At 41.7% G+C, this 72089-nt stretch overlaps 1 protein-coding gene across 1 annotated transcript; it reads right to left on the bottom strand.

Moving 5' to 3' along the window:
* Positions 1–41439: 41439 nt before the first annotated feature.
* Positions 41440–55510, bottom strand: ism2a (isthmin 2a). Its single transcript, XM_061083178.1, has 6 exons — positions 55385–55510; positions 51965–52213; positions 48859–49159; positions 45890–46024; positions 44026–44094; positions 41440–42737 (listed from the first exon to the last, which is right to left on the bottom strand). The coding sequence occupies exons 1-6, from the start codon at positions 55508–55510 to the stop codon at positions 42220–42222; spliced, it is 1398 nt and encodes a 465-aa protein (XP_060939161.1). The 3' UTR covers positions 41440–42219.
* Positions 55511–72089: the final 16579 nt, after the last annotated feature.

Here is a 72089-nt window from a genome sequence, read left to right on the forward strand (position 1 = left end):
TAATCTTTTCAATTTCAATAGGGCCTCCCACCGGAGGTGCTCGGGCCCTAACTAGGGCTACGTTGTAGCACTAACGGGCCCGAGCACACGCGCGTTTCAAGTCTGTCGCGGTCGGGGAAGAGACAGCGTTCAATGACCAAGCAACCGTCTCCGCGTTGCATGGGTTTTTTGCACTGCGGCAAGGATAAACGCTTCACTTCCTGTAGCCAGCAGGTGGCGCTGTGATTTTAAGTCATGGTGTCTCTGTAGATGTCATCAGGTCGTGACCCTTGTCTTACATGTCTAGTTTGGTCTTGATTGAACCAAATATGCCTGAGATACAGAAGCTCGTGTTTCGATGGCGTGTAATCAAACTTTGACGCCTGGCCACGGTTACACGCTGTAACCTATAGTTGATGTTTTGATAACTTTAGTACTTCATCTTCTTGTGAAGACACTCATCTAAATTTTAAGTTGATCTGATGAAAGCTGTACGACAAGTATATTAAAGTAAATATGCAGAATATGGCCAAAATGGCCACCAAATCCAAAATGGCCGGCTTCCTGTTTACTCTAGCATATCTATCCAAGAGACTTATTTCTTTGTCATGAAAAGACACATGTCCCCGTCGATTTTCGTAGCTGTAGGCCAATCGTAGTGCCGGGGCTACCCTTTAGGGGGCGCTAGTCAGTTATTCTGCCACGCCCATTCCTTAAACCCGTCTGACAGCTTTCAGGGGGGGGCTGTTGACACACACATGTAGTTTGAGGGAGATTGAACCTTGAACACCGAAGTTATAGCAATTTCGTGTGTCATGGCGAATTGATGAACTTTGATGCAACGCCATTAATATGGCGTTTGACGAAAAGTCACATTAATCTTATATCTTCATTATCAATGTCTTGAGACCCATTTGACATAGTTTCACATGGTTGTGCAAAGGGGATGAGGAGAAATACTTCCAAGTGTGAGACGTACCAAAAACAAGACATTTCCTGCTGCCACCAGGGGGCGCTGTGATTTTAAGTCACGATTTCTGTGTTGTTGTCTTCGGGTCGTGACTCTTGTCTTATGTGTCTAGTTTGGACTCGATTGGACCAAATATGTCCGAGATACAGACGCCCGTGTTTTGATGGCGTTTAATCAAACTTTGACGCCACGCCACGGTCACAGGCTCTGGGGAAAAGTTGATTTTTTTGATAACTTTAGTACTCCATATTGTTGTGATGACACTCGTCTAAATTTTAAGTTGATCCGATGAAAGCTCTACGACAAGTACATCAAAGTAAAAACGTGGAATATCGCCAAAATGGCGACTAAATCCAAAATGGCGGACTTCCTGTTGCTTTTTTCATAATGCTCCTTGAGGCTTTTTTGTATGATTAGTCACGATACACCTTTTCCCCGATTTTGGTGAAGATCGGCCATGGGGAAACCTAGGGGCTGCGTTCCAGGTGGCGCTGTTGAGCCATTTTGCCACGCCCATTTCCAAATACTCCAGAATATGTAATTTTCCACCACATTCTAATTTACTGAAAAGTTTAGCAACTTTTTGAGCATGGGAAAGCCCTCAAAAAGCCAATTCATTTGGATGATTAATAATAATAATAATAATAATAATAATCATTTCAATTTCAATAGGGCCTCCCACCGGAGGTGCTCGGGCCCTAACTAGGGCTACGTTGTAGCACTTGCGGGCCCGAGCACCTGCACGTTGAAGTCTGTTGCGGTCGGGGGAGAGAGCGGTCGATGAGCAAGCGCACGTCTCCGCGTTGGATGCGTTTTCCTCTCTGTGGCAAGGATAAAAGCTTCACTTCCTGTAGCCACCAGGGGGCGCTGTGATTGAAAGTCATGATTTCTGTGTAGATGTCATCAGGCTGGGACTCTAGTCTTACATGTCTAGTTTGGACTCAATTGGACAATAAACGCTTCACTTCCTGTAGCCACCAGGGGGCGCTGTGATTTAAAGTCATGATTTCTGTGTAGATGTCATCAGGCCGGGACTCTAGTCTTACATGTCTAGTTTGGACTCAATTGGACAATAAACGCTTCACTTCCTGTAGCCACCAGGGGGCGCTGTGATTTAAAGTCATGATTTCTGTGTAGATGTCATCAGGCCGGGACTCTAGTCTTAAATGTCTAGTTTGGACTTGATTGGACAATATATGTCCGAGATACAGAACAACGTGTTTTGATGGCGTTTAATCAAACTTCGACGCCACGGTCACACGGCCTTAAAACCATATGAATATCTTCAGGGGGGGGGTGGCTGTTGATACACACATGTAGTTTGAGTGAGATAGAACCATGAACACTGAAGTAACAGCATTTCGTGTTTCACGGCGAGTTGATGAACTTTGACGCAACGCCACGGTCACACGGTGTGACGAAAAAACAATCCCTTAATCACTTTTTATCTCCATCTTGTTGTGATGACACTCATCTAAATTTAAAGTTGAACTGATAAAAGCCCTGGGACAAGTATGTCAAAGTAAAAATGTGGAATATGGTCAAAATGGCCACTGAATCCAAAATGGCGGGCTTCCTGTTTGGTCTAACATATTGATCCAAGAGACTTATTTGTTTGTTATGAAAAGACACATGCCATAATCAATTTTTGTACATGTCGGCCAATCGTAGTGCCGGGGCTGCCCTTTAGGGGGCGCTAGTCACTTTTTTTGCCACGCCCATTTCTTAAAACCATATGAATATCTTCAGGGGGGGGATGTAAACACACACATGTAGTTTGAGTGAGATGGAACCATGAACACGGAAGTTACAGCAATTTCGTGTTTCACGGCGACTTGATGAACTTTGATGCCACGCCATTAATACTGTGTTTGACGAAAAGTCACAGTAATCTTACATCTTCATTATCAATGTCTTGAGACTCATTTGAAAGAGTTTGACATGGTTGAGGTCAGTGGATGAGGAGGAATAAATCCAAGTGTAAGACATGCAAAAAACAAGACATTTCCTGTTGCCACCAGGGGGCGCTGTGATTTTAAGTCATGATTTCAGTGCAGATGTCATCAAGCCGGGTCTCTTGTCTTATGTGTGTAGTTTGGACTCGATTGGATCGTGTTTGTCCGAGATACAGAACCTCGTGTTTTGATGGCGTTTAATCAAACTTTGACGCCACGCCAAGGTCACACGGTGTGGCGAAAAGTTGATTTTTGAAGTCAGTTTTTTTCTCCATCTTGTTGTGATGACACTCATCTGAATTTGAAGTTGATTTGATGAAAGCCCTGGGACAAGTACGACAAAGCAAAAATCACAAAAATGGCCACTAAATCCAAAATGGCGGGCTTCCTGTTGCGTTTTTCATAATGCCCTTTGTGACTTTTTTTCATGATTAGTCACGATACACCTCTTGCCCGATTTTGGTGAAAATCGGTTATGTGGAAACCTAGGGGCTGGGTTCCAGGGGGCGCTGTTGAGCCATTTTGCCACGCCCATTTCCAAATTCTCCAGAATACGTAAATTTTCACCACTCTCTAATTATCTGCAAAGTTTGGTAAGAAGTTCAGCATGTTAAAGTCCTCAAAAAGCCAATTCATTTGGGTTAGAATAATAATAAGAACTAGGGCTACGTTGTAGCACTAACGGGCCCGAGCACACGCGCGTTCCAAGTCTGTTGCGGTCGGGGAAGAGAGAACGTTGGATGAGCAAGCGCTCGTCTCCGCGTTGCATGCGTTCGGCACTGCGGCAAGGTCGGGAATCTTGTCTTATGTGTCTAGTTTGGATTTGATCAGACCAAATATGTCTGAGATACAGAAACACATGTGTTGATGGCGTTTCATCAAACTTTGACGCCACGCCATGGTCAGAGGCTCTGACGAAAAAATAAAATTTTGATAACTTTGAATCTCCATCTTGTTGTGATTAGACTCATATAAATTTTAAGTTGATCTGAGGAAAGCTCTACGAGAAGTATATCAAAGTAAATATGCAGAATATGGCCAAAATGGCCACCAAATCCAAAATGGCCGGCTTCCTGTTTACTCTAGCATATCTATCCAAGAGACTTATTTCTTTGTCGTGAAAAGACACATGTCCCCGTCGATTTTCGTAGCTGTAGGCCAATCGTAGTGCCGGGGCTACCCTTTAGGGGGCGCTAGTCAGTTATATTGCCACGCCCATTCCTTAAACCCGTCTGACAGCTTTCAGGGGGGGGCTGTTGACACACACATGTAGTTTGAGGGAGATTGAACCTTGAACACCGAAGTTATAGCAATTTCGTGTGTCATGGCGAATTGATGAACTTTGATGCCACGCCATTAATATGGCGTTTGACGAAAAGTCACAGTAATCTTATATCTTCATTATCAATGTCTTGAGACCCATTTGACATAGTTTCACATGGTTGTGCAAAGGGGATGAGGAGAGATACTTCCAAGTGTGAGACGTACCAAAAACAAGACATTTCCTGCTGCCACCAGGGGGCGCTGTAATTTTAAGTCACGATTTCTGTGTTGTTGTCTTCAGTTCGCGACTCTTGTCTTATGTGTGTAGTTTGGAGTTGATTAGACCAAATATGTCAGAGATACAGACGCCCGTGTTTTCATGGCGTTTAATCAAACTTTGACGCCATTCCACAGTCACACGCTCTGACGAAAAGTTGTTCTTTTGATAACTTTAGTACTCCATATTGTTGTGATGACACTCGTCTAAATTTTAAGTTGATCCGATGAAAGCCCTACGACAAGTACATCAAAGTAAATATGCTGAATATGGCCAAAATGGCCACCAAAACCAAGATGGCGGGCTTCCTGTTGCTTTTTTCATAATGCTCCTTGAGGCTTTTTTGTATGATTAGTCAAGATACACCTTTCCCCCGATTTTGGTGAAGATCGGCCATGGGGAAACCTAGGGGCTGCGTTCCAGGTGGCGCTGTTGAGCCATTTTGCCACGCCCATTTCCAAATACTCCAGAATACGTAAATTTTCACCACTGTCTAATTTACTGCAACGTTTGGCAACTTTTTGAGCATGTTAAAGCCCTCAAAAAGCCAATTCATTTGGAATGTAATAATAATAGGAATAATCCTTTCAATTTCAATAGGGCCTCCCACCGGAGGTGCTCGGGCCCTAACTAGGGCTACGTTGTAGCACTAACGGGCCCGAGCACACGCGCGTTCCAAGTCTGTTGCGGTCGGGGAAGAGAGAACGTTGGATGAGCAAGCGCTCGTCTCCGCGTTGCATGCGTTCGGCACTGCGGCAAGGATAAACGCTTCACTTCCTGTAGCCACCAGGGGGCGCTGTGATTTTAAGTCACGATTTCTGTGTAGATGTCTTCAGGTCGGGAATCTCGTCTTATGTGTCTAGTTTGGATTTGATCAGACCAAATATGTCTGAGATACAGAAACTCGTGTGTTGATGGCGTTTCATCAAACTTTGACGCCACGCCATGGTCAGAGGCTCTGACGAAAAAATAAAATTTTGATAACTTTGAATCTACATCTTGTTGTGATTAGACTCATATAAATTTTAAGTTGATCTGAGGAAAGCTCTACGACAAGTATATCAAAGTAAATATGCAGAATATGGCCAAAATGGCCACCAAATCCAAAATGGCCGGCTTCCTGTTTACTCTAGCATATCTATCCAAGAGACTTATTTCTTTGTCATGAAAAGACACATGTCCCCGTCGATTTTCGTAGCTGTAGGCCAATCGTAGTGCCGGGGCTACCCTTTAGGGGGCGCTAGTCAGTTATATTGCCACGCCCATTCCTTAAACCCGTCTGACAGCTTTCAGGGGGGGGCTGTTGACACACACATGTAGTTTGAGGGAGATTGAACCTTGAACACCGAAGTTATAGCAATTTCGTGTGTCATGGCGAATTGATGAACTTTGATGCCACGCCATTAATATGGCGTTTGACGAAAAGTCACAGAAATCTTATATCTTCATTATCAATGTCTTGAGACCCATTTGACATAGTTTCACATGGTTGTGCAAAGGGGATGAGGAGAAATACTTCCAAGTGTGAGACGTACCAAAAACAAGACATTTCCTGTTGCCACCAGGGGGCGCTGTGATTTTAAGTCACGATTTCTGTGTTGTTGTCTTCGGGTCGCGACTCTTGTCTTATGTGTCGAGTTTGGACTTGATTGGACCAAATATGTCCAAGATACAGACGCCCGTGTTTTGATGGCGTTTCATCAAACTTTGACGCCACGCCACGGTCACACGCTCTGACGAAAAGTTGATTTTTTTGATAACTTTAGTAGTCCATATTGTTGTGATGACACTCGTCTAAATTTTAAGGTGATCCGATGAAAGCTCTATGACAAGTATATCAAAGTAAAAACGTGAAATATGGCCAAAATGGCCACTAAATCCAAAATGGCGGACTTCATGTTACGATTTTCATAATGCACTGAGAGGCTTTTTTGTGCGTCTGGTCATGATACACAACCTCCTTTTTTTTTCGTGAGGATCGGTGAAAGTTAACTGAGGGGGCTTTCCGTAGGTGGCGCTGTTGAGCCATTTTGCCACGCCTATTTCAAATTACTCCAGAATGCAATTACTTTTTTGGGCTTTGTACTTCCTGCAAAGTTTCAAAAAATTTCAACTATGTCTAGGCCCTTAAAAAGGCAGAAAAGGGAAATAATAATAATAATAATAATAATAAGAAAAATGCCTTCAATTTCAATAGGGCCTCACACCGGAGGTGCTCGGGCCCTAATAATAATCTTATCAATTTCAATAGGGCCTCCCACCGGAGGTGCTCGGGCCCTAATAATAATAATCATTTCAATTTCAATAGGGCCTCCCACCGGAGGTGCTCGGGCCCTAACTAGGGCTACGTTGTAGCACTAACGGGCCCGAGCACACGCGCGTTTTAAGTCTGTTGCGGTCGGGGAAGAGAGAGCGTTGGATGAGCAAGCGCTCGTCTCTGTGTGCATCTGTTTATGCGCTGTGGCAAGGATAAACGCTTCACTTCCTGTAGCCAGCAGGTGGCGCTGTGATTTTAAGTCATGTTGTCTCTGCAGATGTCTTCAGGTCGCGACTCTTGTCTTACATGTCTAGTTTGGACTTGATTGAACCAAATATGCCTGAGATACAGTAGCTCGTGTTTCGATGGCGTGTAATCAAACTTTGACGCCAGGCCACGGTCACATGGTATGAAGAAACGTTAAAATTCCAATAACTTTAGATCTCCATCTTGTTGTGAAGACACTCGTCTTAATTTGAAGTTGATCCGATGAAAGCTCTACGACAAGTACATCAAAGTAAAAATATGGATTATGGCCAAAATGGCCACTAAATCATAAATGGCGGACTTCCTGTTTGGTTTAGACTATGTATCCAAGAGACTTATTTCTTTGTCATGAAAAGACACATGTCCCCGTCGATTTTCGTAGCTGTAGGCCAATCGTAGTGCCGGGGCTACCCTTTAGGGGGCGCTAGTCAGTTATATTGCCACGCCCATTCCTTAAACCCGTCTGACAGCTTTCAGGGGGGGGCTGTTGACACACACATGTAGTTTGAGGGAGATTGAACCTTGAACTATGAAGTTATAGCAATTTCGTGTGTCATGGCGAGTTGATGAACTTTGATGCCACGCCATTAATATGGCGTTTGACGAAAAGTCCCAATAATCTTATATCTTCATTATCAATGCCTTGAGACCCATTCGCCACAGTTTGACATGGTTGTGCAAAGTGGATGAGGAGAAATACTTGCAAGTGTAAGACGTTGAAAAATCAAGACATTTCCTGCTGCCACCAGGGGGCGCTGTGCTTTTAAGTCACGATTTCTGTGTTGATATCTTCACGTCGTGACTCTTGTCTTATGTGTCTAGTTTGGACTTGATTAGACCAAATATGTCCGAGATACAGACGCCCGTGTTTTGATGGCGTTTAATCAAACTTTGACGCCACGCCACGGTCACAGGCTCTGACGAAAAGTTGATTTTTTTGATAACTTTAGTACTCCATATTGTTGTGATGAGACTCGTCTAAATTTTAAGGTGATCCGATGAAAGCTCTATGACAAGTATATCAAAGTAAAAACGTGAAATATGGCCAAAATGGCCACTAAATCCAAAATGGCGGACTTCCTGTTGCGATTTTCACAATGCACTGAGAGGCTTTTTTGTGCGTCTGGTCATGATACACAACCATCTTTTTTTTCGTGAGGATCGGTGCAAGCTATCTGAGGGGGCTTTCCGTAGGTGGCGCTGTTGAGCCATTTTGCCACGCCTATTTCAAATTACTCCAGAATGCAATTACTTTTTTGGGCTTTGTACTTCCTGCAAAGTTTCAAAACTATTCAACTATGTCTAGGCCCTTAAAAAGGCAGAAAAGGGAAATAATAATAATAATAATAATAATAGGAAAAATGCCTTCAATTTCAATAGGGCCTCCCACCGGAGGTGCTCGGGCCCTAACTAGGGCTACGTTGTAGCACTAACGGGCCCGAGCACACGCGCGTTTCAAGTCTGTTGCGGTCTGGGAAGAGACAGCGTTGGATTAGCAAGCGCTCGTCTCTGCGTTGCATGCGTCTGCGCGCTGTGGCAAGGATAAACTCTTCACTTCCTGTAGCCAGCAGGTGAGGCTTTTTTGTATGATTAGTCACGATACACCTTTTCCCGATTTTGGTGAAGATCGGCCATGGGGAAACCTAGGGGCTGCGTTCCAGGTGGCGCTGTTGAGCCATTTTGCCACGCCCATTTCCAAATACTCCAGAATACGTAATTTTCCACCACATTCTAATTTACTGCAAAGTTTAGCAACTTTTTGAGCATGGGAAAGCCCTCAAAAAGCCAATTCATTTGGATGAATAATAATAATAATAATAACTAGGGCTACGTTGTAGCACTAACGGGCCCGAGCACACGCGCGTTTCAAGTCTGTCGTGGTCGGGGAAGACACAGCGTTCAATGACCAAGCACTCGTGTCCGCGTTGCATGCGTTTTTTGAACTGTGGCAAGGATAAACGCTTCACTTCCTGTAGCCAGAAGGTGGTGCTTTGATTTTAAGTCATGGTGTCTCTGTAGATGTCATCAGGTCGTGACTCTTGTCTTACATGTCTAGTTTGGACCTGATTGAACCAAATATGCCTGAGATACAGAAGCTCGTGTTTTGATGGCGTGTAATCAAAGTCTGTCACCAGGCCACGGTCACACACTGTAACATACATGTTAAATATTCTAATGTTACCCTCAATCATGAACTAAAGTTATCTATCAACATTAATTGTCAAACATCTGTAAGTGTAGCTGAGTTTCCAACACATTAAAACTGTGTGAATGAATTCCTATGAAAGAAAATGTGGTCCTTGGTCAACACACTGTAACGTACATGTTAAATATACTATTTTTACCCTCAATCATGTACTAAAGTTATCTATCAACATTAATTGTCAAACATATGTAAGTGTAGCTGAGTTTCCAACACATTAAAACTGTTTGAAAGAACTCCTATGACCTGTGAAAGAAAATGTGGTCCTTGGTCAATTCATGGTCTTATACTGCCATCTTGTGTCTAAACATTGCCAGTCCAGCTTATTTGACTCAAATATGAGTCAATGTGTTTCCTTCAGACTTTGTTCAACGCCACGATCACACGGTGTGATAAAAAAATTATCTTTTGATAACTTTAGATGTCCACATTGTTGTGATGACACTAGTATAGTTTCACTTGGTTGCACAAAGTGGATGAGGAGGAGTACTTCGAAGTGTAAGACGTACCAAAAACAAGACATTTCCTGTAGCCACCAGGGGGCGCTGTGATTTTAAGTCATGTTGTCTCTGCAGATGTCTTCAGGTCGCGACTCTTGTCTTACATGTCTAGTTTGGACTTGATTGAACCAAATATGCCTGAGATACAGTAGCTCGTGTTTCGATGGCGTGTAATCAAACTTTGACGCCAGGCCACGGTCAAATGGTATGAAGAAACGTTAAAATTCCAATAACTTTAGATCTCCATCTTGTTGTGAAGACACTCGTCTTAATTTGAAGTTGATCCGATGAAAGCTCTACGACAAGTACATCAAAGTAAAAATATGGATTATGGCCAAAATGGCCACTAAATCATAAATGGCGGACTTCCTGTTTGGTTTAGCATATGTATCCAAGAGACTTATTTCTTTGTCATGACAAGGCACATGTCCCTGTTGAATTTTGTAGATGTAGGCCAATCGTAGTGCCGGGGCTGCCCTTTAGGGGGCGCTAGTCAGTTATTTTGCCACGCCCATCTCTTAAACCCATCTGACAGTCTTCAGGGGGGGGGCTGTTGATACACACATGTAGTTTGAGGGAGATGGAACCTTGTACACCGAAGTTATAACAATTTCGTGTGTCATGGCGAGTTGATGAACTTTGATGCCACGCCATTAATATGGCGTTTGACGAAAAGTCACAGTTATCTTATATCTTCATTATCAATCCCTTAAGACCCATTCGCCACAGTTTGACATGGTTCCGCAAAGTGGATGAGGAGAAATACTTCCAAGTGTATGACGTACCAAAAACAAGACATTTCCTGCTGCCACCAGGGGGCGCTGTAATTTTAAGTCAGGATTTCTGTGTTGTTGTCATCAAGTCGCGACTCTTGTCTTATGTGTGTAGTTTGGACTCAATTGGACCAAATATGTCCGAGATACAGACGCCCGTGTTTTGATGGCGTTTAATCAAACTTTGACGCAACGCCACGGTCACACGCTCTGACGAAAAGTTGATTTTTTTGATAACTTTAGATCTCCATATTGTTTTGATGACACTCGTCTAAATTTTAAGTTGATCCGATGAAAGCTCTACGACAAGTACATCAAAGTAAAAACGTGGAATATTGCCAAAATGGCGACTAAATTCAAAATGGCGGACTTCCTGTTACGTTTTTCATAATGCTCCAAGAGGCTTTTTTCTATGATTTGTCACGATACACCTTTCCCCCGATTTTGGTGAAAATCGGTTATGTGGAAACCTAGGGGCTGCGTGGGGCTTATCCGTAGGTGGCGCTGTTGAGCTATTTTGCCACGCCTATTTCCAAATACTCCAGAATACGTAAATTTTCACCACTTCCTAGCTCCCTGCAAAGTTTAGCAACTTTTTGAGCATGTTAAAGCCCTCAAAAAGCCACATCATTTAAGCGGAGAAAAAGAATAATAATAATCTTATCAGTTTCAATAGGGCCTCCCACCGGAGGTGCTCGGGCCCTAATAATAATCTTTTCAATTTCAATAGGGCCTCCCACCGGAGGTGCTCGGGCCCTAATAATAATAATCATTTCAATTTCAATAGGGCCTCCCACCGGAGGTGCTCGGGCCCTAACTAGGGCTACGTTGTAGCACTAACGGGCCCGAGCACACGCGCGTTTCAAGTCTGTTGCGGTCGGGGAAGAGAGAGCGTTGGATGAGCAAGCGCTCGTCTCTGTGTGCATGTGTTTACGCGCTGTGGCAAGGATAAACGCTTCACTTCCTGTAGCCAGCAGGTGGTGCTGTGATTTTAAGTCATGTTGTCTCTGCAGATGTCTTCAGGTCGCGACTCTTGTCTTACATGTCTAGTTTGGACTTGATTGAACCAAATATGCCTGAGATACAGTAGCTCGTGTTTCGATGGCGTGTAATCAAACTTTGACGCTAGGCCACGGTCACATGGTATGAAGAAACGTTAAAATTCCAATAACTTTAGATCTCCATCTTGTTGTGAAGACACTCGTCTTAATTTGAAGTTGATCCGATGAAAGCTCTACGACAAGTACATCAAAGTAAAAATATGGATTATGGTCAAAATGGCCACTAAATCAAAAATGGCGGACTTCCTGTTTGGTTTAGCATATGTATCCAAGAGACTTATTTCTTTGTCATGACAAGGCACATGTCCCTGTTGAATTTTGTAGATGTAGGCCAATCGTAGTGCCGGGGCTGCCCTTTAGGGGGCGCTAGTCAGTTATTTTGCCACGCCCATCTCTTAAACCCATCTGACAGTCTTCAGGGGGGTGCTGTTGATACACACATGTAGTTTGAGGGAGATTGAACCTTGAACACCGAAGTTATAACAATTTCGTGTGTCATGGCGAGTTGATGAACTTTGATGCCACGCCATTAATATGGCGTTTGACGAAAAGTCACAGTTATCTTATATCTTCATTATCAATCCCTTAAGACCCATTCGCCACAGTTTGACATGGTTCCGCAAATTGGATGAGGAGAAATACTTCCAAGTGTATGACGTACCAAAAATAAGACATTTCCTGCTGCCACCAGGGGGCGCTGTAATTTTAAGTCAGGATTTCTGTGTTGTTGTCATCAGGTCGCGACTCTTGTCTTATGTGTGTAGTTTGGACTCAATTGGACCAAATATGTCCGAGATACAGACGCCCGTGTTTTGATGGCGTTTAATCAAACTTTGACGCAACGCCACGGTCACACGCTCTGACGAAAAGTTGATTTTTTTGATAACTTTAGATCTCCATATTGTTTTGATGAGACCCGTCTAAATTTTAAGTTGATCCGATGAAAGCTCTACGACAAGTCCATCAAAGTAAAAACGTGAAATATGGCCAAAATGGCGACTAAATCCAAAATGGCGGACTTCCTGTTGCGTTTTTCATAATGCTCCAAGAGGCTTTTTTCTATGATTTGTCACGATACACCTTTCCCCCGATTTTGGTGAAAATCGGTTATGTGGAAACCTAGGGGCTGCGTGGGGATTATCCGTAGGTGGCGCTGTTGAGCTATTTTGCCACGCCTATTTCAAATTACTCCAGAATATGGCCATTTTCACACATTACTAACTTATTGCAAAGTTTAGAAACTTTTTGAGCATGGTAAAGCCCTCAAAAAGCCAATTTAACTTGGCGGAGAATAATAATAATAATAAGAATTATTTCAATTTCAATAGGGCCTCCCACCGGAGGTGCTCGGGCCCTAATAATAATAATCATTTCAATTTCAATAGGGCCTCCCACCGGAGGTGCTCGGGCCCTAACTAGGGCTACGTTGTAGCACTTGCGGGCCCGAGCACCTGCACGTTGAAGTCTGTTGCGGTCGGGGGAGAGAGCGATCGATGACCAAGCACTTCACTTCCTGTAGCCACCAGGGGGCGCTGTGATTTCAAGTCATAATTTCTGTTTAGATGTCATCAGGCCGGGACTCTAGTGTTACACGTCTAGTTTGGAATCGATTGGACAATAAACGCTTCACTTCCTGTAGCCACCAGGGGGCGCTGTGATTTAAAGTCATGATTTCTGTGTAGATGTCATCAGGCTGGGACTCTAGTCTTACATGTCTAGTTTGGACTCAATTGGACAATAAACGCTTCACTTCCTGTAGCCACCAGGGGGCGCTGTGATTTAAAGTCATGATTTCTGTGTAGATGTCATCAGGCTGGGACTCTAGTCTTACATGTCTAGTTTGGACTCAATTGGACAATAAACGCTTCACTTCCTGTAGCCACCAGGGGGTGCTGTGATTTAAAGTCATGATTTCTGTGTAGATGTCATCAGGCTGGGACTCTAGTCTTACATGTCTAGTTTGGACTCAATTGGACAATAAACGCTTCACTTCCTGTAGCCACCAGGGGGCGCTGTGATTTGAAGTCATAATTCCTGTGTAGATGTCATCAGGCCGGGTATCTAGTCTTACATGTCAAGTTTGGACTCGATTGGACAATATGTGTCCGAGATACAGAACCTCGTGTTTTGATGGCGTTTAATCCACTTCAACGCCACGGTCACACGGCCTTAAAACCATATGAATATCTTCAGGGGGGGGGGGGATGGTGATTCACACATGTAGTTTGAGTGAGATAGAACCATGAACACTGAAGTAACAACATTTCGTGTTTCACGGCGAGTTGATGAACTTTGACGCAACGCAACGGTCACACGTTGTGACGAAAAAACAATCCCTAAATCATTTTTTATCTCCATCTTGTTGTGATGACACTCATCTGAATTTAAAGATGAACTGATGAAAGCCCTGGGACAAGTATGTCAAACTAAAAATGTGGAATATGGTCAAAATGGCCACGAAATTCAAAATGGCGGACTTCCTGTTTGATCTAACATATTGATCCAAGAGACTTATTTGTTCGTTATGAAAAGACACATGCCATAATGGATTTTTGTACATGTCGGTCAATCGTAGTGCCGGGGCTGCCCTTTAGGGGGCGCTAGTCAGTTTTTTTGCCACGCCCATTTCTTACAACCATATGAATATCTTCGGGGGGGGATGCTAATACACACATGTAGTTTGAGTGAGATGGAACCATGAACATGGAAGTTACAGCAATTTCGTGTGTCATGGCGAGTTGATGAAATTTGATGCCACGCCATTAGTATGGCGTTTGACGAAAAGTCACAGTAATCTTATATCGTCATTATCAATGTCTTGAGACCCATTTGAAACAGTTTGACATGGTTGAGGTCAATCGATGAGGAGAAATACATCCAAGTGTAAGACATGCAAAAAAAAAGGCATTTCCTGTTGCCACCAGGGGGCGCTGTGATTTTAAGTCATGATTTCTGTGTAGATATCATCAGGCCGAGACTCTTGTCTTATGTGTATAGTTTGGAATCGATTGGACCAAATATGTCTGAGATACAGAACCTCGTGTTTTGATGGCGTTTCATCAAACTTTGACGCCACGCCACGGTCACACGGTGTGACGAAAAGTTGATTTTTTTCAGTCAACTTTTTTCTCTATCTTGTTGTGATGACACTCATCTGAATTTGAAGTTGATCTGATGAAAGCCCTGGGACAAGTACATTAAAGTAAAAATCGCCAAAAATGGCAAAAATGGCCAAAATGGCCACTAAATCCCAAATGGCGGGCTTCCTGTTGCATTTTTCATAATGCCCCTTGAGACTTTTTTTCATGATTAGTCACGATACACCTCTTGCCCGATTTTGGTGAAAATCGGTTATGTGGAAATCTAGGGGCTGGTTCCAGGGGGCGCTGTTGAGCCATTTTGCCACGCCCAATCCAGATTACTCCAGAATACAAAAATATCCGCAGACCTTGAATTTCCTGCAAAGTTTCACAACTTTCTGAGCATGTCTAGACCCTTAAAAAGCCCTCCAAAGGGAAATAATAATAACTAGGGCTACGTTGTAGCACTTGCGGGCCCGAGCACCTGCACGTTGAAGCCTGTTGCGGTCGGGGGAGAGAGCGGTCGATGACCAAGCGCACGTCTCCGCGTTGGATGCGTTTTCCTCTCTGTGGCAAGGATAAAAGCTTCACTTCCTGTAGCCACCAGGGGGCGCTGTGATTTAAAGTCATGATTTCTGTGTAGATGTCATCAGGCCGGGACTCTAGTCTTACATGTCTAGTTTGGACTTGATTGGACATTATATGTCAGAGATACAGAACCTCGTCTTTTGATGGCGTTTAATCAAACTTCGACGCCACGGTCACACGGCCTTAAAACCATATGAATATCTTCAGGGGGGGGGGGGCTGATGATACACACCTGTAGTTTGAGTGAGATAGAACCTTGAACACTGAAGTAACTGCATTTTGTGTTTCACGGCGAGTTGATGAACTTTGACGCCACGCCACGGTTACACGGTTTGACGAAGGATAAATCCCTAAATCAGATTTTATCTCCATCTTGTTGTGATGACACTCATCTGAATTTAAAGTTAAACTGATGAAAGCCCTGGGACAAGTACATCAAAGTAAAAATGGTGAATATGGTCAAAATGGCCACTAAATTCAAAATGGCGGACTTCCTGTTTGATCTAACATATTGATCCAAGAGACTTATTTGTTTGTAATGAAAAGACACATGCCCTAATCATTTTTTGTACAAGTCGGCCAATCGTAGCGCCGGGGATGCCCTTTAGGGGGCGCTAGTCAGTTTTTTTGCCACGCCCATTTATTAAAACCATATGAATATCTTCAGGGGGGGGCTGTTGATACACACATGTAGTTTGAGTGAGATGGAACCATGAACACTGAAGTTACAGCAATTTCGTGTTTCGCGGCGAGTCGATGAACTTTGACGCCACGCCACGGTTACACGGTGTGACGAAGGACGAATCCCTAAATCATTTTTTATCTCCATCTTGTTGTGATGACACTCATCTGAATTTGAAGTTGATCTGATGAAAGCCCTGGGACAAGTATGTCAAAGTAAAAATGGTGAATATGGTCAAAATGGCCACCAAATCCAAAATGGCGGGCTTCCTGTTTGATCTAACATATCAATCCAAGAGACTTATTTGTTTGTTATGAAAAGACACATGTCCCCATAGATTTTTGTACATGTCGGCCAATCGTAGTGCCGGGGCTGCCCTTTAGGGGGCGCTAGTCAGTTTTTTTGCCACGCACATTTCTTAAAACCATATGAATATCTTCAGGGGGGGGATGTTAACACACACATGTAGTTTGAGTGAGATGGAACCATGAACATGGAAGTTACAGCAATTTCGTGTTTCACGGCGAGCTGATGAACTTTGATGTCACGCCATTAATACTGTGTTTGACGAAAAGTCACAGTAATCTTATATCTTCATTTTCAATGTCTTGAGACCCATTTGATAGAGTTTGACATGGTTGAGGTCAGTGGATGAGGAGAAATACATCCAAGTGTAAGACATGCAAAAAAAAAGACATTTCCTGTTGCCACCAGGGGGCGCTGTGATATTAAGTCATGATTTCAGTGCAGATGTCATCAGGCCGGGACCCTTGTCTTATGTGTCTAGTTTGGATTTGATTGGATCATGTATGTGCGAGATACAGAAGCTCGTGTTTTGATGGCGTTTAATCAAACTTTGACGCCACGCCACGGTCACACGGTGAGACGAAAAATCAATCCCTAAATCATTTTTTATCTCCATCTTGTTGTGATATCACTCATCTAAATTTAAATTTGATTTGATGAAAGCCCTGGGACAAGTACGTCAAAGCAAAAATGGCCAAAATGGTCAAAATGGCCACTAAATCCAAAATGGCGGGCTTCCTGTTGCGTTTTTCATAATGCCCTTTGTGACTTTTTTTCATGATTTGTCACGAAACATCTTTTGCCCGGTTTTGGTGAAAATCGGTTATGTGGAAACTTAGGGGCTGGGTTCCAGGGGGCGCTGTTGAGCCATTTTGCCACGCCCATTTCAAAATACTCCAGAATACGTAAATTTTCACCAGTAACTAATTTACTGCAAAGTTTCATAACTTTTTGAGCACGTTAAAGCCCTCAAAAAGCCCATCCTTTTGCCGGAAAAATAATAATAATAATAATAATAATAATAATCATTACAATTTCAATAGGGCCTCTCACCATTCGGTGCTCGGGCCCTAATAACTAGGGCTACGTTGTAGCACTTGCGGGCCCGAGCACCTGCACGTTGAAGCCTGTTGCGGTCGGGGGAGAGAGCGGTCAACGACAAAGCGCACGTCTCCGCGTTGGATGCGTTTTCCTCTCTGTGGCAAGGATAAAAGCTTCACTTCCTGTAGCCACCAGGGGGCGCTGTGATTTAAAGTCATGATTTCTGAGTAGATGTCATCAGGCTGGGACTCTAGTCTTACATGTCTAGTTTGGACTCAATTGGACAATAAACGCTTCACTTCCTGTAGCCACCAGGGGGCACTGTGATTTAAAGTCATGATTTCTGTGTAGATGTCATCAGGCTGGGACTCTAGTCTTACATGTCTAGTTTGGACTCAATTGGACAATAAATGCTTCACTTCCTGTAGCCACCAGGGGGCGCTGTGATTTAAAGTCATGATTTCTGTGTAGATGTCATCAGGCCGGGACTCTAGTCTAACATGTCTAGTTTGGACTCAATTGGACAATAAACGCTTCACTTCCTGTATCCACCAGGGGGCGCTGTGATTTAAAGTCATGATTTCTGTGTAGATGTCATCAGGCTGGGACTCTAGTCTTACATGTCTAGTTTGGACTTGATTGGACAATATATGTCCGAGATACAGAACCTCGTGTTTTGATGGCGTTTAATCAAACTTCGACGCCACGGTCAAACGGCCTTAAAACCATATGAATATCTTGAGGGGGGGGCTGATGATACACACATGTAGTTTGAGTGAGATAGAACCATGAACACTGAAGTTACAGCAATTTCGTGTTTCGCGGCGAGTTGATGAACTTTGACGCCACGCCACGGTTAGACGGTGTGACGAAAAAACAATCCCTAAATCATTTTTTATCTCCATCTTGTTGTGATGACACTCATCTGAATTTGAAGTTGATCTGATGAAAGCCCTGGGACAAGTATGTCAAAGTAAAAATGGTGAATATGGTCAAAATGGCCACTAAATTCAAAATGGCGGACTTCCTGTTTGATCTAACATATTGATCCAAGAGACTTATTTGTTTGTAATGAAAAGACACATGCCATACTCAATTTTTGTACAAGTCGGCCAATCGTAGCGCCGGGGCTGCCCTTTAGGGGGCGCTAGTCAGTTTTTTTGCCACGCCCATTTCTTAAAACCATATGAATATCTTCAGGGGGGGGCTGTTGATACACACATGTAGTTTGAGGGAGATGGAACCATGAACACTGAAGTTACAGCAATTTCGTGTTTCGCGGCGAGTTGATGAACTTTGACGCCACGCCACGGTTAGACGGTGTGACGAAGGACAAATCCCTAAATCATTTTTTATCTCCATCTTGTTGTGATGACACTCATCTGAATTTGAAGTTGATCTGATGAAAGCCATGGGACAAGTATGTCAAAGTAAAAATGGTGAATATGGTCAAAATGGCCACTAAATAGAAAATGGCGGGCTTCCTTTTGCGTTTTTCATAATGCTCTAAGAGGCTTTTTTTCATCATTAGTCACAATACACCTCTCGCCCGATTTTGGTGAAAATCGGTTATGTGGAAACCTAGCGGCTGGGTTCCAGGGGGCGCTGTTGAGCCATTTTGCCACGCCCATTTCCAAATACTCCAGAATACTGTCATTTTCACCAAGTTCTAATATACTGCAAAGTTTAGAAACTTTTTGAGCATGGGAAAGCCCTCAAAAAGCAAATTCCGCATAGTCACAATAATAATAATCCTTACAATTTCAATAGGGCCTCTCACCATTCGGTGCTCGGGCCCTAATAATAATAAAAATCCTTACAATTTCAATAGGGCCTCTCACCATTCGGTGCTCGGGCCCTAACTAGGGCTACGTTGTAGCACTTGCAGGCCCGAGCACCTGCACGTTGAAGCCTGTTGCGGTCGGGGGAGAGAGCGGTCGATGACCAAGCGCACGTCTCCGCATTGGATGCGTTTTCCTCTCTGTGGCAAGGATAAAAGCTTCACTTCCTGTAGCCACCAGGGGGCGCTGTGATTTAAAGTCATGATTTCTGTGTAGATGTCATCAGGCTGGGACTCTAGTCTTACATGTCTAGTTTGGACTCAATTGGACAATAAACGCTTCACTTCCTGTAGCCACCAGGGGGCGCTGTGATTTAAAGTCATGATTTCTGTGTAGATGTCATCAGGCTGGGACTCTAGTCTTACATGTCTAGTTTGGACTCAATTGGACAATAAACGCTTCACTTCCTGTAGCCACCAGGGGGCGCTGTGATTTAAAGTCATGATTTCTGTGTAGATATCATCAGGCCGGGACTCTAGTCTTACATGTCTAGTTTGGACTTGATTGGACAATATATGTCAGAGATACAGAACCTCGTGTTTTGATGGCGTTTAATCAAACTTCGACGCCACGGTCACACGGCCTTAAAACCATATGAATATCTTCGGGGGGGGGGCTGTTGATACACACATGTAGTTTGAGTGAGATAGAAGCATGAACACTGAAGTTACAGCATTTCGTGTTTCACGGCGAGTTGATGAACTTTGACGCAACACAACGGTCACACGTTGTGACGAAAAAACAATCCCTAAATCATTTTTTATCTCCATCTTGTTGTGATGACACTCATCTGAATTTAAAGATGAACTGATGAAAGCCCTGGGACAAGTATGTCAAAGTAAAAATGGTGAATATGGTCAAAATGGCCACTAAATTCAAAATGGCGGACTTCCTGTTTGATCTAACATATTGATCCAAGAGACTTATTTGTTTGTAATGAAAAGACACATGCCCTAATCATTTTTTGTACAAGTCGGCCAATCGTAGCGCCGGGGCTGCCCTTTAGGGGGCGCTAGTCAGTTTTTTTGCCACGCCCGTTGCCTAAAACCATATGAATATCTTCAGGGGGGGGCTGTTAATACATACATGTAGTTTGAGTGAGATGGAACCATGAACCCTGAAGTTACAGCAATTTCGTGTTTCGCGGCGAGTTGATGAACTTTGACGCCACGCCACTGTTACACGGTGTGACGAAGGACAAATCCCTAAATCATTTTTTATCTCCATCTTGTTGTGATGACACTCATCTGAATTTGAAGTTGATCTGATGAAAGCCCTGGGACAAGTATGTCAAAGTAAAAATGGTGATTATGGTCAAAATAGATAGATAGATAGATAAATAGAGTACTTTATTCATCCCCGAAGGGAAATTAAGTTGTCATAGCAGCCGGTATATTTGAATACAATAAAATACGATACAAAACAATAAAAATAAAAGGTAGAAAGAATAAAAAAACAGAAGCACAAGATAAAAATACAATAAAATAGGTAGATAAGGTGCATTGGCAAGATGATGGTAAAAGTACTGATGATATGATGGTAATGGTATTGTTAGACAGTATATAAGAATAGTACAGTATATATAGTATATAATATAACATAATATATATTTATATATGATAGTAATTATACCAATATAAAAGCAGTATATGGTAATAATGGCAGCAACAGTATATATAATAATAATAGTAATGGTGATATAATAATAGTAATTATAACATGTAGACATAAATAAATATGTGTATATAGACTTATGTAAACAAGAATATACAGAGAGTATGATATGATATATAGTAGAAGTATGAATATGAATATAAGTATTTGACTATACAATAGGTAATATAATATACTATGAGTCTAAGAATATGTATACAGAGTGTGCAAAAGACAATATTATTGTATAAAATGATATATAATATCAATATGGTTTATATACACACATATCACATATGATGTGAAGTAAGTGTATAAGGAGTGTTGTACAGGTACACAGTGCAGGAGACATGTTTAGTGCAGTTCTGTGATGGAGGCTCTGACAGAGGTAGAGGAGTTGTACAGTCTTATTGCAGTTGGGAGGAACGATTTCCTGTATCGTTCCTTAGAGCAGCGGGGTTGAATGAGTCTGTGGCTGAAGCTGCTCCTTAGCTTGTCCAGGGTTTTGTAGAGGGGGTGAGAGGGATGGTCCATGATTGCCAGCAGTTTTGCCGGCATCCTGTCCTCCACCACCTCCTCCAGGGTGACCAGCTTAGAGCCAACCACAGACTCTGCCACTAAATAGAAAATGGCGGGCTTCCTGTTGCGTTTTTCATAATGCTCTAAGAGGCTTTTTTTCATCATTAGTCACGATACACCTCTCGCCCGATTTTGGTGAAAATCGGTTATGTGGAAACCTAGCGGCTGGGTTCCAGGGGGCGCTGTTGAGCCATTTTGCCACGCCCATTTCCAAATACTCCAGAATACTGTCATTTTCACCACGTTCTAATATACTGCAAAGTTTAGCAACTTTTTGAGCATGGGAAAGCCCTCAAAAAGCAAATTTAGGATAGTGACAATAATAATAATAATCCTTACAGTTTCAATAGGGCCTCTCACCATTCGGTGCTCGGGCCCTAATTAGGTCAACAAGCCTTTAAAACTGTACTGAGTGCTTTGAATGGTCATCAAGACTAGATAAAGCACAATATAAACAAAGACAATTTTATGGTCTTTAAAAATACAAATCATAAAATGAAAGTTTGTGGTAAAAATAATTTATACTGTACACATAGTAAGAACAATTAGTGCAGTGTCCGTTCTAAACCTGCCTGCTTGAAATGTACTGTTTGCTTGGTCTTTGGTAATGCTCCTGTAGCTACTTAAGAATTATTCCTTAATCATTAGTGAGTCATCCTAAAACAGACCTACAATTTTCTCATGTCACTTTTTGTTTGCAGTGCTTTTTATGTACTGTCTATGGTGCAGAGTGAATTTAGAAAACAGTGTATTAATCCGATTTGGTTTATCTGCAATGAAGACTTTGTAGTCAATGTTTTTCATAACATGAAATTATGATATTGCAATTGGAAGCAAGTGGACCCGCAGTTTAGGAAATGTTAAACTTATTTTTTTCTTAAAATCCATCAAGAGCAAACTGTTTTTTTAAGACTTTATTGGAGCAGACTTAATTGCCTAGTGGTTTGAGTTTTCTTCAATTTTTTTTTTTTTTTTCCAAGGCAAGAGACAAGACATTGACAAAACAATACAAGCAGGTCAAGAACAGTGGTTACTGACATGTTGATGGATGTCAAAGCAGAATGTGTGTGTGTGTGTGCGTTCCTTTCTATCTAAAAAAGAGAAGAAAAAGTACTGCTTATAATAATAAACATTATTATAATAATAAACATTATTATACACTCTGCACCATAGACAGTACATAAAAAGCTCTGCAAACAAAAAGTGACATGAGAATATTGTAGGTCCTAAGGACCTAATAATAACTAATAAACATTATTATTAGGTTACAAAGTGTAAGAAATAATGAGGTACATTTTCTTTTCCTTTTTTATATTTTAAAAGGACATTAAAGCTCCCTTGTTTTAGATTACAACAGATATTGTAGAGAGTGAACGTTTTGAAATCAATCGTTAAACATTATCTAGAATCTTGACATATTTTTCTGGTATTGGAGCTACATGATTCTTGGGCCTTGTCATAGTTCTTGTTATGTAATTGTAGAAAAATTATGTTCATAATTTGTATAATCTGACACACCGCAGGGCCAAGAATAGAACCTGGGGGAACCCCACTTTTAAATTGTGCCTTATAATACAAGATATAGTGGAGCATTTAGCAACTGATATTTCCCACATTGTTATGGTATATTGGATATACTTTCTACTTCCACCACTTCACTGATACCGTAAATTATAGTATATTTGATAGCTAATATATCAAAACTGTGTATAACACTTTTTTCGTTGCTCCTAAAATAAACAAAAACTAAATTAGTTACTGCATGAAAATCCTTATAAAAATGGAGAATGTTCCTCTGCACTATCCTATACACACAAACCTACATCTGAACTCTTCAGAGAAGAGGGCACTATTCATTGCACACATTCCTGTCACTCCTCTCAGCAGAGACCAGACCCATTACAGCCTCATTCAGATTGATACAATAGAAGCTCCCCATCTGGCCGCTGATATCCCTGATCCTCACTCTGTGGACTGTGTACATATCTGTCCCATATAGCACTTCGTCCCCGCCCACATGTGGATCAAATACGGTCGACATGCATTGGCCATGTAAGCCCCTCCTAACCCTGCATTACGGCTGAGTCCTTTATAAATGAATAACGGTTACACCACGCATGGCCATCAGGGCCTTATCTTCTGTCATGCACAGAGCCAGATGGCCAGTGTCTCGCTCAGACATGTGTCACACACTAAGACAACCCTGCAGTGTACAACAATCATGCATTAGTAAAAAGGCCATCCTTTATGACAGACACTGGATATTTTTATACCTCAAAATTCAAAAGCCTTTCTTGGTTCAAAACAGAATACCTGACATCACAAATACAATTTTTACTTTACTCTATTTTGTCTGTTTCAGATGTCCTCCAGTTGTATACAGCGAACAGAGACAATTTCACTGTCTCGCAAAATTCTGAATCTGTTGAAACCTTGTTATATTAATGAGAAAAGAAAAGAGTTCTAAAAAATGTCCTCTCTCATCAACATGAGACAAATAGTGATTTGTGAATATGGGCTATACAAATTGATTGATTGATTAAACATAATGAGAAAACAGTATCTCCAAAGTCAATCATATACTGTATTCATGTAATTTCCTCAGAAAATGACAACGTTGTAAATAAGATTTCCCCACTAACCTCCTTTTAGCAACCAATATGTTGTTATGGTTATGTCCACACACTCACAGCACCCAGTTATGATAAGGAATGTGACGACTTGAGGCAGAATTAAACCCAAAAGCACAACAGCAGACAAACTCAAGTGCAGTAAAAGTGGTTTATTTAACTGCAGATCAATAAGACAGGCCAGGGGTCAAAACAAGAATATCAGTTTGAAAAGCAAACAAATCTGAATGGGCAGGCTGAAAGGGAATCCAATATCCGAAATGATAGTCAACAGGTCAGTAACAGGCAGGCAAGAATCACAGGAACAGAATTTTGGCAAGCTAGGCAGACAAACACTAGACAATCTGCTAGAGAGTGAATGCAACTGAACCAGTATAAATACACAGAGGAACTAATGAGGGAATAGGAAGCAGCTGAGTGTGTGGGGACTCAGGTGAAGGGAAAGGTAATCAGAGGCTTGTGGGAGAGACTGTTCTGTCATTTCAGATCCAGAGACAGGATCAAAACAAGGCATGGCAGGTTGTGACAAGAGCACTATTATAAATGTTGAAAAAGTCAGCGATGAAGCAGCAGACAGCCAAAGTCATAACATTCCTTCTCCTCACTTTTGTCAAAGTATGTTTCTACACATGTAAACGCACAAGGGATCACACAAATACGAGCCAAACATTACAGAGGACATGCTGTCAAATTTTTAGAGGCATGTGCCAGGGCCATGCAAGGCAAATATTTACAGTTTACAGTAACCAGAGATGGGCCTCAAGAGCTTTTATTTGAAAAGTTCTGAACTTGGGTCTGAAGATTGTGTCAGATGGTGAACAGACCTCTGGAATAGCGGATAGGCATGTTCAGTCTTCCCCATCTGCATGAGTGGTCAACCAAGACTAGAAAAGCACTATATAAATACAAACCATTTACTATGTGTACATAGTATTAAAGAAAGTTGTGAAAAACATTGACCATAAAAATTCAGAATCCGATTAATCATGGACGAACAATAACTTAAATGAAGATAATTAACACAAAGCTTTCTAACGTCACTCTGCACAAAAGACTGTAAAAAGTGACAGTGTATTGTAGAACTGTTCTAGGATGACTCATTAATGACACAGAATAATTGTGAAGTAGCTCAGGAGCATTACCACAGGTCAAGCAAACAGGCAAGTTTATAGAAAAGGCACTCAATAGTAAATATTGGCCAAAAACATTGAGTAAAATAAATAAATACAGGTTAAATATAAATTATAAGTCAGGTACTAATATCTTGTCTTTTCACTTTATAAAGAATGGATACTGCAGGTAAGACTAGCGTAATTGGGAGAGAGGAGGCAGGGTGACTTGGGGACTTTACTTGCCTGAACTCAGGACTTGACCTGACTTGACTTACTTTGACTTAATCCCTGCAGTGATTTAACAGGTGAGGTACAGTGACTGACTAAACCGTTAATGATCTTTTGGCTTTGCCCATGTCAGATCATGGTGACTTTTCTCTGGGCATTTGTGTAACTTTCTCTACATATAGTGTTACTCCCAATACATGTAAACATGATCAGGTGGAAAATTGGTACACAATAACCATATTGTGTTGAAATATAGGAATAATGTGGTGAGTCTTTTGTGAAATAATCAGTATCAGTGTTGTCTTCAATACATGGGTTGAATTAAACATTTGGTTTCAGCCCTGAGTAGTGTCTGCGAACCCCACCGAAAGGTAAGGCCGAACACATGTAGTCTAAGCGGGAAAAGAGAAGCACTTGTTGCACCATTCATTGTTGTTCATTAAGATTCAAGTGAGTGAGACTACTCATATATTTATCAACTAAAATCTTTTGGAACAGTCAGAGAGCAACATTCACACAGACTGCATAAAATCAATCTGAAACTATGAAATTGAGTTAGAAAGGAATATAATTTCTTTCTTTTGTCAAACTTCCAGTGAGTCATCAGTCATCAACACATCGACATCAAACCTTACAGCTGTGAGAGAGGATGCCTGAAGGCCAAATAGGGGCATAGAAAAGCTTATAAATATTATTTTCTTGCATTATATTTTAAGGGTTTTAAAAACATCTGGTCTGGAGACAGCCATGACAGGTCATTCTGTGATATTATAACTCTAAGACTGAAAACATCTGTGAATTGACTTCAGTTTGCCCTTACTTGCAGCTGATCCTCATCTTCTTGTTCACCTTCACAAAAGACTGCAGATAGCTGGCTCGCTCGGTTCACATTGAGAAACACCTCACATTTGGCAGTCTCAGATTCCATTCAATCCTGGACTGAAACTAGCCTTGGATGGGTTTTTACAGGTCCTCTTGCAGCAGCTGGTATTTATTAGCAACATGCACTTATCATGCTGCACCAGGATATCATTAGTACTGTAACTAAGAGAAATGGACTTCTCTGCTTAAGCTGTGCACATTCTCTCCCACTGTTGAGACCCTTCAAATACTGTTTGAAATATGTGCTTACACATACCTTAACATCTGTCGAGGCCTTCATGTCAGAGCCAAACACAGACACAGTTTTGTGCAAAGCTCTGGTTTCATGCCCTGCCTTCACTCGTGCAAGTTCACTCTGGCCAGAGAGCGTGGCAGGGTAGGGAATAAATTAGATAAGTTCTGGGAAGTGGCTCAAGAGTAAACATGTCTCAGCTAATGGAATAATTCACACCCAGACCTGAGTCTGAATGAGAGGGAGCTGTGTTCAGGACCAGAGGTGGTTACTGGCAGCTCACACACACACACACACACACATATATACTTACACACAAACATCACAAACATGTGTCTACAGTATGTGTGTGTGTCTTTGTGCGTGTGTGTACTGTATATGTGAGTACTGTATATCTGTTACACTATCTGTACACTTTACGTGTGTGTGTGTCTGTGTGTGTGTGTGTGTGTGTGTGTGTGTGTGTGTGTGTGTGTGTGTGTGTGTGTATGTAAATGGTAAATTCTCTGTATTTATATAGCGCTTTACAGTACAATTCTGACATTCACCCATTCATTCATACGGTGTCGCTATGTCCAGATTTTTCTCTTCCACACATCATTCATACACCAAAACAATTTGGGGTTCAGTATCTTGCTTAAGGACACATTGAGATACAGTAATGGAGACTGGGATCGAACTACTTCTTGTTAGTTGACAAGCCTTTTATACCTCATGAGCCACAGCCACATGGTTTTTGTGTGTGTGTGTTGTGAAATCAGACATCTGGTGCTGGTCCTTTCCCCTCCATCCACGCACACAGTACTTTATTGCTGCTCCTCTAACGGCCATAAAAAAGCATGCCTGAGTGTGTCTGTGTATGTGCCTGTATGTGTGTGTGTATAATCATCGAGCCCTCCCTGCTTTCTCTTCCTCTCATTTCCCCCTTCTGTGTTTCTCCAGAGCCAAAGGTTTTATCGCTTGAGAAAAGTGTGACCCTGAGGTCAACACACAACATTTTTGAATATAATATTGTGAGGTCTCCCCCTACTACTACAATTCTAACTGCTTCAAGGTAACACATATTTTAATTTGGTGCTATACATATAACATTTTAATTGAAAAATTAAAAAAACTTTCAGATTATGGAAAGGGTGGGACAACACTTTGTTCAAGTAAATAGTTTGTTTGTGCATGAGATCACACCACAGGGTTGCCTTGGTGTTAAACTGCTGTTGGGGCAGGAATGCCTGTGGTTTATTTTGTTTACAGTTGCTCAAATTGATCAAACCAAGAAGCCTCCAGGAGTTTTTATCGAGTACCAGAAGTTGTTGGTCATAGTCATTGCTCCCAGAACATCTTGAGAGTTTCTTTGAACTCCGGAATGGGCATTGAAGGAGATCTCAAAGGGCAACAAACGTCATAAGATTGGTGATAAGTGTGCTTTCAACTCACTCAGTATCTGTTTTCAGACATGACCAGTGAGTAAGAATTGGCAACAGAGTTTACCCGCAGTCTGCCTTTCAAACCACAATGTAACGGGAGATTATTTTTGCATCAACTCCCCCCACTTGCTCGCGGTGAATACACCAGGGAATCCCCTGCTGTGTTCTCACATTAAATTCTCCTGAATTTCTATGGACTTAATACTAGTCCGCCAGGTGGGAAAGTCTGTAGAAACTAAGGAGCCTCTCACTGATTTGCGTTTACACATCCATCTCCTCTGGAGAATGTACGGAAGAGCAATAGAGTCCAGTGCATGTTTGAAAGCAGCTACAGAGTGTGTTAGCTTTCCCTCATGTGCTGCCAAGTTAAACTGAGACTCCTGTTGTGTGCAGTAATTGCAAATGTGTGTGCATGTGTCCATCCTAGACATATGAAGCTGTGTGTATTTTGACATGAATATCATGTCAACAAACAAACTTTTCTTGAGTAAAATATTAGCCAACATAGCTGCTTGCTGCCTTTCAGCTCTTATCACCACAACCTCTCTTGATATCTTTGTCTGTGTCTTATACATATATGGCACTGCTTTTTCATCCTGAGATATTCGTACTGTTTTGGTTTTATTGCGTCTCTTGAAAGGATCTCTGGAATTCAGTGCAGGTCTGAAAGATGCTTTAGTCTCAGATCAATTTGTGCACATATCCTGAGCTTATGGTCACTCAGTTCTTTATTAGAACATACAAACAGCCACAAGTCTGCTCTCTAATGCCTCTTTGTTACTTAGCCCCGTTGACCACCCCTCACCACTGTGTTTTCAGTTTATCTACCAGCAGAAAGTCAAGCAAATGCTTCAAGGCCCACCCCTGCTTGTGTTTCCACAATGCTTTGTTTTGAGTCCAAACAGATGACTATCCAGGTATGGTCTTTGAAGTCAACATGGGAGGTGTAAAACACAGACCCTGTGGTTCTCCTCTTTGTGAACCCAGCAATGGATGTCACCTCTATTGTGTTTATTTGGGCAAGGACGGGGAGTTGATGATACGCATTTTTAAAACAGCCCTGATGTGGAGTCATGATAATGTTTAGGGAAGAATAATATTGTTCACATAAAACTGAAAAGGGTTCCCCACAGTTCGAGAACTGATCACAATCATTCAATGATAAGATACATTTAGACAAAAGACAATCATTTACTTTGCATAAAATAAAATCCTTAATTTTAAAACATACCTCCTTTGAAACACTATTAATAAAAAAGAAAGATTTTTAATTATCAGCCCTTATTATGTAATGGGTGGATTAATGCAAAACACATCTTAAATACATTGTTTTCAAGTGCTTCACTTCATAACCCCCCCCCCCCCCCCCCAAAATGATTCTTGGAAGTAAAATACAAATGGTTGTGGTCAGAGGTGGTTTAAAGGTTTGAAAGGTAAACATTTAATAAGCTTGTAACTGAGGAACTGCACTGATGTTGAGGCCAAGGCTAAATGTGCAATGAAATGCGGTGCCAGCAGTTTAATATAGGACACATTCCAGTGCAAACAAGTGAACTCTAAAACAGATGTTTTTTATTGCACATCTGGTGTCAGAGAAACAATAACTGTTGTTTGCCTCAAATGTGCTCTACTCTCTCTCTTTTTATGCATTTCCCTGGTTTTATATTGATCTTTGCACACAGATTAGATTTCTCACACTCACTGCTAGGCAAGTGAAAAGGGACATTCCTAACCACTGTCCCTGACTTCTGGACTGCAGCAGCTCCCTCCTCTGCACACATCCACAAAGTCCAGGAGGCACTCACCTCCACAACTGCACAGTGATAGATGTTCCTATTTATCAGGGGGAAACCCCTTAACTTTGTTTTTAAAATACCTTTAGAACTTGGTGTTATTTAGCTAAAAGTGTCTTTGTGGCAAGAAAGAATTGTAAATGCATATAACTGTAGTTACACCAGTCAAACCTGGACTAGTTCAACAGCAAGGGTGTTTCAAACCATGTTGTTTTGTGAAGTAGTTGATCTGTATCTGTTTAAATGTGGAATAACAAGAGGGTCAGGAAACGTTTCCATTTAACATCTGAATCAGGAGCAAACCCTGGTCTCTAGCTTAGATCCAAATTTCTAAATATTGTCTGCCAACATAGCCACTTAGCTACTGAGCAGGTTTGAAAACTGATATGCAATAATACAGCATTCTGGGCTGAACTGAAAGTGTGGTAAGACTGAATGAAAAAACAAAGCTTATGTTTCCATGCGTTTCCATGACTTTAGAGGATATTACATTGACATTACTATACATTGATGACCTAAACTTAACATTAATTTAACCTTAAAACATGTCTTCAAGTTATAATTAAACCCTTTACATAATAGAGACTTGCTCTTTGTCCACATAAGAAAGACAAGTCCCTATAATTTGAATGTGTAAACCTATTTAGGTCCTCTCAACATAATAATATTACCTGGGCATGTATAGGAAACAATCAAAATATGCAGTCGCACATATTAACATGCTACACAAAGACACACACAGATGTTGCACACACACACAGCATGTGCATTGCAAGCTAGCTTAAAGCTAAGATCTGTACAGTTATTGGCTGTCTAGCTGCTTTCGGACATGAGATTCTCTGCACTTTCTCCAGAGGTGGTGCATGTGTAAACGCAAATGTCCATGTGACAGCCTACAGATTATTTGTGGATTATCCCCCTACTGTAAAGTCCGAAAAATTCATGAGAATCCGATGTGAGAACACAGCAGGAGATCCCCCACTGGATTCACCGCAAGAATGTGGAGGCTTGATGACACTTCTCACACGTTACAGATGAAAGAACAGAAAAAAAGAAAAAAAATATCTCTGTGTGAAAAAGCTGTGTCATACACATAGAAGACACAGACGGAGATGTCTACAGTTTGTGGTGATAAGAGCCGACGATGATGTCAGTGTTTTTTATCAAGAAAATCACATGATCAGTGGAATTAATACGTGACATCCTGCCTCAGCCTTCTGCACCCGCCTGCACCACCTCTCGCCTGAATCATCTTGAGGATTTTTTGCTGTAGAGAACCTCCTGCTGGGTAATGCATTTTTGAAAAACATTCTGCGGGTAAAGTCCAGACCCATTTCTCTGGACTTTTTCGGCTGATCATGTCTGAAAACGGCCTCTGTGGCAAATAGCCAGTCGTCAAAGAGGGGAATAGATTTTTTGGGCTTCAGTTTGAAAACCGTGTTCACGCTCACAGTTGAACACTATCACTCATGCATTTAGTCACTGTGCTGCATGTTGTTGATCCTGAGTCAACACTGGACAGCTTCATCCATTCACATAAAACATTCCTGTTAGAATATCATGTAATAAACACATTGTGGGTTTGTGCTTATTGCATGGGGAATGTAGTACAGTAAGGGCTATTGTAATATATATAACTGTTGACAACATGAGAAGCAGACATGGTGATCACTGTGATATGTTTAAGAAAGTTCAAATGAATAGGAGTGCCTGAGAGGACAAACTAAAAGGTGAAAATTTGGCAAGTGATTTGTGTCAGGTATAGAATTGTTAATACTTTTTCATGTATAAACTTACATTTAATCTGTGCACTTATGAACAAACATTGAGTTCATTCAGAAAATTCTTTGTTCCACCCTGTGTGTTGGCCTGGAGAAGGGGCAATACATGAAACCTGAGGCTGAGTGAAGGATCCACTGAGTCCTGGACCTACTAATGTGCAAAAAAAAGGGTTTATTCAGCTGGAGCAGCTGGAAGATGACCTGCACTAACTCAGATATCCATTACTCCGACCTTCATCCCCATTACCGATCCAAGCTAATCAGATACAGACTGTATGTTGTCAGCCGGTCATTGCTGCAGGATGCCAGCTATGGAGGTAAAAGGGCTGAGTAGTAATTAAAAGCGCTATATTTTGATTCCAGGCACCGAAAGATTATGGATTCCAGCTGCTAGCTGGCCACTGGAGGAAGGCAGGTAATATATCTAAGGTATCAAAATACTGCCAAACAGCAAGGCACTGAACCAAAAAACTGTGAGGTTTCATTTAACATTACTTTAATTCCCTTGAGTTTACATTCCCTAAAGTTCTACCATGCATGCTAATGAAATTCTTTAAACATTTACTTTATTTTAGTTATCTGGAAAATACCCATGTGAGGGTAATAGACTTAGTAGACTTGAACTTCAGCCCGTAGAGTCAAGATTCATACCAAGACATTGATGTGATTCAGGTGGTGATGAAATCCCAGATGAGATTGGGATTTCTTCCTGTGGGTGTCAGGTGATTGACAGGTGGCTGAGCATCACATCGTGCACAGCAAAATCTGTAGTGTTGTTTTTTCAGTGTTAATATTTTTGAGTTGGTGGGTGTTGATTTTGGAGTTGTTTTAACACCTGTAGTGATCAAAAAGCTCTGCGAGCATTGTCAATCAAGCGAGTTAAATGTTAACACCTTTGACTGAGTTATATTCACTTCAGGTGGAGTTGATCATAAAATGTGGGAGGAGCCATGTTCCTCTCTCGGCTGCACCCAATGAACCATAACAAAATCCCTCGGCCAGGGCTGGACTGGGAGAACAAAACGGCCCGGGCATTTTTTGGCTCAGACCGGCCCATATAATTAGCCGAGCACATCTGCCATTAAATTGACGTAACTTATGTCTTCTAAATGTCTTAAAGTAGCTCATATTAAAAGTACTTAAGTATCAAAAGTATCTGGTGTTGAAATGTACTTAAGTATCAAAAGTACAAGAACTAAAATTAAAAATGCAAAGTGCTTTTTATAGTAGGTCTATACAGACACAAAACAACCCAAAATGTTTCTCCTCAAGATTTATCTCAACTGACTGAAAAATTACAACAACAATATGCATATAATGTATAATTTTACCAATTTTGAACCCTAGATGCTGAGGTTGAAATAGTAATGGACCAGTGCATCTGAACTTCTAATTAACTATAAACAAGTGCCTCTTGTGTCTGCCCAAGAACATTAATAAACCACAGTATAACCACTATACTATAGGCACACAAAATAAGACACTATCTCTTATCCTATTCTAGAGGAAGTAAAAGTCGTAACAAGGTTTCTGAAGGTGAACCTGCGGAGCGCTGCACACCCCCCCCCCCCCCCCAACGGCAAACACGCCACCGGACCTGCACATCTCAGGAGGGAGGGGGCAGCGAGAGAGAGTGAGAGGGGGGTGCGCCGTGGGTAGAGGCGTGCGACGCCAACCTCCGCTGCTCAAGTAACGAGCCAGTTTTGAGAATGTATTGAAAATGCGCGCTCACATGTCTGCCTCCACTCGCTCATCATTGTCGAGTCCTCCTCGCTCGTCTCCCGGCGCACCTGCTGCTGCTGGGCTGGTGAACCCGGCACCACATAGGTCCGTCAGTTTGGCACATTTAGCAGCCTCCACCTCCAGAGACTTCAGCTTTTTTTCCCGATGCTTCTCAGCGCCACCCGGGCGTTTTTTTACTCTTATTATCCATTAAGTTAAGTTTCTGTCTCAGCAGCAGCCCGTCCCGCGACTCCCCCGCCAATGCCATGAGGTCCCGCCCCACCCTGGTTTGTGATTAGATTGACAGCACTGTCGGGGCTCTCTGAGCCTGTCAGCCCATGATTGATTGACAATGACAAACAATAGACCAATAATATGTGTCGATGCTGGCAGCACACTGCCAGCCCTCTGTAGCCAATTGGCCGGCCCAATTGGAGGGAATTTAGAGAGGAAGAAGAGAAAAAAAACAAAAAAACAACATAGCGGACCAGACCGGCCCACATTGGGTCAACGGCCCACCGGGATTATGCCCGGTATGCCAGATGGCCAGTCCACCCCTGCCCTCGGCTCTCTTTATCAAGGCAGGTGTGAGACTGACCCTCGCTCTCATTTTAGTGTTAAAAATACACTTTAATATGTCATTAAATAACACTATGTATGTTAAAAATTAACTCTCGTACACAGCAAAATCTGTAGTGTTGTTTTTTCAGTGTTAATATCTTTGAGTTGTGGGTGTTGATTTTGGAGTTGTTTTAACACCTGTAGTGATCAAAAAGCTCTGCGAGCATTGTCAATCAAGCGAGTTAAATGTTAACACCTGTGACTGAGTTAGATTCACTTTAGGTGGAGTTGATCATAAAATATGGGAGGAGCCATGTTCCTCTCTCGGCCTCACCCAATGAACCATAACAAAATGCCTCAGCTCTCTTTATCAAGACAGGTGTGAGACTAACCCTCATTCTAATTTTAGTGTTAAAAATACACTTTAATGTGTCATAAAATAATGCTATGTATGTTAAAAATTAACTCTCATAGTGAAATGAAATAACTAGGGCTGGGCAAGTTAACTCGTTTTAATCGAGTTAACTCAAGTGATGAGTTAACTCGATTGTTTATCCGCCAATTATTTTCTTTTTTCCTGTTCTGCAGCAGTCAGCTACAGACTTTCACAAAATATAAGCCTGACTTTCACAATAAAACAATAAATAATCAAACCTGAGTTAATGCGAGATAAAATAATTAATCGAGTTAACTCATCATTTGAGTTAACTCGATTGAAACGAGTTATCTTGCCCAGCACTAGAAATAACACGATATTAGTGTTAAAAATACACTTTAATGTGTCATAAAATAACACTATGTATGTTAAAAATTAACTCTTATAGTGAAATGAAATAACACGATTTTAGTGTTAAAAATACACTTTAACGTGTCATAAAATAACACTATGTATGTTAAAAATTAACACTCACAGTGAAAGGGAATAACACAATTTAGAGTTAAAGGTGCACTTATATGGTGTCATAAAATAACACCAAGGATGTCAAATATTTATCACTATTAAAGAGTTAAAATATTAACACTTTTCAAAGTGTAATTTTAACTCAGAATCCGTGAGGATTATATCAACTCAGAAAAAGTGTTAAATTTAACACTCTGTGTATTGAATTAACACTCCCGATTTTGCTGTGTGCACTTCCAATATGATTAATTTGACAGTGACTTTATCTGTCACAGAATTTAAATTTGTTTTCATGTTGTGTTTAAATAACATATATTGACATTACTTTATTAACAAATAAATGTATCTCTGACACAGTTTAATATTCTGTATGATTCCTGTCATTGTTTGGAGCAGGCAAGCTGCATATAACCTCAGAACATCCTGGGATGACATCATATCTAAAAATGCACTGCTGATAAGTCCATCAAAAAATTGGTTTCTTGTTTAAGCACTGCGAGTCAAAAGTGACTGAATGCCATCTGGCCATGGTTCTCCAGTTGATGGGGTTGTGCAAAGGTTGTTTTATATTATTTTCGAGATTTAATTATGCCTAATGTGCAATTCAATAATATTTGGAATGATGAGAAAATTGTAGGAAAAACAAACAAACAACAGTGTGATGACCGAGAAAATCCAATATTTCCAGGTCTCTCCGAGCCAAAACAAAGCTGTTTGTCAAACACAGTGGCTGCCCCTTATTAACTGATTAGAGAACTTAAATCCCATTTACACCAGACATTTTGTGTTTTGTGTGACATTTTTAGAGGTGAAATCTGTGGTTTTGTCAGTACAAGTGGAAATGAACTGGACAATTGTGATGTTAATCGTCACCCAACAACTATATGATTGGAAATAATAATCACACATGACTGTTCCAAATTGGTGAGGTTACAGAAGCTTGGCAGCGAACAGCCATTGGACAATTAATAACAGTAGTGGTCTCCTCGGTACTCGCGTTATTTAAGACACCTGGAGATGAGTCGCCATGCAAGAAAACACAACCTTAGTGAATGGATATCATTCTCTTCTATCGTTTTTGTTGTGAGGATGTAACTTGAGCTGGACAGAGTGATCAGACCTCAATGTCGTCACTGATGACACATATTCATCTGGGGCGGTGTGGCCTACGGGGCAGAGTGGGTGTTCTCCAACAAGAAGGTTGCCGGTTCAATCCCTACTCTTCCCCATCTGCATGCCGAAGTGTCCTTGGCAAAGATACTGAACCCCTAAATGACCCCTCATAAATGTTGAGTGTTCTAAAAATGTAAGTCTAGTGTAATGTTATCGAGTTAAATCATACAATTCAGACACAAAACACATTTGCGTGCAAGCATAAATATAAATTAAAAAATATAAAAAACTGTATACAAATATAATAAACATTCGAAACGAGAAACATATATGTGCAATATGAATTACAGATATTTATAATTTGGTGTTCATACAGTGTAAGCAGGGGTTAATTTGTGCCGGATCATGCCGGAACAGGATCCGGCACCTCTTGGTTTTGGCCTGCCCGTGTTCCGGGACTTATTTGGGCTGATCCGGTACCTCTCGTATAGAAAAAAATATTAATACAGAACTGCCAACTCTCACGCTTTCGGCGTGTGACACACATCCAATTTGTGACGCCAAAAAAAAAAGTGATTTCTTACAAGTGGCCAATATGTCAATCGCGAAGGCAGTGTGGGCCGGCGCCGCCACGCCCCCCCCCCTGACAAGAGGTCCGCTACATCGTCCAGGGCGGGGGTGCGGCGGCGGCTAAAGACACACCGCCGCTGATGCGACGTTTTGTAATAAACACGAGACAATTTGTCGGGAAATCAGGGTACTTGAGGCCATGTTGGATCGGCCAGGGCGCTACACTGAACTGAGCCAGAGGGGAATTGAGGAAAACTCTCTCCATGGTGTCACATTGAATGGAGGAAAATCAAGTGACAAAAAACTCGACCCGAAGCAGTTTTTCCTAACTGTGGCTAAGAACTTAGAGGAACGTATGTTATCTCAAGGAGGCCGGCTGCCTGATAAAACTGGATATAACAAGTTAATTGAGGAGCTGAAGGTGCTTTACGCACAGTACTGGCCCGAGGACGCAGGTGCGCTGTATGGAGAGACTGAGGTTGAGTCGCTGTGCAAGCGCTTTAACATTACCAACCCGAGCGCAGTCATACTGGCCTACAGAAAACACAGCGACTCGGATGGAAAAGACATCCCCGATGAACTGATGGAGTTACTTGTTGCTGTCAACAGCATTCCTATTGCGAGTGCTGAATGTGAGCGCGGATTTTCGCAAATGAACTTAATTTGGACTCACAACCGTTCCTCTCTGCTCACATCCACCATATCATCTTTACTCTTCCTAAATCTTGTTGGACCCCCCCTGGCTAAATTCAATCCAGTCCCGTACGTGAGGTCGTGGGTGGCCAAAGGACACAGAACTGCCACAGACACACGCAGTAAAACCCGAAACAGGGAGGAGGAGGAGAATCCGGACATGGTCGTGATGTGGGGTGTTTTGGACTAAATATGATGAGCATACTGTCTATAAATAGGCCGCCGTGCCAATCTTTAAATAATAATTATGGAAGATTTATGTGATTTATTGTAAGCTTTGAACTTTTATTTTTTATGTTTTACAAGTTAGATCTATGTTGAGAAATTAATTGCTGACTGTAAGTCCCACCTGTGTTGATGTGGGCATTTGCCTGTGCTGTGCAGTATAGCCTAAAATAATTGTTAATTATTGTCATAAAATTTATACCATGGATATTATTTGAAATTAAGGCTTGTAAGTCCCACAGCATTGTCAGTGGGCATTTGCATGTTTTTTTCAGCACCGTTTTCTGTATGCGTTCCGGGACCTGTGCCCGTCTCGTCATCCCTGCGCTGTAATATGTACTTTGCGTTCCGGCACCTTGTGATTTACAAATTAAGCACTGAGTGTAGGCCTACTACTACAATATGCTGGTAATCCCAAAAAAGTTCCCATATTTAATTGATGCTCCAACATCATGCTGATCAGGCTGATTGTTATCATACTTACACGACATGGTGAAAACTGAGCACACAAGTCTCACTTTATGAAGCAAAATCTTTAACTTCCCTTGAAATTTAAAGTAATGCTTAAAAATTAAAGAAAGCTTTCCTGTGTCAGTTTTCTTGCCTTGTCTCTGTGAGAGACTGACAGATGGACAGACAGAAAGAGGGAAATGAAACAAACCTAACACAGGTTTCTGTGACTTTGTGAATAGACAAGCAAACCTCCGCTAAAGATCATCCTCTCCTTCAAAGCTTGCTGTGTTCATTTGTCTCTATATCATTCACAAGCCTGATAACCTCCAACAGGATGAAGTTCTTAAAACAACACACTGTCAGTGTCTCAAACCAACATAGTTGAGCAACAGGCCTTATAACAGCAGGAGGGAAGCAGGGAGGAGGGGGAAACTTCAAAAGCTTGGTATGTTTACAGAGAGTTCTGTTTCCCCTCGAGTGTTGACTACCACAGACGCATGCACTTTCACAGGGACAAGCAGGGGGGGGGGGCTATGTCAACTAACCATAGATGTGACAACTATCTGTGACTTATCCATTTCATTGTTTAATTTACTGTCAAATAACACATACTAGTGACAAAATTGAAACTGCAATTATTCCTGTCAACGAAACTTCATGTTTCTGTTATTTAATCTCTCTCTCTCTCTCTATCTCTCTCTATCTCTCTCTCTCTCTCTCTCTCTCTCTCTCTCTCTCTCTCTCTCTCTCTCTCTCTCTCTCTCTCTCTCTCTCTCACACACACCAATTGGTGTAATTTTCCTCCATCAACATTGTCTCTCTTTTCACCTCTTCTTTCACACCCTGAACAGAGCATCTGTCGTGGAGCCCTCGATGTTCAACTTTGATGGAAAATTTTCAACACGAGTGCAAACAAGCACTAATACACAGGGGATCAGGATGAGTTTAAATCAACATAGTAACCGTATTAGGTTACGTTATTCCAAAGACTGCTATAATCACTGGAGATGACAGAGCATAGATAACAATTTCAAAGGAGTTGGCAGGCTGCATGTGTGGAGTATTTAGAACAAACTCAGAAAGATAGATAGATAGATAGATAGAGTACTTTATTCATCCCCGAAGGGAAATTAAGTTGTCATAGCAGCCGGTATATTTGAATACAATAAAATACAATACAATACAATACAATAGAAAAAACAGAAGCACAAGATAAAATACAATAAAATAGGTAGATAAGGTGCAGTGTCAAGATGATGGTAAAAAGTACTGATGATATGATGGTAATGGTATTGTTAGAATACAATAAAATAGGTAGATAAGGTGCATTGGCAAGATGATGGTAAAAAGTACTGATGATATGATGGTAATGGTATTGTTAGACAGTATATAAGAATAGTACAGTATATATAGTATATAATATAACATAATATATATTTATATATGATAGTAATTATACCAATATAAAAGCAGTATATGGTAATAATGGCAGCAACAGTATATATAATAGTAATGGTGGTATAATAATAGTAATTATAACATTTACACATGTATAAATATGTGTATATAGACTTACGTAAACAAGAATATACAAAGTATGATATGATATATAGTAGAAGTATGAATATGAATATAAGTATTTGACTATACAATAGGTAATATAATATACTAAGAGTCTAAGAATATGTAGACAGAGTGTGCAAAAGACAATATTATTGTATAAAATGATATATAATATCAATATGGTATATATGAACAAATATCACATATGATGTGAAGATAGTGTATATGGAGTGTTGTACAGGATCCACAGTGCAAGGAGACAGGTTTAGTGCAGTTCTGTGATGGTGGCTCTGACAGAGGTAGAGGAGTTGAACAGTCTTATTGCGGTTGGGAGAAACGATTTCCTGTATCGTTCCTTAGAGCAGCGGGGTTGAATGAGTCTGTGGCTGAAGCTGCTCCTTAGCTTGTCCAGGGCTTTGTAGAGGGGGTGAGAGGGATGGTCCATGATTGCCAGCAGTTTTGCCAGCATCCTGTCCTCCACCACCTCCTCCAGGGTGACAAGCTTAGAGCCAACCACAGACTCTGCTTTCCTGATGAGTTTTCTCAGTCTGTTGGCGTCCTTTGCCTTGATGCCCGCACCCCAGGACACCACAGCAAAGAAGATGGTGCTCGCCACAACAGACTGGTAGAACATCTGCAGCATCTTGTTGCAGACGTGGAAGGACCTGAGCCTCCTCAGGAAGTAAAGCCGGCTCAGGCCCTTCTTGTAGACGGCCTGTGTGTTGGTGGACCAGTCCAGTTTATTGTCCAGTGTGACACCCAGGTACTTGTATGCCGACACCACCTCCACATCCGTCCCACTGATGCAGACAGGAGAGGGCAGGGGCTTGTTCCTCCTGAAGTCCACCACCATCTCCCTCGTCTTCGCCACGTTGAGCTGCATGCAGAAAGATGCAGTTATATACAATGTATGCAAAGTCCTATTTGGAAAGTGAAGGCAAAGTCATTGTTTACCTGAGAAAAATTGTGGTGACCTACAATCGTCAAGGAAATAAAACTGAAATCTCCAATATAATATGATCATAGAAGAAAAGTGATGTTATTGGAGTTTAAAACCTGTGTTTATTTTCTTTGACAAAAAAGAGATAAACAAAAACAAGAAACAGATCATGGCAATGCTCAACATTTCTCTACATGCATGCCTGAATCATGTTCCCGCAGTGCACCAATAAATACACTGCCATCAGTCAAACTGGGTTAACCTAGCTATGCACTTTAATGCCTTGGCTGTGGGAGCTGGATAGCCTAAAGTGATAGTGAAATTATTTTCCCACCAGCAGAAAACACTGACATTTCAAATATAATATTACAGAGAGAAAAAGTACCTGTTAAGTCACTAATTGTTAAGTTAAATAATTTTACTCTGCTAATATCTCTTCATGGTCAACTAGCTGTACTGTACATTCTGTGTGTGCGGTGGTAAAAAAGAATCTAGATTAAATACACTGCCTGGCTATGTATTTGATAAATAAACAGTATATGCTATGCTAATCATCCTTCTTGAAGCGATTTTTAATAATACTGATTTAAACATCACCATATAAAAATATATACTGTAATAATTCCTCTGCCTTCTACTTCAATCGTGGAATGGGAGGACGACCTGAGAAGTGTCCTCATATAACATACACCTCCGCTAGTGTCTCTCAGAATATAACAACTACTGTTAACCACTGGAAATGCTATCTTCACAATAGTGCTCCAAATGCTAAGTGCTGAAGCACCAATAACTGCAACTAACCCAAAGAAAAACTTTGGGCTTTGGTGACCAAACACCGGTACATAATGTTCTCCAAGCTGGCAGTAGCCAGTCACTTACACCTGTAGTGTAGAGGTAACGGTACAGTGTCTGACTGTCTGCTTCTTTAAGGTCCGACAGACATTCATTGTTGTCGTTGAACATGTATTTAGTGTAAATACAGAGGGTCTATTTTGTCTGCAGTTAATGTTTGTGATGGCTAATTCAAACTTGTTGAGATCAGAGGTGAACCTTGGCAAAGCGTGTGCATAAATGTGTCGGTTTAGCCCCCTGAAGGAGCAGTGAAGAGGGGTAGCAGGTCAGAGACATCACCTGAGCCAGTGTCTGTGTGTGTCTGTCTGTTGGCGCAAGAAATATAAATAAAAGTAAGCAAGCAGCAGTCAGGATGGATTGAATGAATGACATAAAACATATATATAGCATATAGTAAATGCCAGGTTATTGATTATTTATACAGTTTAATGAATTCTTAAGCAAGTAAAATAAAATTACAAATCACCCCCCAAAAAACACAACCAACAATGGACCCAGCCAATCACTGATACCCAACCCCACCTTGTAGTCGGCATATGTGTTGCTGGGAAATCCGTTATGTAAACAATGACATATGTGGAGAAGTTATCATGTGGCTCTAAGGTGGCTCTAGCCCATGGAAAAGCAAACTGGTTCTTAAGAGGCAGGTTTAGTCATAACTAATTTGGGAATATTTAGCAGCAAAATCCAATGGGGATACAATTTAAGTTTTTTCAAGTTTTCAGACAAGAAGAAATGTTCAAAGACTGGTACCACTTGCATCATATTTAATGTAAAGGTGAACATTTGTTCCCTATATAGAAACAGGAGTTCCTTTCAAGAAACTTTGATCTGTGTAAAATTGTAAAGGGGCCAATAAATAAGCTTATCCTCCATACTCACACACACACACAGACTCATACACACACTCTGTGCACAAAAAACAAACATGACCAATAGACATTCAGATCGGCATAAAAAGAGAAGCAGCAACTCACATGGAAGGGGATTAGCTGATAATATTCACATTTACATATTTAACACTGATTTTCATTGCGCTTTCAATGGTTCCAACACCAGTGTTATTTCATTTCTGAACAAATAGTCTACACATACGAATAAAAAAGCTTCACCAGTCTTTCTTGTCTATGTCATCCATTCATATTTCCGTATGATTTGAAAGTTATGTCCTTTTTTGTTTTAAACTGAAGTTACCCAAAATTTGACCAGCCAGGAGTTGCAGTTTTTTCTGCTCATCAAGGTTTGTGTCAACGGTCAGGAGAAATTATGTCAGTATTCCCGGGCTTCTTTTAGTTCTATCTGAAACACTTGTTCAGGAGGGTTATCTGCACATTCCAGCCCATTATTTGGTGGTCTTACTGAGTGAAACCGACTCCAGTCCCCTTTGCACAGAATCCAGGGCAGGACATCCACCTTGTAATGTAGCTCCGGAGAAAACTCTGTACTGATCAAATTTGGAGCTCCAGCTCCTTTTCCTTGTGTTATCAGTCGCATCTGATCATCATAACAGCAGTGCTGTGCTGCTAACGTTGGACTGTCATACGACAGCATAGAGCGGATGCAGAATCTAGCTGATGGTTTGTAGATGTCCAGGCGTTCCTTGGGTCCACTTGCGTCCCTCCAGCGGTAGGTTTTGTGAAGTTTAGTGTCATGGATGTTGACAGCATTGTAAACAGCCTCAGAGGGATAGGAGCAGGGGCAGCTGGGGAGTTCAGTGAGCACTTGATTCAGGTACTTCTGAAGAAAGTCATTCTTGCAGCTTAGCCACTTCTCACAGCTGTCTACATCTGGAGGGTGGGGTTTTTTAAAGAAAGGGTTCATCTGTTAGTCTTCTAAAATGAAAAAACATTTGGTTGATCTTACAGAAACATATACAGTAAAACATAGCGCCCAGTTTCACTTGTTTAAGATTTGTTGTGATAAATTACCATATACATTCAGCAAGTAATGCAATGCTAAGTGCATGATACAACATTTCACTTTGAAAGGTCATCTAATGACTTCTTAACAATAATAAGGAAGCACAATTATGTTGTAGAAATGGTAGAAATATATGGATGGAATAAGCAGATACATAGAGTAAGCAAATACTACCAAAAAACATATATATTAACAGGGGGAAAATACGTAGAAACCTCAGAGAGAGCCACATGTGAGGGTCCCTGTCCCAGGCCGAACAGAAGTGCAATAGATGCCACGTGTAACTGAGAATATCAGAAAAATAAGAGTATGGAAAGGGAATGGGACTTACTCAGCTAACTCAAATCATTGTCCAATCATATTCATGCAAGTACGTTGTGGCCTCTTTAACCAGATACTTTCTACTATCACGCTGCTGATAGCTTCACACCAGGAGTTAGATATTAACAGCCAAAAAGAAGACAAGAAAAAAATTGAAACTCATAATATCCTGGCTTGTTTTGATTGATTTGATTGATCTCCAGCCTTCTCTGATGGGTCAATCAGTGTCTTCAGAAAGAGGGGAGTGAGCAATGAGATGGGGAAAATATTTGAATCTGCTTAAATAAAGGCACAATAAAAGGCTTGGTTCAGCATCTACTCTTGAAAACAAACACAACAACGTGTTTCAAGCTTAGTATCCTTCTTTAGTCAGCATCTTGCAGCTCCCTTCCTTTTTTCTGAGAACAGTCATCTGAAACTCACACTCCTGTTCTAAAACATGAAAGGGTGATTTTGAAAGAAAATATGTGAAATTGAAAGGCCTTGTTTATTTGCTTTCAACAGTAGATGCCTGGATTGAGAGGGAAAATGGGAACATGTTCTCCTTCGCTGTTGCCGGCTTTGTTATGTTTCAAAGAAGAATAGCATTCTCTGGCTGGTTCTTAGTGAAGGAAGAGCAATAAAATGGAAATTATAAAGCAATCAAACATGTTTTAAATATCTGTGTTTCATGGCGCCAGGACAGGAGGAATTATAAATATTTGTCCAGGCTTACACACTGTTTTTGACTGAATCTGAGTAATGTTTCAAATACCACTCCAAAACACAACCTAATTAATATCACGTGGACGCATAGCTCAATACATATACAATAAACTAAAACGCCATACATACTTGTGTCCAAGAAATCTGTACTGTTGGTGGTCTGGATGGGTGTCAGGGGAGTCCCTGAAACCACAGTGTCTACATGATACAGGAAAATAAAGGAAGGTAGTGGGTTAGGGTAGCATCCACAAACAGTAAAGGACACACACTGAAATTCCACTTACATAGGAATGCTAAATATGTATATGTATAATATGTATATTTCAAAAAAGTAAGCGGTATGGCTCTGTTCTGCGACCTCCCTGCCCTTCCAGGTGCATATCTGTAAAGCCTGCAGTAGGGAGAGCACACCTCTCTAACCTCCATTAGCCTTCATGGAAAGTGAGGCCGGGTTCACACCGGACGCAGAAGCGCTGCACCATTCTCAAGCACGCAGCCGCCTGGCTGTACACAGCGGACGCGCATTTCTCCGCGCCAGTCATCCCGCGATTCTGCTACTCCGCTTGTTGTTGTATGTAATGTGTTCAATGTAGGGATTTGGGGTAAATGATGATGGTCTTCATAGACCCCACCCAACCCCTCTCTTTCTCTCTCTACTTGTAGTGGATGGGCAGATGGGGAAATTTCATAATGTGAGGGGAAAAATCTGGGAAATTGAAACTCCAGGACATCAGAAGGGAATCCAAAAAAATGAACTTGAAGGCGAAACCATCGGTGTAGAGCACGAGGCACCCTCGGCGCTACGCGGCCCATCCCAGCCGATGTGAACAGCAAAATTGAGTAACAGGGGGGCGGAAAGGAGGCGGTGGCTTATCTTGGCTTTGCCCTGCGCGACACGGCGGAGGAGAGCAGCAGGTAAGAGATCAGCACATTACGTACAATGATTAGCTCAGATTCAGTATGAAAGGAGGTGTTCGGGTGGAGCTGGGTTCCGAAGTGGCTTACAATGGAAGCAAGACGATTCGGCTGGGTAAAGCAGCTTAAATAGCGCACGTAAAATGAGTGTTGCCAATTCAATGTATAGGAGGGGATCAGCTGAGCCATCAGGGCTTTCATAGATATCTGCTGCTGTCAGCTGAGGTTTGGGATTTTGGCTTCACTTTACTTCAAGACCTTCCCGCACTAAGGCTTTGCTCAATTTAAACAACTGAGTACAAAAAATGACTGGTTTGTTACAATTCAATCTCATGGAGGGAACAACGTTGCCTTGCAATGCGTTGCTTTATGTGTTTCAGACTTGGATGCAGATGATCTGTTTATACAACAGCATTCTACATACACACTGCTCATGTGTTTTTGTGTGTGCTCATCGTTTGCAGTCGTGGACATAGCCAGGCCAGATTGAGAGTAAATAGGATTTCATTATTATGTTCATTGTGTACATGTACATATGCATTGACATGCTATTTGATTTTTGCAGCTCATCACAAGGTCTGTTCATGCAAGTGGCACCTATAGTGCTCTTTTATTATTTTATTTATTTATTTGTAACTGGTAGGCTGTTCTATACATTGGCCACTAAGAGTTTAGTCTTTAGTATTCTTTTGGAAATCTTTAGGCTTAGGTATTAGGTCTTCAAATGTAATAAAATCAAACATTAACATAAGGCTGACACCCAATCATACAAAGTACTTTCAATATTGCTGATTAAAACTAGGGAACACTGGCTTTACTTGTGTTCCTGCTGTTTCTCTTTTAAAATGTAAAATAAAAATGACTTGCCCCTATACTGCACATATTCCAGTAACTCGATAACTTTAAAAAACTTTCCTCACTTCTTGTCAGATCTGCAAATACAAGAGGGCTGATTTTTAGGTTTTAAATTGATGACTGATGAGGTTTAGTATTATGTCATGTTTGAGATCAAAATACCTTCCTTAATAGTGGTTATTTATTAAACAAGTCTTGCCACATCCGAGTTTCTGCTTCTTACCAGCACAACTCTCCAGGTCACAAGTGCGTGACTCAGTCGCAGTGCATGCATAGCCACAGGAACGGGTGCGTTTCTGAGTGCCATGTCCACAAGTAACGCTGCAGGACGCCCAGTGGCTCCACTCCTCCTCATACTCTGAAAACACAGGGGGAAAAGATGGATGGAGGGCAGACAGCGCAGAGGGAAGAAAAGCACAACTATGGACTAATATATTAAGAGTGGGCTTTGAAGTTAGTCTTGTGAATTCCTCGCCCAGCTGGTGTATGCGTGTTATGCAGTAACAAAGTTTTAAACAGTTAAGTTTAAAATTTAACAGTCACTAAATTGCATATTTTGGGGCCAAGTCATGGTCAAGTCATCACCGTGCTAATTATCAGACAAGAACTACAGCCAGCAAGTGTTTATGAATGAGGGTGAAAAGAGTCAGTTGGAGTGTAAGCACATTAAACTATGAGTTTGTGTGTAATCGGACTGGTGGGGTTTGCCCTCAGACAGTCTGCTGAAGGCGAACAGCCTCACAGTGACAACACTGCACATCCCCCAGCTCTTATAAAACCCTGCAATCATGAAAACTTCACTGTACTGTACATTATATGTGCAACACATTTTCACCAGCTATCAACATCACTGGCCCGTTTTCTGGTTTAATGGAAATTTTTTTCGCATGGTATGGTTCAATTGGTTCTACTTATCATAATTAATAATAATGTAGAAATCGTTGTCTTACATTCACCTGTCTCTCCACTGCTCCGCTGTGTGTGTGTGTGTGTGTGTGTCTGTGTGTGTGTGTGTGTGTGTGTGTGTGTGTGTGTGTGTGTGTGTGTGTGTGTGTGTGTGTGTGTGTGTGTGTGTGTGTGTGTGTGTGTGTGTGTGTGAGAGAGAGAGAGAGAGACGCAAATAGGATCTTAATCATACTAAGATATAAAACATGCGCACATACAATCCAATGGTTGGGGAAAGTTAGAAACTTTGCCAGTGATGTCATCAAAGATTGAGTGCAGGAGCATTGAAACGCACAGAAACAGGGATGAAGATCCGTCCCTCTTTCAAACATCCCGCAAAAAAAACATGGCTAACAAAGGTTGCAAATGGTAAATGTCTATTATTTTTGTATCAGTTATTAAGATTCACAACATGCCTGTGTGAAGTTTGATGAGCTCAATTGCAGTATAGAGTAACTGTACTTTGTTCTAGTCTCCTAGTGTTTTATGTGACATGTACAAAGTTCATACACCTTTTTAGCAACGGCGTGAGAGTTTTACCCAGAAATAATAGTTCACCCACCCTTTTTTACCACTGCAGCCCGTTTCTCAATATATTTGGTTATTATGCTTGTCACTTTTACAGGTTTATTTTGGGTGTAAAATGCAACAAACCAATCAATCTACCATCTGTACTCCTTTAACAAGCCAGGTGAGCTTGCAGTTTGGCAGATTGATATTATAAGGGGGATTTTTCAGGTAGGAAGAGAGACTGCATCTCTGCACAAAGTGAAAGTGTGTGAACAGAACAAAGCTCCCTGGTCTGAAAGAGTAAAAACACTTTGTACTGGGTGTCAGATAGCAAGTCTAGTGGCTCCAGCTCTGTGCTTATTTGGGTTCATTGAATAAAATGTGTAGAGGGCAACCTGATGACCAAATTGTTAAGGTTATAGACATGACAGTTCCTCCCCAAGAGCGAAGCCCAAGAAATCCATCAGTCACTGAGGAGTTCATGTTTCTGATAAGCTTTGTTTCATTATGTATTGGATTCTAAGAAAAACTGATAATACGTAATGACTAAGACCGACTTAATTGGTTAATAGAAAGAGAGAGCGAGAGAGAGAGAGAGAGAGAGAGAGAGGGCCACACTGCCTGTGTTAGCAGTGCGTGATTACTGCGCCGTGGCTCTGTGGCGTCTCGCTAGTGTTTGTTGTTCACAAAGGCTCTGTTTCGGCAACATGCCTGCAGAGGAGTTTCAACGTGAGGTTTCTGGCATGGCTTTTGTTATTCCTCAAATAAAAGCATAGCTATATATGCAACTAAATGCATCTTCCTATGCTGCAATAACAATAAAAGCCTTGTTAAAATAAATCAACACAAACACTAGAGGGGTGTTACTTTGAAAGGGGTACAGGAAGTTTTCAAATATTGATGTTGTGACAGATAGACATTGAAACAGTCTATACGACTGTGAACTGCGTGTGGTACGTGGACAAAATAGGCAAGACCTCAATTCTATAGAAAATCCACGGCGCTCACGCAGCCAGTGTGGCCCGAGCATTAGGGTGCATACCACATATGCATATTTTCCCTGAACAGCAGACCTTACTGATTGTCACTCCCAAACAAACAAAAAAATATACATAATGAAAAATAAACAAAAATGTGTCTACTGTGCTGTCAGTAGATGGTGTGTTTAATAAGGCTCTTCAGATTACCAAACTTTGCATGTCATGTCAGACAGACAGACAGACAGACAGAGTGTGTGTGTGTGTGTGTGTATGTGTTTGTATCTGTTTGTGTGTGTGTGTGTGTGTGTGTGTGTGTGTGTGTGTCTGTCTGTGTGTGTGTGTGTGTGTGTGTGTGTGTGTGTGTGTGTGTGTGTGTGTGTGTGTGTGTTTGCTTGTTTGTGTCTATGTGCCTATATGTACAAAAACAGTATGCCTTACACTCAGCCAATATGAAGCTGAGACTGAGCTTTTTCTGGGGCTTTCACCCACATCTTGTGGCCTTCCTTATCAGAGAGAGTTTGTGATGATGATGATGATGATTAACCCCCAGATGTCCAGCTATGAGACTGGCTCATACTCAGACGTTTATAAACCTTCCAACTTCCAACAATTTCCCAACTGAGCCAAAATCATGTAATGAGGCATCAGAAATGTTAAGTTTAACGGTTATAAGTTTATTGTAAAACATATTTTCACTATACCGTCCAGCCTAATGTAAAGTAAATACATAATATGGCATGTAAAACAACATTCTTACCATAATTATCCTTGGCATGCCAGTCTTTGTTCCAGTGACCACCTCCATCCCCCTCAACTCCACTGAGGATGAGCTCATCTGGGTCATAGTTGTAGTCCTCAGACTGCTCCTCCGAACTGGCTGTTCCCAGCCCATTCTCCGACTGCTCCGGGTACTCCCAGAAGAGTGGCCAGAATAGCTTCTTGTGGCTGTTGGCCCACTCTGAGGAGGACACTGACCAGTCATTACGCTGACCCTCCTTGGCCAGGTCCATCTCCACCTCCATCCCAGTCTGGCTGTCGTCCACCACCTCGATGGTCACCTGGGAGAAACACAAAATACTTAGAGCCGTGAATGCAGTGTGTGACACCTTATACACCTGTTATTATTAACATGTGGTTTGTAGTGATCCGATTACAAGAGGACAGCTCTGATGAAGGACCTCTGACTCAGTTGACGTCCTCTGACCTGCTGCAGTTCCACTATGAACTAAACCTTTTGTTACTCTTATCTGTGTCCATACCCTGACTGATACTTTTCTTAAAGTGGTGAAATCTTTCATCACTGCAGCTGCACGAGATTCGTTCAGCGTCTCCTGACTCCTCTCTCTCTCTCATGCTGACACACAGACACTCACAAACAGTGACATCGGATACATCTATAAACTAAGACTGGGTCAAAACAACATCATTTGGTTTTAACTAACAAATTACATACATGTTTAGTGGTCACAGGAGACACATTCAGGACACATTTTGATACCAGGTGTGAACACACTTACTAAGGACTGGCCAATTCTGAGCCAATCTCTCAGGATGGATGTCAATACTAGGTCTGAACAGGGTCTATGCTTGTAGAATGCAGTGACTATGCACAAGCTTGGAAAAAAAAAATCTTCGTACGACATCATCTCCACTAATAAACACTCAACAACTCACTTCAGAGGCATAACATTAAATTGCTACAGTAACCATCAACCTCAGCAAACAGCAAGATCATCAAACTAAATTGCTGCTCTAACTTTCTTTAGTAGTTAATTGCCGTCAATGGCCCTATACAGTAATTCATATAAAACTGTAAAACAGCAACACTCACGAAATAGTGTGATACTCAATGCTAGAGAAGATGAAGCAGCCACCCATCTGTTGTCGTACAGTCTCTCTGGTCAGACCCTCTGAACTCCAACTATAGCGTAACACTTAACAATAGAGTCAAGATTTGGTTTAAAAGCTGCACTGAAGGATTTTTTAGCAAGCTGGTTATAAATGACTAAATTTCAAATATCCCAGTAAAATAAAATTGTATTCTGTAAGACAAAGAATGTTAAATTACAAACGTGTTGGTACAGAGGCTGTCTGATATGATGGGGTTGCATGATGACACTGCTGCAGGAGAAACCTGTTTATTTAAAGATCAGATTGAGGTATTCTCCCATTTTATGAAAGAGGGGTATTGTGCAGTGGAGGAAGGGACTGAGAGGTTGGATGAAAAATGTATCGAGATAGAAAGATGATGTGATAGCCAATTCTGACTTTCTCTCTCTCTCTCTCTCTGTTACACACACACACACACACACACACACACACACACACACACACACACACACACACACACACACACACACACACACACACACACACACACACACACACACACACACACACACACACACACACACACACACACACACAAACAAACACACAGGTCTAGACAAAACCCAGGTTGCTTATGTTTCCAACTGCAACTGTTTATAAAGAAAACGTAGACGGAGATTCAAACGAGATGCTGAATAGCACGGAACAGAGAGGATGGGGGTACTTTGAGGAAAGTCACATGTTTTCTGAACATAAGGGCATATAAACCTGTTCAAGTAAAAACCCAAATCAAAATGATGAACATAATAATATAATACGTAATAGTCTTTTAACAGCGGGAGTGGTAAAGTGCCAGGAAAACGGTTTGAAGGGATTATGCTTTGGGAGTAACATGCAAAACACCATTCAGAGTGCCATCTCCATTCCCTTGAAAAGGCAGGTAAGGTTGCACTGTGTTGTATTGCTCCGACCAGATCATCTCTGAGTGTATGCGCACATTATTTTGATAATTTGAAATACTGCATCACAAACTTCAGACCAGGTTTTGGTGGTCAAAATTGGAATCACTTTCTACTGCATCATGATAACAAAGTACCACCAATACGTTCTCTGATCAGTCTGTGGGGCGTCTGTAGCAGAGGGGGTATGCTGAATTTCATTAGCTATTAATGTGGGAGCTGGACATGATAATGATAACTTTGTAAGTATGAAACTTGCAAAGACAGTTGCGTCACATCTGGTGCTGTTTTCTACTGCTTGGCACCAGGAGTAAGATAGGACAAATATCAACTCAAGTATCTTGTATATGTACTGTAATATGAGTTAAACTGTTCTACTCTCAACTGAATCCAGGAGGGTACGATATGACACTCAGTCAGAAACAATAAGTATTACATCATACCTGAATAAGTGACCTCATGGAATTCCTCATTAAGTCTAAAAATTTCTGTAACACATTCTCTAATGCATTTTTATGCTGCACATAGATACACAGTATGAAGGTGTGTGTGTGTGTGTGAATGGATGAATGTAAAACTGAACTGTAAAGCGCCTTGAGTGGTCATCAAGACCAGGAAGGCGCTATATAAATACAGACAGTAATCTAAATTGCCTCACAGTCAAAAGTGAAAAAAATACTTTTTGACCTTTTATATTTGGCTGTCATGTGTTTTATATTTTCACTTTCCCCACATTTCCTTTCTTTTTGAAATCTTGTGTAGATGTCTCAGGCTCATGGATGGGTTGGAGCACCCAACTGTTAAGGGTCCTGTTTATGGTAACTTAAGAAGCAGTCCTGACTCAAACCAGCTGTACCCAGTGATGGGATGTGTGGAGGGAGAGAAAGACCGATGGAGTGGAGAGAGAAACTGATGAGAGAGTCATCACGGGCTCAGTCACCCACACCTCCTGTGATCAGTTTCTATACACTTTACAGATTATATGAACCCTTCCAGCTATGAGAACAGTGACCTAACCTCTTTCCAATAATACAATAACTTCAAGAAATTCTGACCTCCCCCCACATTGACTACCTGGATATTAGGGTTCTGTGAACTTATGTCTGCATTGGACAGCTCTGGGAAGTTCCTAAGGTCCAGGATGAATGAATCAGTGTCCTCCTCAGGTTCAGGAGGGGGAAGGACACCCTGGTGAAGGTGTTGGGACCAACGGTGTCTGGACCTGTGGGAAGAGGGACTGGAGGGCAGTGTCTGGAGCAGGTTCTCTTGTTGCAGCTCTTGAAGAGTCTGATGATCATCGCCATGGCTCTGCTTTGCTATCACCTGGGAGCAGATAAAGTAATTTTTTAAATATCCAGATTAGATTCAACATCACTGTAATTGCACAAGTAATGAGCAATATAAAGAAACAATGACCATTTATTGTTTGGCCTACCAGCACACACAAATAATGTATGTGTGGGTTAAAACATTGTCAAAATGCCCCTGGTCAGAAACTATGCAGTTAAAATACAGTCAGTTCACTGTATTTTTGCCCAAACTATTATACACTAACGACAGATTTGATGTGAAACCTAAGGAATGAACATCAAGCTGGATATCAGCATGTTCGGCCACACATTTAAGTTGCAATTTTGGTTGTGCAAGGAAGGGTTTGTGGGTGTGTGTGTGGGATGTTTCTGACACTACATTGGATGTTTCTCTTCTTCCTGACTCCTGTCATTTTTTATATTAACTCATTTAGTTGTCGTTCAGATATCCTGCAAAGTAATTTTAGCCTTTTGGATAGTAGCTTGGGAATAGTTTTGCCTCACACCTCTGGATGGATTCTGAGTGTCAGTTTAATTTCTGAAAACGCTTTGAGGTTGATGAATCTGTTACCAGGCCCGTTATCTCTCCTCTTTTAGCCATGCAAGTACAATGGTTCCAGACATGAGAATGTACACAGCAATTTATATTACTGTCTGTATTTATAAAGCGCCTTCCTGGTCTTGATGACCACTCAAGGCGCTTTACAGTTCAGTTTTACATTCACACACACACCTTCATACTGTGTATCTATGTGCGGCACTCTTCTCCATGAGAAGAATAACTTCTGGAACCGACATCTATGGTTCTAGAGTTAATCCTGATGATTTTGGTGGTCAACTAATTTTTCATCATCCTCAGCTGCACTTTGTGTTTATTCCTAAGTATCAGAGGGTAGATGATACAATACGATGTTGACTTTTAATGAGAAATGATCAGCGGATTGTGGTTTATCACTCCATAAAATTCTCAAGAACTTTAACATATTCATGTCATATTCATATGAATATACTTGAACAGTATAGTGAATAAGGTCATCAGGAGATGACATATCCCTCCGACATCGACATGGGTGTTGAATATTGGGTGATCCAGTAATTCAGTGCCAGTCAAGTGAATCCCTTCATATACATACCGTGTACACAGGATGCTGTGTGCTATATTTTCTTTGCTGACTGTTAAAAAATTCAGAGCTGAGTCAGCTGACAGTCTACTCTTAATTTGGTCAAACTCGTTGGCATGGAAACAGGAAAAAATATAAAATTTCAAGACAATACCGAAAGCCGTGACTTCATCAACATACCAGGACAAACACCAATCCCATTTCAGTCAGATAACTCATGTTCAAATGTTTATTGCAGCAGTAGAACAGGTTAAGTGTTTGGCGTCTAGGCTCAAACTTAATCACTCCCCCATATGATTACACAGGGATGATGGGAGTGATGAGCAAATACTTGTAACCCCCCGTCGGAGCCTACAGGCTGATGCTAGGGGGTTGGAGGGGCTGAAGCAACTGGTAGCAATGCTGCAGCCGCAGTGCGAGCAAAAGGGATGATGGGACATTTCTCTCTGCTTAAAAAGATCACCCGATAAAGTCGGTGTGTATTATAGATGGTTATGGAGAGTGAGTTATGTCACAGGATGTATGTCACATGATTGGAGCAGCCCAGCTCGAGTTGGTTGCCTGAACTAGCTTGCAGGCGTCACTCCATTTTTCATCAAGATTTGACAGCTTTGTTTCAACTTCCTTACCTTAAAATACAACTTAGCTAACTGTTAGCATGGCCTTATTTTAGCTTATGTTAGCTGTAGCCTTTTTTTAACACGGAAGATGTGTTTATGTATTTCAGAAAATTAATATCAGACATCACAAGGAAGTAGTTTTTCTAGATGTTATAGTTGCTGCCTAATACATGTCCCCATATCCTATTTTGTGTTGCTTTTGTGGCCAGACAGTTTTAGGACAAAATCTGCACAAATTCGAAAAAGCTGCAAATAAAAATAACTATTTACACCGCTTTGGTCTCATTCACCCTTTCTAAAAATGTATAAATAATACTGAGATAAAGATTCAACACATACTTTTAGCGGTATCTTTGAGTAGTTGTTCACCTCTTGTATAGGCCCAGTCAACTAAATCTGCTTATTTTTTTCCATTCGTAGCATTTTTGGGGTGAAACAAATTCAATTTCTTTTGAAATGTAATCATGTTCTTATTGGTCCCAGACAAAACAAAAAGGAGACAAAATACAGATAATATTCCTGTTTCTAAATTAATAAAAAAGAACAAAATCAAAGGATAGGTTCAAATATAATTTGAGTGTGAGGAATGTGCAAAAAAGTAAATGTGAGGAAATGTGAATAAGTCCTGCTTGCTTTTAGCCCTTTCTCTATGAGAACAGCACAGCCACCAGGAGCAATTTGGGTCTCAGTATATGGGGAAGACTGGGGAAGACTGTGTTAGAATCTACAGTCTATGGTTAGAATCACCAACCCTCTGGTTAGAGGAGGACCCCGCTCTAACCCCTGAGCTACAGCTGCCCCAGTACACAATCAGACTTAAAGACAGACACAGAGGGAAGACATTTTGGAGATACAGATTTAGTTTGTGCTTTTCCTCTCTGCCCTATTTCTCTTTTAGTGGTAACACCATTAGACTTATGGGTATTACTATTATTATTGGCATACCGTTACACAATTGCTCCTTGTTGAGGCAATATATCACCAAGTGTTATACTTCCATGAGATAATGCATGTTGTGACTTGATGACTTACAAGTCAATTGAGTGAAAATGGATAGAATTGATATGAATTGAATGCAGCACAATGTATGATAGCCTACTGTTGGGAGAGTGATTCCTGCCTTAGGGGCAATTTTAATTAGTCATTGTTTAAAATGTAGCCATCCGTTTGTAAAAAGGTGCATATTGTGAACAAACAAAAGTTACATCACACCATCTACAATACTTATTAAAGGTTTATGAAACTCAACATTAAATGCAACTCTGATAGCCTTTATTGATCATCAAAGATTTTTAACCTGAAATCAAAATGTGGATCATAACGTGGCAATATGATATCTCTATGACAAACATTTGATCACAACCTTCAAGTTGTTAAACTTTCCCCACGCTTATCTTTACCCCCTATGTTGTGGACAACAGGGAAGATAGTAGAGTAGTTTACCTTAGCAGGAGACGCTGAAGTGTTTCTGTCTCTGACTGAAGTCCTCTGTAATTTGGTAGGAAATCCGCTGACCGACACCACAGTGACCAGCAGCAGCCACAGATGCGACACTTCCACCCACTGCATCTTCCCTGGGACTCTGAGCTGATCTTCTCCAAAAAGACAGGATGCGGACACCTTCAGACTCAGTCCTCAGCAACAAGAGCAGAGCTCAAACCATGTCAGTGAGCCGAGAGGAAAATAAAACACTAAAACAGTACGCGTGTGCGTCCTCTCCGTGCGCTCTGTGCCGAGTGGCTTGCTCCCAAAGTAATCCTCGGCATCCGATCTCTAGTATTGGTACGTTCATTGATACTAAGAAAGTGTAGTTAAGTGAAACGATTGTCAGTGGTCTAATGCAACCTCCAACCCACTGAGCGAAAAGAAAAGTACGTCCACCTCTGGTGAAGTGACACACAGTCAGTTACACTCCAGCTTGAAGGAGAAACCCTCCCCTCTCCCATGGATGACGCAACAGAGGGAGGAAAAAAAAGTCACATATAAACAAAGAACGTTTACATTAAGTATCATGAACACATTCTAGTATGTTATTGATTATATAAACTGCTAACCATCTTCGATAATCAATAAATTGCAATTGATCAAAATAAAACGATTTTTATTCAGCATAAAATGTAGTTTAACCAAAATAACTGTAGTAAAACACAAAGGTTAATCAAAAGAGCAGGCAGTCTAATAAAAACAAGCAAAAAAGCTAGTCAATAAATTTAATAATTTCAAAGACCTTGGCCTTGAATTATTAACCACCTGTGGTAGTAATATTGCATTTTCCACAAAGACAAAAATTAAATTTAAAATTTAAAAGATATATTTTAATCAATAAAATGTCGTTTTAATCAGAGAGGTAGTACAGTTAATAGTAAAATCAAGTCCATCCAACAATAAGTATTTTAATAAAGGAAATTTAGATCGACCAAAAAGAAATTGGGTGGTCTGAAAAAAAACTTATTATTATCCTTAAATTAATTCAAAGCAAACAATCAAGATGCTTTCAGTTCATTGTTCTATAGAGACCCTTGTCTTGCATAACTTATGTCATATCAAGTTGGACTTCTGATAGTCTTTGCTTCAGCCCAAAACCCCAAACAGTGGATCGGAACTTTGGAGACAACTCTGGTCGGACTCTACTTTGTGGACATTCACTTCACTGTAACCATATTCAGTCTTTGTTGCTAGTTTTGCATTGAACCATTAAAACCACCTTTTGCCTCTGCTCCTCTTCTCTGTCCAAACACGAACATTAACATGTACTTTGATAAAATGTTTTGTATGAGGACTATTTTGAGCATGGACCTTACACCTAACTCCTTCCAGACACAGTTCAAGAAAACCTGTGGTGAGGTGGAGGAGACACAGAGGAGGAATGGAGCAAGGAATGGGGTCAAAGGGTGAAAGAGCTTCCAGATGTTGGGACTGTTTCTTTTTCAAATTAGGGTTCCTCCTCACTTCCTCTTTTGACTGAGACCATGTGTGTGTATGTTTGTCAAGCAAAAGTGTTCAAACTGCATTTAATGAGCCCCTCTTTGGGATCAGTTAGATTATCATCAGGTTATTTCAGACATGGAGTGTTGCAACATATGAATGCTTTTTTTCAGAAAATATTATGCCACATCTCACTGCATATGCTACAGACTGTAATTTTTGCCATTGCCAACGTTTAGTTAGTTATATGCTATATTACCCAATGTAAAAAGACATTTTCTATGTTACCAAATGCCGATGCACAACATACAGTGAAATTGAGCGACTGTCCACAGACACATCATTGAGCCGTGATCTGTGAAGTGACTAATAGGTACCCAAAACTTTCGGCCTTTCACATCACTGACGGACAGATATACACATGGTTAGCTTTCACCCTTGCATTCTCTTTTTGTTTCCCTCAAGAGGTATTACTTTTATATGAGTAAAACTACTCAAAACATATCCAAATGTTTAGTATGCTAACAAGAACAAGTGAGTTTCACTATGCTCTGTCTATTTGTGTCATTCTATTGTGGGAGCTGCAGAGAGAAATAAGAATGGAATCATTCATAGACAAACTAAGTTGTTATAGCAGATTTAATAGGGTTAAAGATAATAGAATTGGATTCAGTTGCTGTAAAACAGAGTTAGGGGTAGCAAACTACCATGATGCTTCTCCTCATGATTTCCAACAAGGTTAAGAGTGCAGAGCCAAAGGAAAGACAGAGGCACTGGCAACAAGGGTATATACATAGCTGTACCTTAAGCACAATACATATTTTGTTGCCAGTTTCCTCTGGTGTTTATGTGCATAATTACCTAATATCATCCTGAAGGTCTGTAGCAAGTCAAAGGAGACATAGAAATCAAAAACTTGGTCAATGGTGACCCCTGCAGTCTGGGATGCACCTTCCCCCCAATGGGTTGAGAGTTCACATGCCTACAATTTAAATAAAGGATATATATATATATATACACAGATACGCATATATACTGATAACAAGAACATAACACGTGCCAATGCAAAATTTCTTTAGTCTAAATCTAGGCATCAGGTTATCTTCTGGAACCTGCCCTTCAACATCATAGGTGGAAAGCCTAAGCTTCATGGAAAGTTAAAGTTAAAAAACCCTGGCACAGAACAGAGCCACCATCAATGACAGCATAAGTCATGCATGAATCTGATTCAGCTTGAAACTGGGTGCTGCGGTGGACACAGTTTGCAAAGAGGATCTGTAGTGAAAGCAGGAAGAGGAGGCAGCCATAAGCAGCTATAAAGAGCGGACAATATAAGCTTTGCAAATTGAAAGAATAAGAGGTCATCAGCTGATGAGATCTGCTCACGTACTGGATTGTGGATACCAATGCAGTTTGCTGCTGATATTTAACAAAGTGCTGCAGTTGTACATTATTTCTTAAAAAGCAGAAAGTGATATATATTAAAGGGGACATATTATGCCCACACAGGAAAAAAAAAGTAATACAACAGAACTTTACTTTTTATTTTACAGATTTTTTCTGTATTTTTAAAATACCATTAAATTTATGATTTTACATGTCAAATGTAAAATAATAAAAAAAAATTACTGTAACTGTGAAAACCCACGATATTTCTGTTTTTTTACAAAAAAAACCCAAATAGAAATACACATATTTATTGTTAAAATACGTTCACAAATGTATCGTAATTTCACAAATATTTGCCTGTTATTTAAGGGAGTAAACTGTTAAATTCAACTTTAAACCTATAAAAAAAAAATAAGAAATCATTTAAAATTACTGAGAAATTAATAGTAAAATAACTATTTAATTTGTAATTTTACCAGAATTAATTTGTTAATTGACTAATATTTTCATTGAAAATAACCACAATTACTGTAATTACCTAGATGGTAACATTTATTTTGAAAGGACATCTGGAGAGACATAGGGAAAGGGGAAAGCTTGAGAGGGTGAATAATATGCAGAGCAAAGAGTTGGACTTGAATTTAGGGCTGCTGCAGCAAGGATTATATAGCCTCTGCTTATGGGGCATCAGCACTACCAAGTGAGCTGCAATTAAATGCTTTCAATAACGCATTTCACTGATGGAGATGCTGCTACTTTATTGCAGCTGCTGCTTCAGTACTGAAGCAGACACACTGTTTGATGACTGGATGTTCTTGTGTCACTGGTAGCATGCTCATATTGTCAAGGGCAGTTTATTAGCCAGACTGTAAGATGCAAACACAGTCCCATTAACACTCAGACATTTGTGTATAATATTATTTTTGGTACTGATTTTAATCCAGGAAAAAGTCTGAGTCTGCAGTCTGAGTATGAATGCCTTGTCATGAGTTTCAAAAGGAATTCCTGCAGACCCTTGCTCCTGAATGACCACTTCCATCAGAACCACTCAACCTCCTAAGATATACCTTCAGCATATGTGTATATGTACTGCAAATGTTAACCTTAATGTTGAGGTTAAAACTTAACTGCCAAGTGAAACTGCATGCATCATGTGAAAATGAATGATTTGGACCGCTCTGTGTAGGCTACTGAAATTACTGTGGTTAATGAAAATAAACATTTGTGAGCAGCCTAGAACTGCTATAGGCTACTATGAAATGCAGTTTAAATGTAGCAATGGTCTCCAGGGAAGGTGAATGCTGTTGTATTGGCAAATAAATCTCAATATCTGTCACAATATAACAAACCAAGAAAAGGAACTGTTAGTGAAGGAGGCCAACACCAGGATAAAACCACATAAACTACATGCTTTTCATCTGTTTCCTCAACCTACCACCTGAAAGCATTATATTCTGTCATTCAGAACAAATCTTAATGACAGAGCATTAATGTCATCTGTGTCTAATTGCTTTTCTACGGAAGAGGATTAGGGCCACTGTGGAAAAAACAAGTGAGTTCTGAGTTTAAACTCAGAATTCTGACTTTAATCTCAGAATTCTGACTTTTTTCTCAGAATTCTGACTTTTTTCTCAGAATTCTGAGTTTAAAGTCAGAAGTATTGGTGCCTGTAGCGAACCAACTTCGGGGCTCAGAGCAACACAACATAGGCTACTACTTTCCCACTTTCCCGAGTACACAAATGCAAACGCGCGAAATAGACAGACAAGATTCATGTGCAGGCATTGCACTCCCTAGGATCAATTAGCCTGTTGATTTATTGTTTGAACCATAAACACAACGGTGCTTACAAGGGTTAGATGTATAGATAATGATTTAACCAGCTCTATTCATCCCATTCTCTCAAGTCTGACAGATGTTTAGTAGCACTAGTTTCACTTAAGTCAACGCAAAGGCTTTTCCTACATGCATGGAAAGGGTCCAGAATACAGTAAACTAGATGATTGCAGGCAACATCTCTGGAATCTGTGTGACAGTGAGAGCATGTAATATCACTTGAACATTTTTGCATGTGCACATTGAAAAAAAATCATTGTCTCTTATTTTATGTCCTCCTCTGTGCAGATCCACTATGATGTCATTGTACTCATTGATGATGCAACTCTGGAAAATTACATTCCTTCCTACGGTGACCGAATTGCTGTCTTCAATTTCTGCAGAAGTAAAAAGTCCCTCCCCAAACGAAAGCAAGGGCTTTTGGAGAGACTTCGTGAGAAAATGATTCAGAAAGGAAAGCACGAAGGAGAAGACATTACAGGAAGACACAAGAACAACAGACACAAAGAAGCTAAAAACTACACAAAATGTAGAGATAGGATGGATTCATGATGATGGTAAATGAGCCAAACAGGTGAGGACAAAACAGGGCGGTGGCACTAGAAAGATACAGTTGCCAACTGATGCTGGATTAAAAGCTATTGTTGAAGAAGGACAGAAACTTTTCTTTCTTGGTGGGACCTCTCCTAAAGGACCAGTGTCTGATTTTCAGTTTGAGGTGTGGGATTTCACAGAACCGCCTCACCGATGAAACTTGCCAGTCTATTGGCATTATGTACGTGACTGCAAAGCTGAGTATGTTACGCTTTTACATTGCAACCAGGCCAAAAGAAGTTGAAGATGATGCCAGGCAGACATCTGATGTGGTTCTTGTCTCGTCACACAGCAGCAATGAAACCAGTACAGCACAACTACAAGTGGGAGATGCCACAGTTGATTTTGATGTCCAGTCTGCTTTAGAGATGTCTGTTGATGCTGACATTTCCTTTGGTCCCCTTCATGATATTGTCGAAGACACAAACGACACGTTGATTTATGAGGATTTTCTCATACTCACTAGTCCACCTAATCCAGAGGATGTAATAACAATCGTTATACATCATGCTAACAGTTTACATGACATGATCACCGCTTTCTCTGATGCAGAGATATTGAACAAAGCAGTGAATGTGAAACGCATACTTCCAGACAACACTGAAGAGGCAGGAAGTGGATCCGGGGTCATGAGAGATGTTCTCAGCTGCTTCTGGCATGAATTCTATGAGCGATGCACACTTGGTACAGCAGTTAAAGTGCCCTTCATTTGGCATGATTTTCCTGCTGAAACATGGAAGTCAATTGGTAGAATCCTTTTAAAAGGTTACCAAGACTGTCAGTATCTACCAAACAAACTCGCACTCCCCTTCCTTGAGCAAGTGCTTTTTAACTGTGTGTACAGTGACCTGAAAGTGCATTTTCTACAGTTTGTAAGCAGGGAAGAACGTGACATTTTCATGCAAGCAATGAGTGATTTCTCCACGGTTGACTGTGATGACCTTATTGAGATTCTTGACAGCTATGGATGCAGGAGGAGGATCACAGCCAAGACTCTTCCTACAATTCTTGACGAAATAGCACACAAAGAGCCTGTCAAAAAACCGAAGTTCGTCATTGACTGCTGGAGAGAGATTACCCATCATCATCTCTTCCTCAGTCCAGAGGCATTGATCGAGTTGTTAACTGACCTGCAACCAACCTCAAAAAAGGTCTGTCAGCTGCTGAAATTTGCAAATGATTTGACTCCAAAACAAAAGGAAGTGAGAAATCATCTGAAAAGATTCATCAGAGAGCTCGATGAAATTAAACTGCAGAAATTTCTGCGGTTCTGCATCGGATCTGATCTTGTAATAACCGCTACAGTTTAACGGTTTATTCATGGTATTTTAGCTGTTTGTGTGTTTGCAGATAAGTTAAGTATGTTTACACAAGTGACAACATATTTATTTTCTGTTTACTCACGGTTGTGTTCGTTGATGTTTAAGACGAAAGGCAGCTCACTTGACCGCAGTCGACTGCAGTCAAGTGAGCCGCCTTTCGTCTTCGCGTAGTCAAGCCAGCCATCAGCACTTCTCCCCACTCAACATGCTGTCAGACCGGGCTGTCCAGTCCAAGTACCGGCTTCCCTGTGTGGAGATCCAACGCCTTGTCACGCGAGTGTCACCACACATCCAGAGGGAAACCCACTGCAATTTTGCCCTCAGCCCGGAGGTGCAGCTCCTGGCCGCGCTGCGTTTTTACTAGAGATGAGCCGGATACTCGGCTGAAACGAGTATCCGGTACGGATAAAGCACTTTTGCCAATTACGAGTATAATACGAGTAATCGGAGTCATTATCTGTGCTCGGACTGAATGAAAATCCTCACACAGCGTCACAGCGCTCCTCCCGTCACACACGGCTCTGCTCACTCACAGAACAGCTCTCTGTCTCTCAGTCACTCAGGTTCACTGCGCATCGGGACTGTTCCATAGGCTCAGTCAAGGAAGCAGAAATGATTCGTTCATTTCCCGACTGGGTCTTCGGGTACGAGTCTTTGGAAAAATTTTCACGAGACCTGCATTGGCTCAGTAGAGGAGCGCTGGAGATGTGCGAGGGGCGTTCGCTGTCTCCCGGAGAGATGAGCGCTCTGTGTTTTTGGTGTAGGGGGACGTGAGTTGTATTTGTTCGCAGGTCGTGGTGACTGGTTTTGTTGTTTTCACTGCACTTACACTGACTTTACAGTAAATTAAACCTCTATTAAATACAGTACAACATGACAGTTTGTATGGTTTGAAATTGTCATTTATTATCACACTGGCATTTAATTATCACGGCAAACAGTTACACTGCACTAAACTTTAAGTGTTGATGTGGGGTGAAGGTGACAGGGCCAGTCTGTGTGACTTGTGGACGAATGTGGATCGCGTCTTTCTGTGCTGGGGACACAGAGTGTTCGTTTCTCCGGGAGGCAGTGGACGTCCCTCGCTACATCTCACTCACACACACACACACACACACACACACACACACACACACACACACACCCCCACACACACACACCTGGTGTGGAAATAAATTTAAAAAAAATAAAAATAAAAAAATCATAAAAAAATTTCAAAGTTAAAAAAGAAAGTTATGTTGAACCAGCCCACTTCCGGGTTAAATCACACCCACTTCCGGGTTAGGCCCCGCCCACTCCGAGTACGGATACGGATAATTCATATGGTTAACAGATACAGATACAGATAATGCTGTACTCGCTCATCCCTAGTTTTTAGTGGGGAGCTTCCTGGAGGTGGTGGGGGACAGCACCGGTCTCAGCAAGGCATCGGGGTGTGGCAGCCTTGACACCGATCCTTCTGTGCCATGCCCAGCACACATCAAAACGCCCACCACACGGGACGAGGTCCGCCAGGTCCACCGTGGATTTCATGCCATGGCTGGGATCCCCCAGGTGATTGGTGTCATGGATGGCACACTGATCCCAATCATCACAATCCCTTCCTGGTGGATCCGTGCTGGAATGGGAGGAAACATTATATTGCCATCAAAACTCAGGTGGTGGTGGACCACGATGGCCTCATCACAGACATTGTTGCCAGGTGGCCAGGAGGCACACACAACAGCTTCATGTGGGCCAACTCAGCTGTGGGGCAGAAGGCCTGCAGAGGAGAGTTCGGCAGCATCTTCCTCGGGGACAGTGGCTACCCTCTCCAGAGTTACCTCGTGACACCGATAACCAACCCAGCAACACCACAGGAGGATAGGTTCAATGAGGCCCTCACAAACACCAGGACCCACATCGAACGGTTATGTTACCGATGTATCCATCGTTCGTCAGGGGGGGCAGCGCTTTTCACCTGTGAAATGTTGCCGCGTGATTGTTGTCACCGCCATGCTGCACAACATGGCGTGTTGAAGCAGATGAGCCGCCTCCTGTGGATGAAGATGGGGAAACATCGGAAGACGAAACAATAAACAAGTGTAGTATAACGTCCCGCACACCAATTTATTGCTGCAATGTTTGGGTGCTTTACCTGAAGGTCTAGCACAGGAAGTATTCTTGCATACAGTATCTGAAAGTATACATGAAATCCAACTTTTGGATAGAGGAGGCCAGGTAACAAGTGGGGAATTAGCGGTGCTGAAAGTAGTGAGAGGATAAGCACGTGCGTCAGGACGCACATTGCGCACAGGTCATGAATCTACTCAAATCAATGACACACAATACAAATTGCCTGGGACTTTTTGTTGCTAGGTTTGACACCCTTATTTCAATGCAAAATGATCCACACAACACATGGTTGAAAAGGAAAAGTAGTTTATTAAAGAAAAAAACAAAGAGAAACAAAAAGCGGTGGCACCGCTGTCTTTACTGGGCGTCTGCATCTGCATCACCAGCAATGAAGGGAGATTGATTAGTGAAATTGAACGGGATACATTGTGCAATGCGGAGAAAAATATAGAAATGCCCCTTACCTGCATCCTGGGGGAGAATTATTGGGACCGAGATGGAGGGACAGTTGAACTGCGCCTCGGCAAGTGCCAGCTGTCTCCGGTGCAGCTCCAACTTCTGGCGTTTGATATGCACCATCTCCTCCTGGAGGGCACTGTCTGTCTCTCCAGTTGGCCCTCTATCCCCACAAGTTCAATAGTGGGTGTCAAGCAAAGTGAATATCTAACCTACAATTTCTAAAATGTTTTTACATCAATAACATGCACCAAAAACGGACAATCAATGGATAAACAGTCGCTCATCAAGTTAATTTTCCCTTCGCTTTCCCTGCCGAATCAAAGGTTTGTGGCCCTTTATTGGTACATTTTTGACAAGAAAACTTATAGATTGTGTTTACACATATCAAGTTTATTAAAATCGTATATCTTGTATAAAACACAAGAAAATAATAATCTAGATAAGACAAGTACTTTCACATTATGTGACTGGGAAAAACTTCATGTTTTTATTTAGATGTCTTCCATTTCTCCAATTATTTGCAGCAGTTCGTCTCTTAACATGATGTACAGATCAGCCGCAGCAAGTGGATCTGCAGGAGCATCCCACCCATTCTTCTCCATCAGGAGACAACACAGTTCAAAAACGGTTTCATCACAAGGAAACTCGCCTTTGGGAATGCACTCTTCCATACTCACAGTTACCTCCTCCATGGAGACAGGTTTGAGTCTATCCTCAGCACTGTGCAGCTCTGGGAATGAATACATCACAACTGGCCGACCCGATGCCATGTCACCACTTGATCTTGGTCTGATTTTGTGTGAATTCCAGTTGGTGACAACTTCGTCAAGTTCATCCTGCATAGAAAGAAGCACAGTACATACAGAAATGTGAAATAGGTTTTGCAACACTTAACTGTTGCCTGTCTATACTAGGCCTAGGTTGCTGTGTTGTATTGTATATGGAGGGGTAGAAAATGCCAAAATCAAAAATAAATAATTGAATGATTAATTACAAACAACATCAACTACTACAATTCCAATACAACCTACGGCAACTTCATTTCAGAGGTTGAGGAAAGATTTTAACCTGAACAAGATTCATGAAACAGAACTGGATTAGACTTTTGTTCATCCAGAACTGCGCACTCTGTTTGCGAAGGGTACCCCACCATCCTTCAATGCGCTGGTTTGCTGTGCTTCTTCCATTTATTTAACCGATGCATTCACGATCTTTACATCCCTACCAGTGCCCGGTGTAGACCGGTGTAGACAGCGAGCAGTGTTCCTCACAGCGGCAGATCTCTCGTGGATATTGTCCGGTAGCAGTAGCACAATCATTTAAGCTAACAAACATGCAACGAGTTAACGAGCTTGTAACATACATCATATCTGCAGCCATTTCTTCGTTTTTGCAAACATCAAGCACCAAACCAACACATATCTTCTTCACTCACCTTCTGCTCTTCCATGAATAAAATGGCTTCCCCCTCGGACCCTTCGAGCACGCAAAAACTTTCTGAGGTCAGACATTTTTCGGTCCGCGGGAAAGTAGTAGCCTATGTTATGTTTCTCTGAGCCCCGAAGTTGGTTCGCTACAGGCACCAATACTTCTGACTTTAAACTCAGAATTCTGAGAAAAAAGTCAGAATTCTGAGTTTAAACTCAGAACTCACTTGTTTTTTCCACAGTGGCCCTAATCCTCTTCTGTACTTTTCAGTAATTTTGAGGTAAACAGTGAAAATATAATTTATAGAAATAAAAAGTAATAGAAAGTATGAAACATTGCAGGGCCACACTGTATTATTTATTTCAAAAAACAAAAACAAAAAACACGTTTAATCAGGAGACATTCTACTGCTGCTATGTCTCCCTGCAGAAACGCACACGTACACACACACCAAAAAAAAATGAAAGTCTCACAGCACACACTGGGGCCTGTACCGGAACAACGTCATGACAACAACGCGACATGCCATTGGAGTACGCGGTTCCCGTTTGGGTTGGTCACCAGAAACTGTTTGAGAAGAAGACATGCCATTGGCTGTTGGGACACTGTACATGCGTCTTTCACGTGATGCTGAACAAGATCAAAAACCACCGCGCGGCGGTTCACAGAAATTTATAGAGAACAGCAGCTAACGTCGAGTCTGGAGGAAGGACGAAGCTACAAGGCAAGTATCGAACTCAAGCTGAGTAGCATTAGCTTTATTTACCACCATGGCTCTGAGTTTACTCAGTCGGCAAAAGGCACCGAATCGTCGATTGAAATGTTATCTAACGATGATGACAACATTTTCACTCGTTTTTGGGCAATAACTTTCACTGTATGACTTGAAATGGCATAATTTTTGGGTAGGAAGCTTACTTTTATGTAACTTGTCAAAATTTGGTTTTGAAATTTTTCTAAGGTTAATAATACACTGTGGGCAAAAAATGCATACACTTATACCCTTAGGGACATTTTTTTCCCCTCAAAACAAAACAACAAAACTGATTTTGATGCATTATTTTTAATTATTTTTGTAGTTTCAGCTTTTCAATTTTACTCTGCATATTTCTAGGCTTTTTTAATGGGTTTTTAAATAGAAGGGCTATGATTACAGTTATGGCTTTGATCAGCACTGTGTGCGTGTGTGTGCTGGCGCATGTGCACGACCACACACACGTACCCACACACAGTACCATAGGGTTAAATTAATCGCCAACTATTTTGATAAAGGAAAAATCGGTTTAACAACTAATAGCATCGGGGAACATTGCGGCGAGCTGAGCAGACGCTTTTGACGGAGCTCGGTGCGAATTTTCTCATTATCCTGATAACAACCGGGCGCTATAAGACATTTTTGTTATGAACACAATAGGCTATGTCCTTGGAAAACTTTTGGCCACAGTCTTTCGACAAGATGGGAAGAACCAGAGGTACTAAAGATAAAAGAGACGTCCCGTCCAAGCCCGGCGAAGACACACAAGATGGCGACCTAGCCGAGTCTGATTCCGCAGATGGACTTGACCCTGCTCTTGCCAAAGCTCTCAACATAATGACCTCCAACATCATTAAAGTTATTGATAGAAAACTCGGTCCTTTGGCCGAGACTATCCGCAAACATGCTACGGAGATCCAGGCCGCTAGTGAGCGGCTAGATGAAGCAGAGGCTACGATACTAGCAGTTGAAAACTCCTCCGCAGCACAAGAGCCGAGGATCGTGGAGCTGGAGAAGCAGGTCAGCGCCCTAACGGAGAGTTTGGACATGGCCGAGAACTACAGCAGGCGTCTCAACATCCGAGTCGTCGGCTTGGCGGAAGGTACGGAGACTGGGCAGCCGGTGGAGTTTTTCGAGTCTTGGCTACCCCGCGTCCTAAAAATGTCCACGAAGGCCGGCTGCATAAAGCTGGAGAGTGCACACCGCTCCCTCGCATCGAAACCGGACCCGAACAGGAGACCCAGGTTGCTGCTGCTGCGATTCCAAGCGTTTAGAGACAAGCAGAGAGTCGTGGAGGCGGCGCGCCAGGCGAGCCAGGACGGTGGCTTAACCTACGACGGATCCAAGGTCTCTTTTTACAGCGATTTCTCCCCGACAGTGATGAAGAAACGCAAGGCATACGATGCAGTGAAACAGCGGCTTCGAGAGCGAGGGATGCTGTATGCCAGAGGTGTGGACTCGAGTCACATGACTTGGACTCGAGTCAGACTCGAGTCATGAATTTGATGACTTTAGACTCGACTTGACAAAATGTAAAGAGACTTGCAACTCGACTTGGACTTGGACATCAATGACTCGTGACTTCACTTGGACTTGAGCCTTTTGACTTGCTCCTTTCCCCAAAACCCAAAGATTAAAGTATGTTATTAAGGAACGCTCTGTTTCTTTCATTGTGTATGTGTGCGTCAGGGGTGTAAAGTAACGAAAGGCAAGGCAATTCTCACCGCAGTGGTAGATGCTGCAAAGAGTGGATGACGTTCCCTAACGTGCACATTCAACATATGAAAACTGATCGTAAAGTTCACTGCTTGCGAAAAATATGCGCGACATGCACAACACTGCACAGGGATCCACTGCGGAGGGGCTGCAGAGCCGCGGGCTGCAGACCCCTGGCTACGGCGAAAGAGCAATTTGTTTGTTTGTTTACTGCTCCGCCGTTAAAGACTGCGGACGTCAAAACATTAGTTCGGCTATAATATTAGATCCGCCTCGCATTTTCTCCTCCCGGTCGCCAGCCTGTTATGCCTCCGCGCCGCACCGGAGGGGCGCACCATACAGAGAGTCACTGCGCTACACAGGGGCGGTCCTAGCATATTTGGCGCTCTATGCAAGAGCCCCCCCCCTCAACAAAAAAAAGTTGAAAAACGGAATTGCAACTTTCAGACGGTATTTTTGCCCTTTAAGACTGCATTTCTTTTCAAATAAACACAACAACGATCACAACAACATGGTGCAAGCATTCGTTTTAGACAGCGTCTCTCCTCAGGAGAAGGAAAACATTACGTAACGTTTCAGCTTGACCTCAGATAATATGAACGTGTTTACCGTTCAAATTCATTATTTGTCATTAAGTTGCGTTTAGTTCAATGTTCTCATAAAAATGAACGTGTTCAATGAACGCGTTCTTTTGAACTCGTTCAAGGGACTCTTACCTTTGTTGCATTTTTACACTTTTTTTGGATAAGGTTAAATTGGTATTAATAAGGTAATGACACTCTAAAATGCAAGACAGACCCACCAGGAGTAAAAACAAACAATTATTTCACTCTCATAATATTTAGTGAAAACTTCAACCAATAAAATTCTTCGGACCGAAGGACCTTATTGGCCGACAGACCTGTCTGTTTGCTGCATGGACATGCAGGTTTTCCGTCTGCTTCTTGTGGCGCATTCGGGCCCGCGTCATCAACTTACCGGTGCTTCTGAATCCGAATCCATTGCTTTGGTAAACAAAAACTCACGTGCGTGCGCGGAGGCAGTAGGTTGAAGTCTGATTGTAAATAAAGTTTCTTCAAAAAAACACCGCGGATGGGAACGAGGGGGTGGGGCATTGGAGGAAGGCGGGATGATTTGAATGTGCTGTAATTCTCAAATGCAACAAAGGTAAGAGTCCCTTTCATGCACAACACTGCCTGAAACTCAATAGCCTACTGGCATACCTGCCTCAGCCACCTGCGGGTGACTCTTCAGCTGTGCTGGATTGCTGTTCAATGCAAAGTGAGCCCAGATGAGCTCTACTCACCTTGAGAATAAGCTGCTGCTCAAACTCAACAAGATGTTTGTAGACTAGTGCTCGAAAGGTGGACCAAAGTTTAACCAAAAGTTTAAATATTCAGTGGGGCAGCGGCATTTTAACTTTTTATTTTAGTTGTCATGTGGTTCATGTCTTGACATGTACTCCCAAAAGTTCTTAAATGTTGTGTTGACATGTTAAATGTTTAATGTTTGACATGTTTAATGTCATTGCACTTAAATTTGTAAAGATCTCCTTTAATTAAAAAATAACTGTTTTTGGATTGGATTTATGAGCCGTTGTCCTTTTTTGCACTGCATAGGAGCGGCTCCCACAAGTTTTAATAAAGAAATACAGATTTTAAAAGCATACATGATCTGTGTAAATATATTAGTACTCGAACTTGAAAGGACTCGAAACTCAAACTGCAGGACTTGGACTTGACTTGAGACTTGTCAGTCTTGACTTTGGACTTGACTCTGGACTTGCCTGTCTTGACTTGGGACTTGACTCGGGACTTGAGGGCATAGACTTGAGACTTACTTGGAACTTGCAAACAAATTACTTGGTCCCACCTCTGCTGTATGCTATGCTGTTCCCGGCTACTCTCCAGATGACACACGGAGGCTCCAAAAAGAGGTTTTTCACCCCGGAGGAGGTACGTGCTTTCGTTGAATCTCTGCCTGGATGATAACTTTGCGGACAGCCGTAGTTCTTCCACTCAGGCTGGCAGATCATGCTCTTTTTGTTTTCTAGATGTCGCTTTCTCTTGAACACTCTGAACATTATGAGCACAATGAACGTTTCTTAACCGAGTGGCGCGGCTGCTCTTAACGTGAATATCGCGTTTCCACCTTATTTCGCTCTCCCTCGTATGGAGGACTTTTTTCTTTTTTTTGGCGTGCTTTTCATCGTGTGCCGTCGGTGCGCTCTTGGTGAGAAAGCCGTTTGTATGTTGAACAGTCCCTGTTTATTCGGGGAACGACCCTCAGTTTGTTTTTCTTTGTTGTATATTTGTTATGCTTTGTTGCTATGTTTAGTGTAGTTCATGTGTCTAGCTCAGGACATGACATGTATATAGGATTTTTGTGGAGGTATCAATGTGTCTCTATTCCTGCCAAGTGTGACAGTCCTGTGCATCCGATAATGAGCCTGTTCTCCTTGGATTCCTCCTCTGAGCCTGAAGAGGACGGACAACCAGATGGAGTAGCAGACCGGGTAGAAGACAGAGACAACTTTGAGGATGACCACATGGTTGAGGAGTCTGCAGACTTCCCATCGTTGGCTGAAGACGAAGCAGGGGGAGGCCAGAGCTGCACCACCGACCCCACCGACCCCACCGGACCTGTGGAAAGAGAGACATTCAACTAAAAAAACGGGGAAATAATATGGGCATCCCAGGCGTATGGCTGAGATGCAGCTGTTGATGCAGCGCTAAGCGGGGTCTCTCCGGGCCCCACGATGCACGCAAAGTCCCACGCCTGTGACATAGGCTCGACGTTCCTCCTGTTCATCACGCCGACGATAGAGAACATCATACTGGAGATGACGAACCTGGAGGGTCGTCGAAAATATGGTGACGAATGGAGAGGGATGGATGAGACCAATCTGCGTGCCTACATAGGGCTGCTGATCTTAGCGGGCGTGTACAGGTCACGAGGCGAGGCCTCCACCAGCCTGTGGCACCCCGAAAACGGCCGGGTGATATTTCGTGCCACGATGCCCCTGAAATTATTCCACACCTACTCCAGACTGCTGCGCTTTGACGACCGCGAGACGCGACGCCGGAGACGAGCCACCGACAAATTGGCAGCAGTGCGCGAAGTCTGGGACGCCTGGGTGGAGCGGCTACTGTGTCTATACAACCTGGGGCCCGAAGTGACTGTGGATGAGCAACTAGTTGCGTTCAGAGGTAAGTTATTTTTATAATTATTATATACAGCTATGTATATATTATATATATACATAGCTGCTGGCTGCTAGTCCTCGTCCTCATCTCCTCTTCGTCTTCTCCTTCTTCATAGGCCGGTGTCTTTTCCGTCAGTACATGCCGAGCAAGCCGGCCAAATACGGGATCAAGTCGTGGGTTGCATGCGATGCAAAATCCAGCTACGCTTGGAACATGCAAGTGTACACCGGAAAGCCAAGCAGCGGACGCCCAGAACGGAACTTGGGGTTGCGGGTCGTGCTTGATCTAACGGAGGGACTGAACGGTCGGAACCTCACCTGTGACAATTTCTTCACCTCCTACGAACTCGCACGGCAGCTGCTGGAGAGGAAGATCACCGTGGTCGGCACAGTTTGGAAGAACAA

The sequence above is a fragment of the Limanda limanda genome, chromosome 12, assembly GCF_963576545.1.
Source record: "Limanda limanda chromosome 12, fLimLim1.1, whole genome shotgun sequence".
Classification (NCBI taxonomy): Eukaryota; Metazoa; Chordata; class Actinopteri; order Pleuronectiformes; family Pleuronectidae; genus Limanda; species Limanda limanda.

Coding starts and splice junctions, on each gene's coding strand:
- ism2a (XM_061083178.1), bottom strand. CDS start 55,510: ATGCAGTGGGTGGAAGTGTCGCATCTGTGGCTGCTGCTGGTCACTGTG. Junction 49,160..51,964: donor CACAGAACCCTAATATCCAG/GTAGTCAATGTG, acceptor TGTTTCTCCCAG/GTGACCATCGAGGTGGTGGA. Junction 44,095..45,889: donor TGACCTGGAGAGTTGTGCTG/GTAAGAAGCAGA, acceptor TGTATCATGTAG/ACACTGTGGTTTCAGGGACT.